We start from the raw sequence: 72,089 nt of genomic DNA on the forward strand, positions 1-72,089 counted from the left end.
GCTTCTGAATGTTGCCGTTGTGAAACTCTGTATTAGCGGCTGATGGGAGCAACGAGCAGCAATTCAATCCTGCCTCCATGACCCTTCTGACACTTGCCCACGGCCCACCCCCGGGGCGCAACCCCCACTTTGAAAACCCCTGCTCTAAATTTATTTTAAAGAAATAATGAGGGACTATTTTTAGGTTATTAAGAAAGAAAGAAAAGAAAATCGCTTATTGTCACGAGTCGGCTTCAATGAAGTTACTGTGTAAAGCCCCTAGTCGCCACATTCCGGCGCCTGTTCGGGGAGGCTGGTACGGGAATTGAACCGTGCTGCTGACCTGCCTTGGTCTGCTTTAAAAGCCAGCGATTTAGCACAGTGTGCTAAACCAGCCCCTAGACATTGACATATGTTGCACGGAGAAACTGACTTTGAAACAATCGGGACAGAATTAAAAACACTGGAATCTATCAGAGGGAGTGAAATTAAAGTGAAGGGGGATATAGAATCTGGATTTAGAAAATATCCACAAGGTGGATGCAGGTGAACAGGGAGCTGGAGAATCTTTATAGTCCGTGCATGAACCTTTGAACCAGATGTGTTTACGATGCCAATAATTTAGAATTGTGAGAGATGGAGTGCAGGTGGGGAGGATGAATCTGTCAATAATGATCACATTTTACTGGAAAAGATTTTACATTTATTCTCGGTGGCAGCACAAGGATTTGTGTTGCTGATTCTAATCATAATAGTAACTTTAGAATATTATCTATGGAATGTTACCAAGAAATTTGGAAAAGAAGCTTGTAGTTTAGAAATAGCTGGGTTAATCAGAAATTAGTTTGTGTGAAGTCAATAAGGACACTCCTTCTTCAAGGTGGGGAGATCTGTAATAAATCACTGTCTAATAACCTAATAAAATCTTCAGAAATGTATTGATTATAGGAATTGGTGTGTGTGTGTGTGTGTGTGTGTGTGTGTGTCTCTCTCTCTCTCTCTTGCTTTGAATTAAGGATTCCTGGCTTGACAAACACAGGGAAATGTATCCCAGTATCACCTCATAGGGATGGAGTTAGGGCAATGTTTTTCAAAATTTTTTTCCGGGGACCCATTTTTAGCAACACGGCCGACCTTCGCGACCCACGCCGGCCGACCTTCGCGACCCACGCCGGCCGACCTTCGCGACCCACGCCGGCCGACCTTCGCGACCCACGCCGGCCGACCTTCGCGACCCACGCCGGCCGACCTTCGCGACCCACGCCGGCCGACCTTCGCGACCCATGCCGGTCGACTTTCACGGCCGACCTTCACGACCCACCATTTTCCCTTACCTTGTTTGTTGCTGACAAAAGTGGAGGAGATGATTTTGGGTCCCTTTGGCTCCAATGGTCCCTTTGTCCCCGCGAACTTGTTAAAAAAAAAAGCTGCAACCGTATAAAAAAAATACGGCCACACTGCGCATACGTGCCTGATCATCGGTGCGCATAGTTTCGCACATGCGCACCGATGATCGAGCATGTGTGTGCAGTGCGGCTGGATTTTTAAAAATATGGTTGCGGCCATTTTGAAGGCCACTTGCAGCTGGCGTATTTAAAAGCCGGCTGTTGCGCACGGATTTGCGCGATCGGGAGCGCCGCGACCGACAGCTCTGCGACCCTCCCGACACCCGCCCCGCGACCCACCTGCGGGTCGCACCGAGTTTGACAATGCCTGAGTTAGGGAATGGAATTTGTAATGGTGACTGAAGACAATGGCTTTGGTCAAGTTTTAATTGGAGGAAATTTCTGCTCATCCAGATAAGCAGTTTGATAATTTAGTAACTGTGGAGGAATGGAGAGGGATGGGGGTGAGGTAGAGCTGGGTGTTGTCAGTGTACATGCGAAAACTAACACGGTGCTTTTGGATGATGTCACCCAGTGGCAGCGTGTAGATGGGAAATAGGAGGGGCCGAGGACAGATCCTTTATTAAGATGGGTGATGATGGTGGATTTAAAGGTGAGAGGGACAGTACCGGAAGAGAGAGAGACCTGTTGACATTATCAGTGAACACGGGGAAGCTGGGTGATCAGTAGTTCAGTGAGAATAGGGTCAAAGCAGCAGAATGTGGGTCTCATGGACAACAGGAGCACTGAGAGGGCACAAGAGAAGACGGCAGAGAAACTGGAGAAAGACGTGAGTTCAGGGCTCAGAAGCAAAGGTCTGGCCCCCGGTGGGTTAGTGGAGCGGAGTGAAGCAGCTGATCGGATTGGCTCAATCTCAGACAGCTCCTCACACTTGTTGGGGTTGAGGATGTAGGAGACGAGGACAGGGAGAGCATTTCAAAAGGAACTAATTCATGTTCGAGTTATGAAAAAGACACAACACACTGCTCAACACAAAGGTGATTTATTTGGCTTTATGCAAGATATAAACCCTGTAAGTGGACCCCAATGAACATGGTTCAGTCCTGGATGTAAATAACAGCAAAATCCCATCACTGTAGTTTCTTGTGGCCGCGCTGCTGTCTCAGCAGGTTGGATGACTGACTGAAACCCTACCCACACTCGAAGCAGGTGAACGGCCTCTCCCCGGTGTGAGTGCGCTGGGGCAGAACAAGCTCAAATAATCGCCTGAATCCCGTCCCGCAGTGAGACCATCTGAACGGTCTCTCGTCAGTGTGACCATGTTGATGGTGCATCAGTACCCCAGAACTTTTATAGCACTTCCCACAGTCTGGGCATTTAAAAGGTCTCTCCACAGTGTGAACTCGCTGGTGTGACACCAGACTGGGTGAATCTGTGAATCCCTTGCCACACTCAGAGCAGACAAATTGTCTTTCATTGGCGTGAAGCCGCTCGTATTCGCAGTGAAGAAGACTGATTAAACCCTTTCCCACACTCGGAGCAGGTGAACGGCCTCTCCCCAGTGTGAATGCGCTGGTGTATAGTGAGTGCAGCTGATCTCTTGAACCCAGTCCCGCAGTGAGAGCATCGGAATGGCCCCTCCTCAGTGTGAACTCACTGATGATGTATCAGCAGGTTGGATGATTGAGTGAATTCCTTCCCACACACAGAGCAGGTGAACGGCCTCTCCCCACTGTGAACTCGCTGGTGTCTCACCAGATCAGATGACTGAGTCAATCCTTTCCCACATGTGGAGCAGGTGAACGGCCTCTCCCCAGTATGAGTCCGTCGATGAGTTTCCAGTGTAGACGGGTAAATGAATCCCTTCTCACGGTCCCCACATCTCCATGATTTTCCAGTGCTGTGAACTGTGCTTTTTCCCTCCATCTTCAAAATATGATGATATTCAGGTTATGAAAAATTGGACAACTCTGTCAGATCCCGATGTGATATTTGGTTTCAATTTCCTGACTGCAAATCCTCCCCTTCTAATGCCCTGCGAAATTGATGTAAAACAGAAAAAAGGGAGTGAGAGAGAAGCCACAAAAAGGCAAGGCAGGTTGTGACACTGAGCTGAATAAATCTGGTCACTTGACACTAGGAAAAAGTGACCATGAAAACTGCTGGATTGTTGTAAAATACCAACTGGTTCACTGATGCTCTTCAGGGAAGGGATCCTGCCAACCGGTCTGGGCCGATACGAGGCATTAGCCTCTATCGGAGAAGAGAGAGAGAGATAGAGAGGTGAGAACAGAATGGGTGAGTGGATTGTACATATCTAAAACTCAGCCAGAACTTTGACAGAATCTCCCAAACCGTCAACCTCCACCACCTCGAAAGACCAGGGTGGCAGGCGTATGTGAACAGCGTCATATTCCAGATAAAATCCAAGTCACACCATCCTGACTTGTCTGACATCCAGTACCGGATTAACAGAAATTTCCACCATTTAAACATTGAAAGATCTCAGTCACTGTCTTCAATCCCCACGACAAACTCCACTCCCGACCCCACTGACTCCATCAACTCTCCATGACATCAGTCACTAAAACAAAAGCAAAATACTTCTTGAAATCTGAAATAAGAATAGAAAATGCAGAATAAAGCCAACAGGTCTGACAGCATCTATGGAGAAAGAAACAGAGTTAACGTTTCAGTCCATTTGACATCTTCAGAGCCGCGGGCTGAGTTTCAGACCACCTATCTTTGCCAGCTCCTCGAATGAGTTTCCATCTCATTCACATCACTGGACTTTGTCCTGTCTCAGATTTGTGAAACTCTCATCGATTCCTTTATTACCTCCAGACTTCACTATTCCTGCACACTCATGACCAGTCTCTTCAACCTGTGATAATCTTGAGTTTATCCCAATCTCTGCTGCCTCTGTCCTCTACACTAATTTCCATTCACTCACTGATCACCCTGTCCTCACTGACCAACACAGGCTCCTGGTTAAACAGCAACTCAATTTTAAATCCTCGCCTTTCTTTTCAAATCTCTCCATAACATTGCTCTTCCCACTGAGGTCCATCCCAACTAAAACTCAACAATAGATTTATGTTGTTGGAAACGCCTCAAAAGAGTAAATATGTAGTTGTTGCTTTGCTTGCTAAGGCTCAGAAGTTGGCTGAAGAGCACTCAACAACATTTGAATTATAACTTGTATGAAATATCTTCAGATGTATTGTCTTCGTGATGAGATCAAAATGCTATGTAATGTTTCTACGTCAGAAAGTGAAAAATAAAAATTCTGTCTGATTCTGGAATGCAAAACATGTTGTGGAGAAATTGTCAGTGACCAACGTAGCACATTTGTACAACTGCATCACATAACAATAAATTTGACAACCGGTGTTAAATTCAATAAACATGAATTTTATTGTTAAAATAAAACATTGCTCTTCCCCATTTCCAGTCACACAGATCTTTGAATATTTTTTCCGACAGACTTACATTTCGGTTCTGATGAATCGAGTGACTGTCAGATTTTGATCTGATGTTTGGTTTGTGTTTTCCATCTTCAAATTCTGCTCTTCCGACGTCCTGTAAACAGAAGTTATCGCTGTCAGTCCAAGATTAAACATTGAGAAGAGACAAACATTTATCTTGGTTTCAGTTTTCTCTGTGTAAATCCAGCCATTCCAACCCCCTGTAAAAGAAGTTTGCAGAATCCATCCCTGTCAGTCCAGAAGAGAAATTCACAACATTCTCTCCTCCCGCTGACAGGACAGGGAGCACCGCGCACAGTATGGAGGCACGGCAGCACAGTGGTTATCACTGTCACTTCACAGCGCAAGGGACCTGGGTTCGATTCCTGGCTTGGGTCACTGTCTGTGTGGAGTCTGCACGTTCTCCCCGTGTCTGCGTGGGTTTCCTCCGGGTGCTCCGGTTTCCTCCCACAGTCCAAAGTGTGGGCTTAAGTCTACTCTTTCCTTAGGGCCGGTGCAGACTCGATCGGCTGAATGGCCTCCTTCTGCACTGTAAATTCTACGATTATTAAAGTTGGTGGAAATGGTTTTGGGCTTTTCGGCAGCTGATGCCAGGGCCCCATTTGGGACGAATGGGGGACCGATCAGTCTTTATTTGGGTTTTTAGTTCTCCACTGGGTGTTTATGAAGCCCACACTGCGCATGCGGCTGTCGGAGTCCACACTGTGCATGTGACTCTGCGTATGCGGCTGTAGGAGTCCACACTGCGCATGTGACTCTGCGTATGCGACTGTCGGAGTCCACACTGTGCATGTGACTCTGCGTATGCGACTGTCGGAGTCCACACTGTGCATGTGACTCTGCGTATGCGGCTGTAGGAGTCCACACTGCGCATGCAACTGTCAGAGCCCACACTGCGCGTGTGACTGTCGGAGCCCACACTGCGCATGCGGCTGTCGGAGTCCACACTGTGCATTTGACTCTGCGTATGCGACTGTCGGAGTCCACACTGTGCATGTGACCCTGCGTATGCAACTGTCGGAGCCCACATTGCGCATGCGACTGTCGGAGTCCACAGTGTGCATGCGGCTGCCGGAGCACACACTGCGCATGCGGCTGGCAGAGCCCACACTGCGCATGCGGCTGGCAGAGCCCACACTGCGCATGCAGCGGCAGCACCCACACTGCGCATGCGACTGTTGGAGCCCACATTGACGTCAGTGGTAGGCAAACTGTTGGAGAAGATACTAAGGGATAGGATCTATTCACATTTGGAAGAAAATAGACTTATCAGTGATAGGCAGCATGGTTTTGTGCAGGGAAGGTCATGTCTTAAAAACCTAATACAATTCTTTGAGGAAGTGACAAAGTTAATTGATGAGGGAAGAGCTGTAGATGTCAAATACATGGACTTCAGTAAGGCGTTTGATAAAGTTTCCCATGGCAGGTTGATGGAAAAAGTGAAGTTGTATGGGGTTCAGGGTGTAGTAGCTAGATGGATAAAGAACTGGCTGGGCAACAGGAGACAGAGAGTAGTGGTGGAAGGGAGTGTCTCAAAATGGAGAAAGGTGACTGGTGGTGTTCCACAGGGATCCGTGCTCAGACCACTGTTGTTTGTGATATACATAAATGATCTGGACGAAGGTACAGGTGCGTGGTCTGATGAGCAAGTTTGCAGATGATACCAAGGTTGGTGGAGTTGCAGATAGCAAGGAGGACTGTCAGAGAATACAGCAAAATATAGATAGATTGGAGAGTTGGGCAGAGAAATGGCAGATGGAGTTCAATCCAGGCAAATGTGAGGTGATGCATTTTGGAAGATCTAATTCAAGAGCGGACTATATGGTCAATGGAAGAATCCTGGGGAAAATTGATGTACAGAGAGATCTGGGAGTTCAGGTCCATTGTACCCTGAAGGTGGCAACACAGGTCGATAGAGTGATCAAGAAGGCACATAGCATGCTTTTTATCATCGGACGGGGTATTGAGTACAAGAGTAGGCAGGTCATGTTACAGTTGTATAGAACTTTGGTTGGGCAACATTTGGAATACTGCGTGCAGTTCTGGTTGCCACATTACCAGAGAGATGTGGATGCTTTAGAGAGGGTGCTGAGGAGGTTCACCAGGATGTTGTGCCTGGTATGGTGGGTGCTAGCTGTGAAGAAAGGTTGAGATTAGGATTGTTTTCGTTGGAAAGACGGAGGTTGAGGTGGGACCTGATTGAGGTCTACAAAATTATGAGAGGTATGGACAGGGTGGTAACAACAAGCTTTTCCCAAGAATGGGGGTGTCAATTACAAGGGGTCACGATTTCAAGGTGAGAGGGGGAAAGTTTAAGGGAGATGTGCGTGGAAAGTTTTTTACGCAGAGGGTGGTGGGTGCCTGGAACGGTTTGCCAGCGGAGGTGGTAGAGGCGGGCACGATAGCATCATTTAAGAGGCATCTAGACAGATATGGGGCAGCAGGGTAGCATGGTGGTTAGCATAAATGCTTCACAGCTCCAGGGTCCCAGGTTCGATTCCCGGCTGGGTCACTGTCTGTGTGGAGTCTGCACGTCCTCCCCCTGTGTGCGTGGGTTTCCTCCGGGTGCTCCGGTTTCCTCCCACAGTCCAAAGATGTGTGGGTTAGGTGGATTGGCCATGCTAAATTGCCCGTAGTGTCCTAATAAAAAGTAAGGTTAAGGGGGGGTTGTTGGGTTACGGGTATAGGGTGGATACGTGGGTTTGAGTAGGGTGATCATTGCTCAGCACAACATTGAGGGCCGAAGGGCCTGTTCTGTGCTGTACTGTTCTATGTTCTATATATGAACGGGTGGGGAACAGAGAGAAGTAGACCTTGGTAAATAGGCAACAGGTTTAGATAAAGGATCTGGATCGGCGCAGGTTGGGAGGGCCGAAGGGCCTGTTCCTGTGCTGTAATTTCCTTTGTTCTTTGTTAGTAAAGTGAGTGAAAGATAATTTCTCCTGAACAAATCCATTGCTGCATTTCCTTCCTGAAGCCACATTTGTCCACTGGGGCCTGGCACCGGGAGAAAGCGGCAGCTGCCGTCGTGTTGAGGCGGTGCGGCTAGTTTGTTATTGGGGGTGTTGAGGCCCCCACTGGGTGTGTGAAGCCTCCCCTCCCACCCACTGCCCCTAACGCTGCCTCCGCTTATCCGCCTCCTTCCCGCCTGAAGATGAGACAAACAAGCGTCTGTCCCTGGACATGAGCCGCACTGCGCATGCCCCACATCACAATGCCCCGGGTGGTGATTGACAGCGGGGTTGGGCCAATCGGAAGAGGGGGCGGTACTGGAGGACCGAGCAGGAGCGGCTGGTCCTCCACGCAATCGGAGTCAATGAGGGGGCGGAGCCGATCTGTGACTCAAGCATGCGCTGAAACGGGTCATAGCGATGTAATGGCGACAGTTGTTTATTCGATTCCCCCATCGGTAAGCGAAAAATGTTGAAAGTAGGCACCGATCGATCTGCTGGATGGGTGGAGGGTTTTTTAAACATGTCGTGCAAGTACAAACCTCGGAAAAGGACTTCTCAATATGCTATTTGCATCGAGCTGGGCGTCACCTTCCCGTGTTATAGACCGCCATCTTTAATAGGGGCAATGTGCAGCAGGATGCTGTGTAGCCGCCATCTTTGTTTAGGGCAATATTTCCAATGACTGGGAGGAGCTTGATCATATAGAATCCTTACAGTGCAGAATAATAATAATTGCTTTCTGTCACAAGTAGACTTCAATGAAGTTACTGTGAAAGCCCCTAGTTGCCACATTCCGGCGCCTGTTTGGAGAGGCCGGTACGGGAATTGAACCTACGCTGCTGGCCCTGTTTTGCATTACAAGCCAGCTGTTTAGCCCACTGTGCTAAACCAGCCCTTAAATGGGGGCCATTTAGCTTCGCGCCTGCACCGACTTTCTCAAAGACCACTCTACCTAGGCCCACCTAACCTTCAGACAATTTAGCATGTCCAATTCACCTAACATCTTTGGACTGTGGCAGGAAACCGGAGCACCCGGAGGAAACCCACACAGAGGTGGAGAGAAAGTGCAAACTCCACACAGTCATCCAAGGCCAGAATTGAACCCGGGCCCTGGCTCTGTGATGCAGCAATGCTAACCACTGTGCCGCCCCAGGAACAAACACCAAACTAACAGCTTGTTACCCATTGTTCAGAACAGAGATAATCTGTCAATCAAGCCTTATTCTTTATTCTGGGTAATTTGATCCTCCATTACATTGGCTTGCAGAGACCAAAATATCTTATTGATGAGGCAGAACAGCAGCAGAGAAGGAAAGAAAATCCTCCTCTCTGGCTCCCATTCCCTCATGGGATGTCCTGCCCAATGTGTCCAAAAAACTGCAGGTCTATTCAGTCACATGAAGACCCATGGCTGAAACACATCCTCTACTCTGCTGATGACGACAAGGGGAAATATGCAGCAGGGAGCATGAGCGGTGATCCTGGACCAGGCAGCAGAAGGAGAGAAAATTCTGAATTTCTCTACTTGACTGACAGTGATAGCGGGAGGCCGGCCGTGAGTCGTTAGGAGAGTTAAGTCCAGAGGTATCAAAGGAATGGATGGCAGTCTCAGGAGCAGATGAGCTGAGACTCAGATAGAGTTGGGCGATGTTACTGAGATGAAAATGGTGATAACGTGGTTCATAGCTCAGTCTGGATTGTAATAGAACATAGAACAGTACAGCACAGAACAGGCCCTTCGGCCCTCGATGTTGCCCTACTCAAACCCACGTATCCACCCTATTACCAGGGTGAGGGATGGAGTCATTGGTTAGGGTGTGGAGTTTGTAGAGGGGACTGAAGACAATGGCTTTGGTTTTCCCAATATTTATTTGGAGGAAATGTCCGCTCATCCAGGACTGGATGTCAGACAAGTCAGGATGTTGCGTGAGTTGGAGAAAACTTGGAGGTGATGGTTTTAACATACACCTGGTACCCTGGTCCTTCTGGATGGTTAGGTCGAAGAGTTGCCAAAGTTCTCTCAACAGATATATAAAATCCTTCTCCTTCGCCCCTTGCTTCTCCCACACTGGCCCTTCTATCTTTTGTCCTCTTCTCCCACATATAGGCCAGAATCCTGTGTGGGCCCAGACTGGGTGGCAGGTCCCCCTCACTTAAGGTGAACCAGTTGTTTTTTTTGTGACAATCCAGCAGTTTTCATGGGCATTTTTTCCCCAGAGCCAGCCCCACAAATGACCAGATTCATTCAGCTCAATTTCAAAATCTGCCTTTTGTGTTTTTGTGGGTTCTCTCTCACTTCTTTTTTTCTGTTTTAAACAGTTTCACAGGGTATTAAGAGAGGAGATGTGCAGTTGAGATACTGAAACCAAACATCACAGCAGGATCAGAGAGTCGCCCAATTTATAGGGACCCGAATATTATCGGATTTTGAACATGGGAGGTAAAGGAACCATTCACAGTGGGGAGAAACCGCACACGTGTTCTGTGTGTGGACGTAGCTTCAGGCAGTCATCTGGCCTGTCAAGACACAAGCGCAGTCACACTGGAGAGAAACCGTGGAACTGTGAGGACTGTGGGAAGAGATTCAATTACCCATCTGAGCTGGAAACCCATCAACGCAGTCACACTGGGGAGAGGCCGTTCACCTGCCCTCAGTGTGGGAAAGGGTTCACTCAGTCATCCAGCTTGCTGAAACACCAGCGAGATCACAGTGGGGAGAGACCATTCACCTGCTCTGTCTGTGGGAAGGGATTCACTCAGTTATCCAACCTGTTGGAACACCAACGTGTTCACACTGGGGAGAGGCCGTTCACCTGCTCCGAATGTGGGAAAGGATTCACTCAGTCATCCAACTTGCTGACACACCAGAGAGTTCACAGCGAGGAGAGACCTTTTACTTGTTCAGACTGCAGGAAGTGCTATAAAAGTTCTGGGGAACTGATGTCCCATCAACGGGTCCACACTGATGAGAGACCGTTCAGGTGCTCTCACTGCGGGACTGGTTTCAGACGATCGGAGCAACTCACTGTACACCAACGAACTCATACTGGGGAAAGACCGTTTAGCTGCTCGGAATGCGGAAAGAGATTTACTCAGTTATCCAGCCTGCAGAATCATCAGCGAATTCACACTGGGGAGAGGCCATTCACCTGCTCCAAGTGTGAGAAGGGATTTACTACCTCATCCACTCTGCTGAACCACCAGCGTGTTCACAAGTAACTATAGTGATTCGAATTTTCTATTAATCACATCCAGGATGGATCCATCTTCTTTGAGTAATGTTTCTGCTAAATTAGTAAATTCCAGCCCAATTATGGGAACGAACATACAAAAATCAAATAAATAAGCTTTGTGTTAAAGAAACGTCTGTCGAATCTTTTTAATACCCAACACAAATTAGTTCCTATTGAAGGGCTCTCCCTCTCCCCGTCTCCTCCATCCTGACCTCCAACAGCAAGTGTGAGGAGCTCGTCCAGACTCATGCAGTCATCCTGAGCGGTGGGCGGCATGTTGGCGCAGTGGTTAGCACTGCTGCCTCACGGCACCGAGGACCTGGGTCCGATCCTGGCCCTGGGTCACAGTTGGTGTGGAGTTTGCACATTCTCCCTATGTCTGCGGGACTAAATTGGCCCTTAATGTTGGAAAAACGTCATCCTGAGCGGTTGGGGGGGGGGGGGGGGGGGGGGGGTTGGTGGGTGACCAAGGGAGAAATCAGGAAAAGATCAATGTGATCGAATATTTCAAAGCTGCCTGGTCCTAATGGACATCCCCAGAGTCAGACCTCACCGATCCCGTTCGTCATGACATTGAGGGCAGAGCGGGAGAGACCAGAGCAAGTTAGAGCCAAGCCCGGCCGTGATTGACAGGAGTTCCAGCCAATGGGAAATGGAGGTTGGAGCTGGGAGGACCTGGCTGGGAGCCGGTCCTCCAGCCATCGTGACGCAGCAAAGGAGTGGGTCCATCTGAACTGGGCTGGGGGTAGTTAGGGAATGGAATTTGTAGTGGTGGCTACAATTTGTAGTGCTTGTTCAGAGAGCTTGTCTGCGTGGGTTTCCTCCGAGTGCTCCAGTTTCGTCCCACAGTCCAAAGACGTGCAGGTTAGGTTGATTGGCCAGGATAAATTGCCCTCAGTGACCAAAAAGGTGAGATGGGGTTACAGGGATAGGGTGAAAGTGAGGGCTTAAGTGGGTCGGTGCAGACTCGATGGGCCAAATGGCCTCCTTCTGCACTGTATGTTTTATATTCTAGAACTGGTGTAGACATGATGGGCCAAATGGACTCCTGCAACAATGCCCTGATTCTGTGACTGAAAACAATGGCTTTCGATTTCACAGCTTTTAATTGGAGGAAATTACTGCCCAGTACCGGATGTGGGATAAGCAGTTTGATAATTTAGTGACAGTGGAGGAATGGAGAGGGATGGGGGTGAGGTAGAGCTGGGTGTTGTCAGTGTACATGCAAAAACTAACACGGTGCTTTTGGATGATGTCACCTAGTGGCAGCTTGGAGATGAGATGTAGGAGGGGCCGAGGATAGATCCTCGGGGGCTTTGGAGAGTAAAGGGAGGTTGGATATGGGGTGGCAGTTTGCAGGGAAGGTGGGATCTGGCATTTTTTTCAGCAAGGGTAAGGGTTGTGTATTTAAAGATGCAAAACCAGAAGAGAGAAAACCATTAACAATATCAGCGAACATAGGGACGTTAAATGGTCAGCGGTTTATTGGGAATAGGAGGTGGGCCTCATGGAGAAGACAAGCTCAGTGACCGACTGATGGGAGATAGGAGAGCGACTGGAGGACGATGTGAGTTCAGGGCGCAAACCAGGAGAAACAGAGGCAGTTAGCGGCAGTGAGGAAAGCAGCTGATTGAAATGGGGAACAAAAGGAAGGAGCTTGTTTGAGGGATATTAAAAACAAAATTCACTGTGTTTAACACAACACTTTTTTATTTGACTTCAGTGCAGAATATTAACACTTATAACTGGTCTGGGGTTTGTTAACAATGAATATACTTCAGTCCTGGATGTGATTAACAACAAAATCCAACTCCTGCAATCACTGATGAACTCACCGGTGTCTCAGAAGGATCGACAACTGAGAGAATCCTTTCCCACACTTGGAGCAGGTAAACAGCCTCTCCCCACTGTGAACTCTCAGGTGTGTCAGCAGGTTGGATGACTGAGTGAATCTCGTCCCACATTTAGTGCATCAGTTCTTTGGTAATTTTATAGCAGTTCGAGCAGTCTGGACATTTGTACGGTCTCTCATCAGAATGAACTTGCTGATGTGTCAGCAGGTTGGATGACCGAGTGAATCCCTTCCCACACTCGGTACAGGTGAATGGCCTCTCTCCAGTGTGAACTAGCCTGTGTGCCTTGAATTGGGAAGACTGAATGAATCTCTTCCAACACTCTAAGCAGCTGTACGGTCTCTCCCCCGTGTGAACTCTCTGGTGTACCAGGAGTTCACATGAACGTCTGAATCCCATATCACAGTGAGAGCACCTGAACGGTCTCTCCTCAGTGTGAACACTTTGATGGGACATCAATGCCTCGGAACATTTAAAGCATTTCCTGCAGTCTGGACATTTAAAAGGTCTGTTGTCAGTGTGAACTCGCTGGTGTTGCAGCAGGTTGAATGAGTGAGTGAATTCTTTCCCACACTCGGAGCAGATGAATGGTCTCTCCTCAGTCTGAACTCGCTGGTATTCCATGAGATGGGATGTCTGAGTTAGTCTCTCCCTAGACTCTGAACAACTTTCTCCTCAGTGTGAACTCGCTGTGGAGAACATTAAGATCAGATAATCGGCTGAACCCAGCCCCACAGTGAGCACGTGAACGGTCTTTCGTCAGTGTGAACACGTGGATGCATATCACTTCCCTGGAACCTTTATAGCTCTTCCTGTAGTCTGGACAAGTAAAAAAATAACTCCTGAGTGTGGATTCACTTGTATATCAGACGGTGGGATGAGCGGGTGAAACCCGTACCACTACGGAGCAATATTTCAACAATCTTCCCAGTACGGGCAGCACGGTGGCACAGTTGTTAGCATTGCTGTCTACGGTGCTGAGGACCCGGGTTTGAATCCCGGCCCTGGGTCATTGTCCGTGTGAAGTTTGCACATTCTCCCCGTGTCTGCGTGGGTTTCACCCCCACAACCCAAAAGATGTGCAGGATAGGTAGATTGGACACGCTAAATTGCCCCTTAATTGGAAAATATAATTGGGCACTCTAAATTTTTGAAAAAACAATCTTCCCAGTGTGAATTTTCCAGAACACACAGAGCAGGTGAACGGCCTCTCTCCGGTGCGACTGCATCGATGAGTTTCCAGCTCAGATGAATAATTGAATCGCTCCTCACAGTCTCCTGATTTCCACGGTTCCTCCTCAGTGTATCTACTTTGGTAGGTCGCGAAGCCAGATGATCAGCTGAAGTCTCGTCCACACAGAGAACAGTTTCATCCACTGTGAACAACCCTTTTTCCTTCAATGTTCAAAATCAAAATGATAATCAAGTTCGGCGCCGTGAGACTGCACCACCGTGCTGCGCTTTTAAACTTAAAAAAAAATAAATTTAGAGTATCCAATTATTTTTATTTGTTTTTCCAATTAAGGAGCAATTTAGTGTGGCCAATCCCCTAACCTGCAGATGTTTGGGTTGTAGGGGTGAAACCCACGCAGACACGGGGAGAATGTGCAAACTCCACACAGACAGTGACCCACGACCGGGATTCGAACCCGGGTCCTCAGCGGTGCAGTCCCAGTGCTAACCACTGCACCACATGCCGCCCTAAGAATTATGTGTTGCGTATATTTGACCCCTCTGTGTTTTGGTGTGAAACATTCTGTAGCCTGAATACCGTTCATGTATAAGAAAGGAGGGGTGACAACAAATCCGCACTGAGCCTGGATTTCCTCATCTCCCTGAGTGGCTTTTCCAGTTTCTCCATTATTAAGGCCGAATCTTTCAAAAAGGTGGTTCAGTTAAATCTCTGCCATTTCCTCTAATTCAGTTACTGTATCGTTTGTGTCTGTCTACATGAGCACACATTACCATTAGATATGTTTCAGATGATGATTAAAATGTTAATCTGCGTCTGTAAAGCCATTAAATTCTTTTGTGAACTGAATGAACTGCCGATATCTGCACCGGGTCAAAGTCGGAACATCTTTTGCTTCTCATTGCGACTTAAAAATTCAGTACTTTGCTGAATGAATATTTGAGGCCAAGGTGAAATCAAATGTAATATCTGTGTAATATATGAGATTCAGTTAATATTCAGTAAAGTCGTCATTGTCCCAGATGGTCATCTGCTGATCTCCCTTCTGAGAGGGCGAGCTGGCTGGTGAGGATCACCACACCTCAGACAAGGGGTTAGATTGAGAAGGCAGGGCCTCCCATCCATGGACTCCATCTACACCTCCCGCTGTCTGTGGAAAGCGGGCAGCATAATCAAGGATCCCTCCCACCCGGCTTACTCACTTTTCCAACTTCTTCCATCGGGCAGGAGATTCAGAAGTCTGAGAACACGCACGAACAGACTCAAAAACAGCTTCTTCCCCACTGTCACCAGACTCCTAAATGACCCTCTTATGGACTGACCTCATTAACACTACACCCTGTATGCTTCAACCGATGCCAATGCTTATGCAGTTACATTATACACCTTGTGTTGCCTTATTATGTATTTTCTTGAATTTTGTTTAATTCCCTTTTCTTCCCATGCACTGAATGATCTGCTGAGCTGCTAGCAGAAAAATACTTTTCACTGTACCTCGGTACATGTGACAATAAACAAATCCAACAACCACAGCCGATACGAGAATTGATGATGCCCTGTTGAACTTGCTCTGCATCAAGAACCAGCTGTCCAGCCCACTCAGCTGAATCGGATGCCAAAACATAGAATTCCGAGCCAGCCAGGAGTCGAACCTGGAATCTCCTGATTCGTCGTCAGACGCGTTATCCATTACGCCACTGGCCAGAGTGGTGCATGGCGTTTGCTATTTCTCTTTGATGAAGACCAGTTATGAGAGATTCAGGTACTATTCAGCAACAGACTAAACCTGAAACATGTGAGGTTTCTGCATGGTTTCAGCTGAGGAAGGAGCTGTGCTCCGAAAGCTAGTGATTCGAAACAAACCTGTTGGACTTTAACCTGGTGTTGTAAGACTTCTTACTGTAATCTACATTGGAGAGACTAAATGCCAACTGGGTGACCGCTTTGCAGAATATCGTCGGTCCATTCACAAGCTGAAGCCGGACCCTCCTGTCGCTTGCTATTTCAACTCACCGTCCTGCTCTCACGTCCAAATGTCCGACCTTGGCCTGCTGCAATGTTCCCCTGAATCCCAGCACAAAGCCAAGGAACAGCACCTCATCCTCCGATTAAGCATGATACAGCCTTTGGACTTAACTTTGAGTTGAACAACTTCAGATTGTGAACTCTCTCCTCCACCTTCACATGTTCATTTCTATCCATTCATTTTCATTTCTTCCATTAATCTGTTTTACCCTCATCACTGACACCCTCCCCCCAACCCACTTAGGCATTCTGCTCCGTTCCTAATTGTCCTCTGACACACTGCTTACTTTTGTTCAGCCATTAACACATTCTAATCTCTTAACGTGCCACTATCAGCACCTTTCATCGCCTTGATTATCTCCATTTACATTCACTTTTTCTTTCTGTTCAAGTATTTTTTGTCATTCTCCACCTATCGCTGGCCCCCGATCCAGCCCCAATGGTTCACGCCTCCAGCACACCCACAATATTATAAATCTGCCCCTTTCCCAGTTCTCCAGCTTTGACAAAGAGTAATCCTGACTCGAAACATCAGCTGCATCTCTCTCCACAGAGGCTGTCAGAGCTGCTGAGATTATTCAGTATTTTCTGTCTTTGTTTCAGATTGAAGCATCCACAGTTTGTTGTTTTTGTCTGAAATCATGATGTGTTTGAGCTGGTGATTAAGTATGTTCACTCCATTAGTAAACCCATTAAATTCTGTTATGGATGAACTAACTGCCAATATCGAAACCGTGTCAAAATAGGAAAATCTCTTTCTGCTCATTGCCACATGAAAATGTCACTTGTTACAATAAGACAGCTGTTTCTTTATCATAGAATTTACAGTGCAGAAGGAGGCCATTCAGCCCATCGAGTCTGCACCGGCTCTTGGAAAGAGCACCCTACCCAAGGTCAACAACTCCACCCTATCCCCAGAACCCAGTAACCCCACCCAACACTAAGGGCAATTTTGGACACTAAGGGCAATTTATCATGGCCAATCCACCTAACCTGCACATCTTTGGACTGTGGGAGGAAACCGGAGCACCCGGAGGAAACCCACGCACACACGGGGAGGATGTGCAGACTCCGCACAGACAGTGACCCAAGCCGGAATCGAACCTGGGACCCTGGAGCTGTGAAGCGATTGTGCTATCCACAATGCTACCGTGCTGCCAAAACAGATGTCTCAATTTATAAGGCAATAAGCTTATATTGAATTTAGCATTTGTTCAGGAAATATCTACTGAAACAATGCTTTCTGTTGAATCATTAATTTTTTTTAAAAATGTTAAAAATAAATTTAGAGTACCCAATTATTTTTTCCAGTTAAGGGGCAATTTAATGTGGCCAATCTACCTACCCTGCACATCTTTGGGTTGTGAGGGTGAAACTCACGCAGACACGGGGCGAATGTGCAAACTCCACACGGACAGTGACCCAGAGCCGGGATCGAACCCGGGTCCTCAGCGCCGTAGGCAGCAATGCTAACCACTGTGCCACCGTGCTGCCCTTGTTGAATCATTAATGCATCTTTCTTTTCTTCCTACAGAAAATTTCCACCAATTTTACACAATATTTGTTTCATTATTCAATGCTTATCAGTATATGTACTTATTATATATGACTTCATTTTGAATTGAATAACTCTCGAGTCTTCACTCTGAATAACTTTGAAATAGACACCATTAAATTGCAAACATGACTGACCACAAAAGAAAGTGTGTCACTGGGTGATACAAATCCCATGGTGAAGAAAATGTGAAAAAGGAGAATTAAAATATTTTTAAAAAAATACAAATCCCATGGTGCTTTGTTGAGATTGACCACAGACAGCTTTTGAATAAAGTCAAATATCCTTGGATGGAAGAGAATTCCAAATTATGCGTTGCTTATATTTGACTCGATATTTGACTTGAGCGATATAGGATCAGAAAGCATAGAATCTCTGTGGGTAGAGTTGAGGAATCGCAAAGGCAAAAAGACCCTGACGCAGTTATGTACAGGTCCCCTCGCAGTAGTCAGGATGTGGGGCAGAAAATAAATCAGGAGATAGAAAAGGCATGCAAAAAAGGCAATATTACAATAATCATGGGGGACATAAATATGCAGGTGGACTGGGAAAACCAGGTTGGTAGTGGATCCCAAGAAATGGAATTAGTGGAATGTCTAAAAGATGTTTTTTTGGAGCAACTTGTGACAGAGCCTACTAAGGAACAGGCAATCCTGGGTTTGGTAATGTGTAATGAGGCAGACTTGATTAGGGAACTTAAGGTGAAGGAACCCTTCGGGAGCAGTGACCACAATATGATAGAATTTACCCTGCGGTTTGAGAGGGAGAGGATGCAATCAGATGTAACGGTATTACAATTAAATAAGGGTAACTACAAAGATATGAGGGAGGAGCTGGCCAGAGTTGATTGGAGAAGGAGCCCAGCAGGGAAGACAGTGGAACAGCAATGGCAGGAGTTTTTGGGGTTTATTGGGGAGGCACAACAGAAATTCATCCCAAGGAGGAAGGATAATGCTAAGGGGAGAACATGGCTGACGAGGGATGTCAAGGACAGCATAAAGGCTAAGGAAAAAGCATACAAAGTGGCGAGGATTAGTGGGAAACCAGAGGATTGGGAAGCCTTTAAAAGTGAGCAGAGGATAACTAAAAAACCAATAAGGGGGGAGAAGATGGAAGTACAAGTGCAAGCAAGCTAGTAATATAAAGAAAGATAGGAAGAGATTATTTCAATATATTGTTATGGGCCAGGGTTTAGAGAACCCCAAAGTGTATCATGGAGTTCACCAGAACCACAACTTTTACTAGATTGTGGTATGGGGAGCACACGGCCCACTCTCCAGGTGTGGTACAGCAGAAATGGAAAAGTATTTTTTAAAGCAAAACTATGTTTATTCTATGAACTCAAGTTAACCTTTTTAAAACATACAGTGAACATCTCAGCAACCATTAATTCAAATACAACCGCCAAAGAATACAACACTAAGTAATCCTTTAAGCTTTCTTTTAACATCCATAAGACTTAAAACACCTTTTATCAGAAGCACATCAGGTTAAAGTCACTACTGTTATTAGTTTTAAATCACCAGGATCGATTTAGTCTTTAGATTAGAGAGAGACTCTAATACACCTTCTGGCTGTGACTGCAGCTATCCAGCTCTGAAAATGAAACTAAAACACACCCTGCAGCAAACAGTCTAAAATGAAAGTAAAAAGTTGACAGACAGCCCAGCTCGACCCCGTCTCTCACTGCAGTAATAAACACCCATTTCTTAAAGGTACTCTCACTACAGATATTTATATGCACACCAATTTATAAACACCCATTTCTTAAAGGTGACACATGACACATTCCCCCAAGAAAAAAAAATAAACCATCAACTTCAAGATGGTTTCATTTTTCACCTTTTCACTATCCCTTTACAAATGCACACAGTAAATATACTTTTTCATTTAAAAAAACAACACACGCAAACAGGTATAATAATATAGTCCATTTTTTTCCGTTCTTCTTCCTCCAACTGAAACTCCTCGATTGACAGTCTCTATGATCAAGAAGGTCTTTGCACGATTCGTCCATTTCCCTACGTCTCGGCATTTCTCTTTAAAGTCAGATACTTTAGTTCAATCTGATCACAAGAGTCCCTTGTAATTCTCCAACTCTGGAGCATTGGTTATCACAGCTTTCAGGCAGTCCGCTTGAAACTCCTGTTGAAAGTCCGCTGTCCATTGAAATTTTTGACGTTTCTTCAGCAAGTCCATCAGTGGAGCCATCACGCTACAAAACTTTTTGCACAACTGTTCGATCAAATCCACTCATGCAACGAAATCGTATTTCCCTTCGTCTTGAGGGTATCGGAAACTCCTCAATAACTGTTGGTGTCACAACCCGTGTGACCATTCGACCCTGTCCAATTGTATGGCCAAGGAAAGTGACTTAGACTTTTCCAAATTCACTTTTGGCTAGGTTTATCACCAAACCCGCCTCCTGAAGTCGATCAAATAACTCCATCAGTTGTTTTAAATGTTCTTTCAATGTCTGGCTGAAAATTACCAGATCGTCGATGTATACCGCACAATTGGGTAATCCTGAAACGACTTTGAAATGTGGCTGGGGCGTTTTTCATGCCAAATGGCATAACTTTGAATTAGTATATACCATCTGGAGTCACAAAAGCTGAAATTGCTTACGCCCTTTCGGATAAAGGTACCTGCCAGTAACCTTTAAGTAAATCCAGATTGGAAATAAAAGCTGATTGTCCCACTTTCTAAATGCAATCCTCCAAACTTGGGATAGGATAAGAGTCCGTTCTTGTAACTGCATTAATCTTTCTATAGACTACAGACAATCGTTGGGTACCGTCTGGTTTAGGTACCATCACTATGGGTGAGCTCCATTGGCTGCAACCCACTTCAATTATGCCATTTTTAAGCATACTCTCAATCTCTCTGTTAACCTGTGCCAATTTTAAAGGGTTAAGTCTATATGGATGTTGTTTGATTGGAACAGCATTTCCCACATCTACATAATGTATAGCCATTTTAGTACTTCCCAATTTATCTCCACAAACTTGCCCATGTGATGTCAATAACTCTTTCAGATCAGTTCGTTTTTCCTCTGGAAGGTAACTCAACAATTTATCCCAATTTTTAAGAACATTCTAATTTTCCAATTTAATTTGAGGTATGTCAAATTCACAGTCATCTGGATTTAGTTCGTCACTTTGAGTTAGAATCATTAAAACCTCCTCCTTTCTCTCTCCTTCCCTTTCAAAGTACCTTTTAAGCATATTTGCATGACACACTCGGTCAATCTTCCTTCTATCTGGTGTTTTTACCACATATTTCACCTCACTTAATTTCCTTTCAATCTGATTAGGTCCACAAAACCGAGCTTTTAAAGGTTCACCTACCACTGATAACAATACTCAAACATTATCTCCACTGGCAAAACTACGAACTTTGGATTTCTTGTCCGCTACAAGTTTCATCACATTTTGTGCAACTATTAAATGTTATCCAGCAAATTCACCTGCTCAATTTAATCGTTCCCTGAAATTTGACATGTAATCCAATAATATAAATTCCGATTTCTCACTCACCAATTTTTCCTTAATCAATTTAAGTGATCCTCTTACCTCATGACCAAACATTAGTTCAAAAGTACTGAATTTGGTTGACTCATTAGGTGCATCCCTAATTGCAAACAGTACGAATGGAATTCCTTTATCCCAATCCTCTGGATAATCTTGACAATAAGCCCTCAACATTGTCTTTCATGTCTGATGCCACCTTTCTAACGCTCCCTGCGATTCTGGATGGTACGTAGTTGATTTAAATTGTTTCATTCCTCAGCTATCCATAACTTCTTTGAATAAGCTTGAGGTAAAATTTGGTCCTTGATCCAATTGTATTTCTGTGGGTCGTCCATATCTAGTAAAGAATTTAAGTAACTCCTCCAAAATCTTTTTAGCTGTAATATTACATACTGGAATGGCCTGTGGAAACCTCGTAGACACATCCATTATAGTCAAAAGATATTGATCCCCACTTTTTGTTTTAGGAAGCGGTCCTACGCAATCAATTAGGACCCTTGTAAAAGGTTCCTCGCATGCTGGAATGGGTGTTAGGGCGCTGGTTTTATCACTGCTTGAGGTTTCCCTATCACTTGACATGATCGTCAAAATTTAACTACATCTTTATGTAGTGCAGGCCAATAAAAATGTTTCTGGATTTTAGCTTAAGTTTTCCTTATTCCCAAATGACCTCCCACTGGCACCTCATGTGCAACTCGCAACACCTGCTTTCTGTACCCTACCGGCAATACTACTTGACAAACTTCTGCCCACTTTTCATTCGCCTGCATATGTAAAGGTCTCCATTTTCTCATCAAGACATCACTTTTACGGTAATAATACTCTGGTATACACTCAGATTCCTCTTCCGTGTATGCTTTCTGATACATCCATTTTAATTCTATATCTTTTTGTTGTAACTACGCCAATTTTCCTGAACTAAAAATATCCGCCTCATCCTCCACCTGTTCTTGTTCTATTTCAACTATCTGATCAAAAAACGTTTCTGATAATTGCACTTCAACGTCATCTTCACTTTTTGATTTCTCCTCTTGTTTTAACCTGTGACTTTGCGACCGGGTTACTACACAATCCGGAAAATTCCCAGGATATTCGTCCTTCAACACTTCAGTTGTCTGATTTTCCACTGGCTTATCGACCACAGTAGCATTCACTCCCACTTGCGATCCAGCCATATCATTACCCAAGATAAACTGTATTCCTGGACAAGATAATTTCTCTATTACTCCTATGATCACTTCACCACTCTTCACTGGACTTTCCAACCTTACCTTATATAATTGAACACTACGCCTCTCACCCTGAATTCCACATATTGTAACCTTTTCTGGCAACATTCTTCCCAAACTACATAACTCCTCATCTCTTACGATTAAAGATTGACTAGCTCCTGTATCTCTAAAATTGTGACTTCCTTACCTGCTCTTCCTGATCCACATGAGTGAACTTTACCCACACAAGTAAATTCTTTAAAGAGATCTGGCATCATCTTATCAATCACCTCTTGATCAGGCTGTACAATCTTTTGCATCTCCTTTGCTTCCATTGGGCTTTCCTTTACCACTCCAACAAATCCCACTGTCTTGTCCTGTTTTACCAGTTCAGTCTTCCCAGTGCTGTTCTTCAACCACCAACACTGTGACTTTACATGGCCTAGTTTATTACAGTGAAAACATTTGAAACATTTCATTTCTTTCCCACCCTCCTGGATTAATTTTTTAATCCGAGGTACACGCTCCTTATTATCTTCCATCAGATCATCTTTACCTTTACCACCTGAGTATTTCTCATGTTCCCAGTTTCTATCCCTCACCGGCTGAAACTGATGTCGGAAACCAATCTTTGATTTTTGAACTAATTCGTAATCATCTGCCATTTCTGCTGCTAACCTCGCAGTTTTAACCCTCTGCTCTTCCACATTAGTTCTCACTACATCAGGAATTGAAGTTTTAAACTCTTCCAAAAGTATAATTTCTCTGAGAGCTTCATACGTTTGGTCTATTTTCAAAGCCCTTATCCACCTATCAAAATTACTCTGTTTGAGCCTTTCAAACTCCAGGTATGTTTGACCAAATTTTTTCCTTAAATTTCTAAACCTTTGTCTGTAGGCTTCAGGGACTAGCTCATATGCACCCAAGATGGATTTTTTCACCTCCTCATACGTCCCAGATACCTCCTCCGGTAGTGATGCAAACACTCCACTTGCTTTACCTACCAGCTTTGTTTGAATCAGTAATACTCACATGTCCTGTGGCCATTTAATTTGTTTAGCCACCTTCTCAAATGAAATGAAAAAGGCTTCTCCCTCCACAGTCCAAAGATGTGCGGGTTAGGTGGATTGGCCATGCTAAAATTGCCCGTAGTGTAAGGTTAATGGGGGGATTGTTGGGTTACGGGTATATGGGTTTAAGTAGGGTGATCATTGCTCGGCACAACATTGAGGGCCGAAGGGCCTGTTCTGTGCTGTACTGTTCTATCTATCTATCTATCCTTCTCGTCAAACCTTGGCAATGCTTGGATATTTAAATCTATTCCCACCAAGCCTTTGACTATGACGCTCTTTCTCACTATCATCATCACTATCCACCAACTGTACGTTTCCCTTTATGTCTGCCAATTTTAACTGACTGTCATGTTTCATGGCCATTTTCTGAAGTTCAAACTCTCTCCCTTTATCTTTTTCCCTGATCTGTATCTCCCTCTCTTTCTTCTGCTAGGGCTATTCTTTCCATTTTTATTTTTTCTCTCTCTCTTTCTTTTTCCTCTCTCTTTCGTATTCAAGCTGCTTTAATTCTTTCTCATGTTCCATTTGTTCAATTTGTAACTGAATTTTTGCCATTTCCAATGAGTCAAACTGTATCTTAGGCAACTTTAAATGCTTAGCCACCGCCATAATTACCTCACCTTTTCACATTTTGTCAAGTAATGTTAACTGCAATGTTTTTGCCAAAACAGTCTGCTTTTAGTCTCTGTCCATAAGGTACTGCGTGTGACCTTCTCCACCCCCAAAAACTTCTGAGACTCTGAAAGAGCCATTGTTCACAACACTCTCCCCACTTAAACTAAAATACCACACCTGAAAAGCAACCACAATATGCTCACCCCTCACTGTCTTTAAATTCACTAAGCCAATCCAATAGATTTTTATCCCCCTCGAGCCCCCAATTTGTTATGGGCCAGGGTTTAGAAAACCCCAAAGTATATCATGAAGTTCACCTGACCCACAACTTTTACTAGATTGTGGTATGGGGAGCACACGGCCCACTCTACAGGTGTGGTCGAGCAGAAATGGAAAAGTATTTTTTTAAAGCAAAACAATGTTTATTCTATGAATTCAAGTTCACCTTTTTAAAACATAGTTAACATCTTAGCAACCATTAATTCAAATACTATTCCCAAAGAATACAACACTAAGTAATCCTTTAGCTTTCCTTTTAACATCCATAAGACTTAAAACACCTTTTACCAGAAGCACATCAGGTTAAAGTCACTACTGTTATTAGTTTTAAATCACCAGGATCGATTTAATCTTCAGATTAGAGAGGGAAACTCTAATACACCTTCTGGCTGTGACTGCAGCTATCCAGCTCTGAAAACGAAACTAAAACACACCCTGCAGCAAACAGCCTAAAACAAAAGTAAAAAGCTGACAGACAGCCCAGATCCACCCCCTCTCTGACATCACTGCAGTAATAAACACCCATTTCTTAAAGGTACTCTCACTACAGATATTTATATACACACCCATTTATAAACACCCATTTCTTAAAGGTACTCTCACATGACAATATAAAAGGTAAGAGAGAGGCAGAAATAGACATTGGACCACTAGAAAATGTGGCTGGAGAAGTAATAATAGGAAGCAAAGAAATGGCAAACAAACTGAATAGTTACTTTGCATCAGTCTTCACGTTGGAAGACACCAGTGGGATGCCAGAGCTCCAGGAGAACCAGGGGGCAGAGGTGAGTGCAGTGACCATTACTAAGGAGAAGGTTCTGGGGAAACTGGAAGGTCTGAAGGTGGTAAGTCACCTGGACTGGATGGACTACAAGTGGGGTTCTAAAAGAGATAGCTGAGGAAATTATGGAGGCATTGGTGATGATCTTTAAGGAATCACTAGAGGCAGGAAGGGTCCCAGAGGACTAGAAAGTGGCTAATGTGACACCACTGTTTAAGAAGGGAGGGAGGCAGAAAACGGGCAATTCTAGGTCGGTTAGCCTGATTTCGGTCATTGGTATGCTTTCAGAGTCTGTTTTAAAGATGCGATCGCAAAGTACTTGGAAGTGCATGGTAAAATAGGACTGAGTCAGCACAGGTCAAAGGCAGGTCACTCTGACAAATCTGTTAAGAGTTCTTTGAGGAGGTAACAAGCAAGTTAAACAATGGAGAATCAGTGGACGTGATTTATTTAGATTTCCAGAAGGCCTTTGACAAGGTGCTGCATAGGAGACTGTTAAATAAGTTAAGAGCCCATGGTGTTAAGGGTAAGATCCTGGCATGGATAGAGAATTGACTGACGGGCAGAAGGCAAAGAGTGCGGATAAAGGGGTCTTTTTCAGGATGGCAGCCGGTGACGAGTGGTGTGCCTCAGGGGTCTGTGCTGGGACCACAATTTTTTACAATATACATTAATGATCTGGAAGAAGGAACTGAAGGCACTGTTGCTAAGTTTCCAGATGATACAAAGATCTGTAAAGAGACAGGTAGTATTGAGGAAGCAAGGGGGTTGCAGAAGGACTTGGACAAGCTTGGAGAGTGGGCAATGAAGTGGCAAATGAAATACAATGTGGAAAAGTGTGAGGTTATGCACCTTGGAAGGAGGAATCTAGGCATAGACTATTTTCTAAATGAGGAAATGCTTCGGAAAGCACAAGCACAAAGGGACTTGGGAGTCCTTATTCACGATTCTCTTAAGGTGAATATGCAGGTTCAGTCGGCAGTTAAGAAGGCAAATGCAATATTAGCATTCATGTCAAGAGGGCTAGAATACAAGACCAGGGATGAACTTCTGAGGCTGTATAAGGCTCTGGTCAGACCCCATTTGGAGTATTGTGAGCAGATTTGGGCCCCGTATCTGAGGAAGGATGTGCTGACCTTGGAAAGGGTCCAGAGGAAGTTCACAAGAATGATCCCTGGAATGAAGAACTTGTCGCATGAGGAACGTTTGAGGACTCTGAGTCTGTACTCGTTGGAGTTTAGAAGGGTGAGAGGGGATCTTATTGAAACATGCAAGATACTGCGAGGCCTGGGTAGAGTGGACGTGGAGAGGATGTTTCCACTTGTAGGAAAAACTAGAAGCAGAGGACACCATCTCAGACTAAAGGGACGATCTTTTAAAACAGAGAGGAGGAATTTTTTCAGCCAGAGTGTGGTGAATCTGTGGAACTCTTTGCCGCAGAAGGCTGTGGAGGCCAATTCACAGAGTGTCTTTCAGACAGAGCTAGATAGGTTGTTGATTAATAAGGGGATCAGGGGTTATGGGGAGAAGGGAGAATGGAGATGAGAAAATATCAGCCATGATTGAATGGCGGAGTGGCCTAATTCTGCTCCGGTCTTATGGTCTATGGACTCCTCTGTGTTTTGGTGTGAAACATTCTGCAGCCTAAATACTCGTTCACGTATAAGAATGGAGAACTGACAGCAAATCAGTACTGGACCTGGATTTCCTCATCTCGGAGTGGCTTTTCCTGTTTCTCCATCATTACGGTCGAATTTTTCAAAAAGGTGGTTCAGTTAAATCTCTGCTATTCCTCTAATTCAGTTACAGTATCGTTTGTGTCTGTCTATATGAGCGCACATTGACATTAGATATGTTTCGGATGGTGAATAAAATGTTAATCTGCGTCTGTAAAGCCATTCAATTCTTTTGTGAACTGAGCAAACTGCCAAGATCCGCACTTTGTTTTTTCATGTGTGGAACGATCTGTCTGGACTGTACGCAGAACAATACTTTTCACTGTACCTCGGTACACGTGACAATAAATCAAATCCAATCAGAGACAATTTCTTACTCGTCTTCAGATTGAACAATGAGCCGCCTTAAAAATTATTCATTCATGGGAGGTGGGTGTCACTGGCTGTACCAGCAATTACTGCTCATTCCAATTGCCCTTGAACTGCGTGTCTGGTGAGGTTATTTCAGGGGGCACGTTCACGTGAACCACAACATTGCTGTGGATCAGCAGCATGGTGGCGCAGATAGAACTTAGAAAAATACACAGAAAAGGCCCACGATGTTATGCCGAACCTTTGTCCTAGATTAATCATAGACTATCATAGAATTTACAGTGCAGAAGGCCATTCGGCCCATCGAGTGTGCAACGGCTCTTGGAAAGAGCCCCCTACCCAAGGTCAACACCGCCACCCTATCCCCATAACCCAGTAACCCCACCCAACACTAAAGGCAATTTTGGACACTAAGGGCAATTTAGCATGGCCAATCCACCTAACCTGCACATTATTGGACTGTGGGAAGTATTGCTGCCTCACAGCGCTGAGGTCCCAGGTTCAATCCTGGCTCTGGGTCACGTGTGGAGTTTGCACATTCTCCCTGTGTTTGCTTGGGTTTCGCCCCCATAACCCAAAGATATGCAGGGTAGGTGGACTGGCCACGCTAAATTACCCCTTGATTGGACAAAATGAATTGGGTACTCTAAATTTATAAAAAATAAAAATAAAAATTGCTGTGGATCTAGAGTCATCTGCAGGCCATGTAAGGAGAGCATATTTCCAAAAGGACATTAGTGAACCAGATGGGTTTTTACAACAATCAACATGTTATCATTAGACTTTTAATTCGAGACTTTTATTCAATTTTGCCATCTGTCACAGGCAGATTCGATCCCAGATCCCTGGAGCATTAACCTGGGTCTCTGGATTACTAGTCCAGTAACTCTCCCATTACTCGAATGCCTAGCCCACATATTCTTGGCAGAATATGATGTACAGTGTTGTGTTCTGTAATCTTGTCTTGCAATGATTCTACAGAACTACTGGTGACTTAGCCAGAACAATGATTTATTAATGTACACGCGGTAACGCTATACAGATCAAGTTATCACAGAGTTACAATTGGACTCTCTTGGAACTACTCTTATGTGCGACTGGCCTCGTGTATGCCTCACAACCTTCTGCTGGTAGCCGGATGTCACCTGACTGATGCCTGTCGCCACCTACTGGTGGGAAGTCACACTGCTGAGTACATGTAATATTATCTACAGGCTTATCACCACATCTCGTAACTTCTCAAAATTATAGTCATTTATTTTTCAAACAAATTCTGATAGCTCTGCAGTTTCTGAAAAAATTTTGGTTGATCGTGTTATTTTTTTAAAAAAAGATTGAGTGTTATTTTTTAAAATAAAGATTTAGTCTTCACACGATAATTACCTAATAAACCAATTCACTAATGATAATCAATGTTCACTACTGAATAATCAGGAATTTAATTATTATTTTTTGCTATGAAATCAATACATTATTAATATAGAAAAGGTATAGAAGGTTAAATGACTGCAGGAAGCTACATGTTAGAGGTATAAAAGGGCTTCCTTGACCTTGTTACTATTGACATTGAATACACTATGAAAATAACAATTTTAAAACTAAATGCGATTACACATGCATACTTACAGCTTCCTAAATTACAACAGTGAATATGTTTCAAAAGTACTCCATTGGCTTTAAAACACTTTAGGAGGTTCAGTGGTCTTGAAAGGTTTTATAGAAATGTACATTTGTTCAAATTGTTCGCAAAATAGTATATATTACACTGGGTGTCCTCACCAGAATCATTAATAAATATTGTGTCTTAATTTTGTGTAATAACCACGGCGTTGACACCATTTTGAATACTCTGTGAAACTCCAGACACACCATATGCACAATTATTTGTTCTGAAACACAGCGAGATATTGTGATTTGGAATGCACTGTCAATAAATGGTGCTGGAATCCCACTGGACTGTAACGTCCAAACGGAATTTGATGCATTCTAAAAAATAAAAGAAAATAGTCGAACATTTCCTCCGTGCCGGCACGGGGAAAATGGGCCAAATAGACTCCTCTGTGCTCTAGGAGCCTTGTGTACATGTGAAGTGAGTGCTAACGGCCTGGAGCCTACTGCCTATGAGGGTCGGAGATGCCGAGATGACCGAAGGATTTCAATAGGAAATTGGATGGGCACTGAGAGAAATAAATCCACAGGGATTCTGGGATAGAACGGGGCAATGGGCAGACTGGCTTGCTCCACAGAGAGCCGACATGGTCTCAAAGGGCTGAATGGCCCCATTCTCCACCCTCCACATGCTGTGATCTCAGGAGAGAAATCCAGCTGCTCCAGTCACTCCAACTAACTGGAGTCCCTTATCTCCGGTGTCATTCTCGTAAATGTTGACACCGTCTCTAAGAACTTCACATATTTCCTAAAGTGTGGGGCCCATATAGGGTTCCATTTCAGAGGGATAGAATTAAAATACACGGAGGAAATGTTCAACTTGTTTAGAACCAGGGTTGGACTACACTGGGAGCACTGTCAACATTGATGATCTCGATTTAGAAAAAGGAAATAGAGGCACCGGATATGGTGCAACAAAGATTCATAATATACAGAACTGAGAGCATTTAACACTCAGGAAAGGCTGGGGCTGCTTTTCTCTGGAAAAGAGAAGACTGATGGGTGACCTGATAATCAATAATCCAACAGGAATTTCAATAGAAACCTCTTTACCCAGCGAGTGGTGAGAATGTGGAACTCATTACCACAGTGAGTGGCTGAAATGAACAGCATGAATACATTGAACGTAAAGCTAGATACATACATGAGGGAGAAAGGAATAGAAGGAAATGCTGATGTGGGGGAGATGTAGACGGGTGGGTAGAGGATGTGGAGCATAAATACTGACACAGACCATGGCTAACCTCAGCCGGTATGGGAATTTAACCTGTAATGATGGTGTCACTCAGCACGAACCAGCCATCCAGCCAACTGAGCTGACCGATCCCAGTGTAAATCTGCAATAATTCCTTAAATATTAGTGATTGCCTGTCTCCCGCCATATTATTTAATGTAATTTCCCAGTGCACCTCACACAACTTGCCCCTCATACCCTGATAGTTTTCTTTGTGAGAAGCACCAAGATTAAGTAAACAAAAGAACCATGTAAACCACCATCGCCCATCTTCATGGCAATGTGACATTATTTTTGGGGGTTCCAAACAGAAATGGTAATGAAAAATCTTCTAACCTCCAAACACTTTTTCACTCTTTGATCCTTGTGAAATGTGAAACCAGATATTCGCAAGAAAGCTCAGAGAGAATCAGCCCACTGGAGACGAAGCCGTGAGACCGGCCAGTCGAGCAGAAAGAAACCCTCTGACCATGCCCATTGACCAACAGAATGAACATCATGGAGTCCTGGATGTAATTGAGAACAGAAACAATAACAGCAGAATCCAATCCCTGTAATCAGTTTTGAACTTGTTGCTGTCTTAGAAAGTGCGATGAATTACAAAATCCCTTCGCACATTTAGAGCAGGTGAACGGCCTCTCCCCAGTATGAACTCCATGGTGTGACTGCAGACGTCATAACCGAGTGAATCGCGCAATTAGACGTAAACGGGAGATAATTGGGATTATGGAGACATGGCTGCACGATGACCAGGGATGGGAACTGAACCTTTCAGTATTTAGGAAGGACAGACAAAAAGGAAAAGGCAGTGGAGTGGCCGTGCTGGTTAATAATAATCTTTGTTCTCGTCACAAGTGGGCTTACATTAACATTACAATTAAGTTACTGCGAAAATCCCCTAGTCGCCAGAATCCGGCGCCTGTTCAGGTACACTGAGGGAGAATTCAGAATGTCCAATTCACCCAACAGCACGTCTTTCCAGACTTGCGGGAGGAAACCGGAGCACCCGGAGGAAACCCACGCAGACACGGGGTGAACGTGCAGACTCCGCACATGCAGTGTCCCAAGCCGGGAATCGAACCTGGGACCCTGGTGCTGTGAAGCAATTGTGCTAACCACCGTGCTGCCCATGGTTAAAGAGAAAATTAATACAATAGTGAAGAAGGATGTGAGCTCCGACAATGTGGAACTCGTATGGGTAGAGCTAAGAAACATCAAGGGGCGATATAATTAGTGGGCACCTTATATAGACCCTCAAAGTGCAGTGATGTTGGGAATGGCATGAAACAGGAAATTAGGCTGATTGTAAAAGTTTCTATAGGTATGTGAAGAGAAAAAGATTGAAGCCAAATGTAGGTTCCTTACAGTCAGAAACAGGGGAATGTATAAGAGGGACAAATAAATGGCTCAGCAAATAAATACATACTTTCGTTCTATCTTCACAAATGAGGGCACAAATCAGATACCAGAAATGTTGGGGAATGTAGGATTTAGTGAGAGGGAGGAACTGAAGGAGATCAATAATTGTAGAGGAATGATGTTGGGAAAATTGATGGGATTGAAGGCTGATAAATCCCCAGGGCCTGATAATCTGCATCCCAAAGGACAAGTGGCTCTAGAAATAGTGGATGCATTGGTGGTCACCTTCCAGGATTCTATAGACTCTGGAACAGTTCCTGCAGATTGGAAGGTGGCTTATGCAACTCCACTATTTAAAAAGAGATACTGAGACAAAACAGGGAATTATAGACCAGTAAACCGGACATCAGAAGTGGGCAAAATTCTAGAATCCATCTTCAAAGATTTTTTAGCAAAGCACTTAGAAAACAGTGGCAGGGTCGGACAGAGTCAGCATGGATTGATGAAGGGGAAATCATGCTGTACAAATCTACTGGAATTCTTCGAGGGTATAACTGGTAGAGTTGATGAGGGGGAGCCAGTGGATGTGGTATATTTGCACTTTCAGATGGCTTTTGACGAAGTCCCGCATAAGAGATTAGTGTGTAAAATTAAAGCACACATAGTGTATTGAGATGGTTGGTTAGAAAACAAAGAGTAGGAATTAATGGGTCTTTTTCAAATTGGCAGGCAATGGCTAGTATACAGGCAGATGCAGCATAATTTGGAGAGATGCAAGGTTACTTTGGGAGCAAAAATGAAAAGGCAGACGATTAGCTGAATGGCCATAAATTCAGAGAGGGGGATGTGCAACAAGACCTGGGTATCCTCGTACACCAGTCACATGCAGCTACAGCAGGCGGTAAAGAAGACAAACAATATGCTAGCCTTCATTGCGAGCGGATTCAAGTACAGGAGCAGGAATATCTTGCTGCAATTATACAGGGCCTTGGCAAGGCCTTATCTGGTATTGAGTGCAGCTTTGGTCTCCTTATCTGAGGAAGGATGTTCTTGCTCTAGAGGGAGTGCAGCGAAGGTTTACCAGACTGATTCCTGGGATGGAGAGATTAAATCAGTTAGGATTGTATTCGCTGGAATTCAGAAGAATGAGTGGGGGGGGGGGGGGGGGGGATCTCATAGAGACCTATAATATTCCAACAGGACTTGGCAGGGGGCTCATTTAGCACAGGGCTAAATCGCTGGCTTTGAAAGCAGACCAAGGCAGGCCAGCAGCACGGTTCAATTCCCATACCAGCCTCCCCGAACAGGCGCCGGAATGTGGCGACTAGGGGCTTTTCACAGTAACTTCATTTGAAGCCCACTTGTGACAATAAGCGATTATCATTATCATTGATGTGGAGGTGCCGGCGTTGGACTGGGGTGAGCACAGTAAGAAGTCTTACAACACCAGGTTAAATTCCAACATGTTTGTTTCAAACACTAGCTTTCGGAGCACAGCTCCTTCCTCAGGTGGATGCATTGGTGGTCATTATCATCACAGGGTAGATGCAGGAAAGATTTTCCCGATGGTGGGATTGTACAGAACCAGGGGTCGCAGTCTGAGGATACGAGGTAGACCATTTAGACAGAGATGAGGAGAAATTTCTTCAACCAGAGTGGTGAGTCTGTGGAATTTGTTACCACAGGAAATAGTTGAGGCCAATACATTGTATGTTTTCAAGAAGCAGTTAGAAATTGCACTTAGGGCGAAGGAGATCAAAGGATATGGACTGGAAAGCGGGATTAAGCTACTGAGTTGGATGATAAGCCTTGATCATGATGAATGGCAGAGAAGGCGTGAAGGGCCTCTTCCTGCTCCTATTTTATATCAAATCCCTTCCCACAGTGAGAGCAGATGAATGGTCTCTCCCCAGTGTGAATTTGCTGCTGTGTCTCCAGACTGGATAACTGTGTGGATCCATTCCCACAGAAGGGACAGGTGAATGACTTCTCCCGAGTGTGAATTCGTTGATGTTTCTGGAAGGTGGATGAATCAATAAATCCCTTCCCACACTGAGAGCAGATGAATGGCTTCTGCTCAGTGTGAACTCGCTGGTGTCTCTCCAGAATGGAAAAATCACTGAATCCCTTCCCACACTGAGAGCAGATGAATGATCTCTCCCCAGTGTGAACTCGTTGATGTCTCTGCACGGCGGATGAATTACTGAATCTCTTCCCACACTGAGAGCAGGAAAATGGCCTCTCCCCAGTGTGAACTCGCTGATGTTTCCGCAGGGTGGATGAATTACTGAAACCCTTCTCACACTGAGAGCAGGTGAATGGCTTCTCCCCAGTGTGAATTCGCTGGTGTGTCTGCAGGGTGGATAACTGAGCGAATCCCTTCCCACACTGAGAGCAGGAAAATGGCCTCTCCCCAGTGTGAACTCGCTGATGTCTCCGCAGGGTGAATAAAGCACGGAACCTCTGCCCACACTGAGAGCAGGTGAACGGCTTCTCCCCAGTGTGAACTCGCTGGTGTGACTGCAGGCTGGACAACTGTGTGAATCCCTTACCACAGAGGGGGCAGGTGAATGGCTTCTCCCCAGTGTGAACTCGCTGATGTCTCTGCAGGGTGGATGAATCAATGAATCCCTTCTCACACTGAGAGCAGATGAACGGCCTCTCCCCAGTGTGAACTCGCTGGTGTGTCAGCAAAGTGGTTGAATGATTGAATCCCTTCCCACACTGAGTGCAGGTGAATGGCCTTTCCCCGGTGTGAACTCGTTGATGTCTCCGCATGGTGAATAAAGCACGGAATCTCTGCCCACACTGAGAGCAGGTGAATGGCTTCTCCCCAGTGTGGACTCGCTGGTGTGACTGCAGGCTGGACAACTGTGTGAATCCCTTCTCACATAGAGAGCAGGTGAATGGCCTCTCCCCAGTGTGAACTCGCTGGTGTGCCTGCAGGTAAGGCAACTGTGTGAATCCCTTCCCACACTGAGAGCAGGTGAATGGTCTCTCCCCAGTGTGACTGCGTCGATGAACCTCCAGCTCAGATGGGACTCTGTATGTCTTCTCACATTCTCCACATTTCCATGGTTTCTCCATGTTTTGGGTCTCCGCGTGTTTCTCCAGATTGGACAATCAGTGGAAGCCTTGTTGACACACAGAACACGTGCAATGTCTCTCCTCGCTGTGAATGGTGTGCTGTTTTTTCAGTCTGTGTATCTGGTTAAAGCTCTTTCCACCGTCAGTTCACTGGAACTCTCTCACTCGGGTGTGTGTTGTCTGTTTCCAGTCACACTCACGGTTAAAATCTTTTGAAGCCGACAGATTGGACAAACATTTCTCCTTCTCGCTGATTATATTCAGAGCCCGATGATATTCAGATCAGAAGGAATCGAGTGAGTTTGTCACATCGAGACGTGATTTCTGTCTATAATTCCTCCTCTTCCAATATCCTTTAAAAACAATTTACAAAAGGCATCATTGTTGGTACGGGATAGTAATTCAGAACAGACAATTCTAGTTTCTATGGAACATTATTTCCTCTCTTATTCCCCAAATGTTGTAAATCTCCATCCCACACACTCTCCCTCCATTCTCACTCTGCTGTATCTAATATTCACCCTCCCAATTCTCCTGACGGTGCCGATTCAAGCTCAACCATTCAATGAGATCTCCCGATCTACCTCAGCACATTTTCCCACATGATCCCCATATCCCTCGATATCTTCAATATCTAGAAACCTGTCAATATTTGTCTTGAACATACCTGACGGCTGAGGCTCCACATTCCTCTGGAGTAGAGAATTCCAAAGCTTCACCACATCCTCAAGTGAAGGAATCCCTCCTCATCTCAGCTTTCTCTCCCTTTTCCTGCCAGTTCCCCATAACCCTCGACACCCTCAGGAGGTCTCTCGACCCCCCGCTCTCTGGGGCTCTGGGAGGCGGCGAAAATGATGACAGCCGACATTATCGGTGTTATCGACCAGAGGCTGAGTGAGCTGACTCAATATCTGTGAGCTCATGAGGACCAGCTGCAAAACGCCATGAAGAGGCTCGATGATCCGGAGGAGAGAATCCTGAACATTCAGCAAGATGCTGATGCTCTATCAATGACTCCAGAAGCGAGATTGGACGACAATTGAAGGCTTTATTGGACTAGATGTTTCCCCCAGCAGCGCAGGTACAGAATGCAGCTGCTAGGGAGACACAGGCTCTTATACTCTGCCTTACTGGGCGGAACCAGCAGGCAGGCTTCACCAATGATATTGCTGTCTCAGGTACCTCTCACACCAATGGTCTTACAACATTGTCCAGGGTACCATAATACCCCTAATACCGACTACCACATTCACCCCGTTAAAAGAACCCCCCGTCGGGGGTGGTGGTCTCGCGTTATGCAGTGGCAGAGGTTGAGGTTATGGTGGTACCCGGTATACATTAGTACAGTGTTTTGCCTTGTTACATGTTGCAACTATTTACATTATGTATTTACCTTCAAAATGAAGCATTTAGTCGATCGGGGGCTCTGATTGTCCTCTGCCATCGTCGCAGTTTCGGCGGTGATGCAGGCGCTGGCTCGGGCATCCGTGGCTCCAGGAGCGTGACCCCGGCTTCTTTGGCAGCTTCATCACCCCTTGATGGGACCGGTGGGGGGACCGATCCACCTGGGAAGGGGGCGGCTGTGGGGTGCGCCGGTGGGAGGGAGGGTGGTGGTGGTGGGGATCCAGCAGGCGCCAGGTCCCGTAGGGAGACCGCATCCTGTCGGCCGTAGGGGTACGCCACGTAAGCGTATTGAGGGTTAGCGTGAAGGAGGTGGACCCTCTCGACCAATGGGTCTGACTTGTGCGCCCGCACGTGTTTGCAGAGCAGGATGGGTCCAGGAGCTGCCAGCCAGGTTGGGAGTGAGGTCCCGGAGGAGGACTTCCTAGGGAAGACAAGGAGACGTTCGTGAGGTGTTTGGTTGGTCGTGGTGCACAGCAGTGATCGGATGGAGTGGAGAGCATCAGGAAGGACCTCCTGCCAGCGGGAGACTGGGAGGTTCCTGGACCGTAGGGCCAGTAGGACGGTCTTCCAGACCGTTCCGTTCTCCCTCTCTACCTATCCGTTTCCCCAGGGGTTGTAACTGGTCGTCCTGCTCGAGGCAATGCCCTTGCTGAGCAGGAATTGATGCAGTTCGTCGCTCATAAAGGAGGACCTCCTATCGCTGTGTATGTAGGCAGGGAAACCGAACTGTGTAAAGATACTGTGGAGAGCTTTTATGACGGTGGCTGCGGTCATGTCGGGGCAGGGGATGGCGAATGGGAACCGGGAGTACTCGTCAATCACGTTCAGGAAGTACGTGTTGCAGTCAGTGCAGGGGAGACACCCTTTGAGGTCCATACTGAGGCGTTCAAAGGGACGGGAAGCCTTTATCAGGTGTGCTTTCTCTGGCCCGTAGAAGTGTGGCTTGCACTCCGCGCAGATTTGGCAGTTCCTGGTGGCGGTCCTGACCTCCTCGATGGAGTAGAGGAGGTTGCGGGTCTTGATAAAATGGAAGAATCGAGTGACTGCTGGGTGGCAGAGGTCCCAGAGTCGGTCCACTTGTACGTTGGCACATGTGCCGCGGGATAGGGCATCAGGAGGCTCGTTTAGCTTCCCGGGACGATTCAAGATCTCATAGTTGTAGGTGGAGAGCTCGATCCTCCACCGTAAGATCTTATCGTTCTTTATCTTGCCCCGCTGCGCATTATCGAACATGAAAGCAACCGACCGTTGGTCAGTGAGGAGAGCGAATCTCCTGCCAGCCAGGTAATGCCTCCAATGCCGCACAGCTTCTACTATGGCCTGGGTCTCCTTTTCAACTGAGGAATGAAGAATTTCTGAAGCGTGGCGGGTGCGTAAGAAGGCCACAGGTCTGCCCGCCTGGTTGAGGGTGGCTGCCAGAACTACGTCGGACGCGTCGCTCTCGACTTGGAAGGGAAGGGATTCATCGACTGCGTGCATCGTGGCCTTTGCAATGTCCGCTTTGATGCGGCTGAAGGCCGGCGGGCCTCTGCCGACAGGGGTTAAACCGTGGACTGAATTAGTGGGCGGGCCTTGTCCGCATAGTTGGGGACCCACTGGGCATAATATGAAAAAAATCCAGGGCAGCGTTTCAGGGCCTTGGAGCAGTGTGGGAGGGGAAACTCCATGATGGGGCGCATGCGCTTGGGATCTGGGCCTATAACTCCATCATGCACTACATAGCCGAGGATGGCTAGACGGTCGGTGCTGAACACGCATTTATCCTTGTTGTAAGTTAGGTTAAGGATTTTTGCGGTATGGAGGAATTTACGGAGGTTGGTGTCGTGGTCCTGCTGGTCGTGGCCACAGATGGTGACGTTATCGAGGTACGGAAACGCGGGCCGCAAACCGTACCGGTCAACCATTCGGTCCATCTCCCGTTGGAAGTCCGGGACTCCATTTGTGACAAGGAAGGGAACCCTTAAGAAGTGGTAGAACCGCCCATCTGCTTCGAATGCAGTGTATTTGGGGTCGTTAGGGCGGATGGGGAGCTGATGGTAGGCGGATTTTAGATCCACCGTGGAAAAGATCTTGTATTGTGCAATCTGATTGACCAGATCAGATATGCGGGGGAGAGGGTACGCGTCGAGCTGCATATACCTGTTGATGGTCTGACTATAAATGATGATCATCCTGTGCTTCTCCCCGTTCTTTACAACCACTACTTGAGCTCTCCAGGGACTGTTGCTAGCTTTGATAATACCTTCCTTCAGTAACCGCTGGACTTCCGACCTAATGAAGGTCCAGTCCTGGGCACTGTACCGTCTGCTCCTGGTGGCGACGGGTTTGCAATCAGGGGTGAGGTTTGCAAAAAGGGAAGGCGGGTCGACCTTGAGGGTCGCAAGGCTGCAGACACTTGGGGGGGGGGGGGGGGGGGGGGTATAGGGCCGCCGAATTTAAAAGTTAAACTCTGGAGGTTACATTGAAAATCTAACCCTAGGAGCGTGGCAGCGCAGAGGTGAGGAAGGACGTAGAGGCGGAATTTTTTTAATTCCCTTCCCTAGACCGTGAGGTTCACTACGCAGAACCCTTTGATCTCTACAGAGTGAGACCTGGAGGCCAGGGACATTTTTTGATTAACTGGGTGGATGCTAAGAGAACAGCGCCTTACCGTGTTGGGGTGTAGGAAGCTCTCTGTGCTCCCAGAGTCGATCAAGCAGGATGATTTGTGTCCATTGATGATGTCGTCGTCGTCGCGATCAAGAGCGTTCGGGGCCAAGACTGGTCCAGGGTCACCAAGGCAAGTCGTGGTAAAAGCTGGAGGTTTTCTTCGGGCGATGTGTGGTCATCCGAATCGGGGTCCTGAGACTCCAGCCAAGATGGCGGTGCCCACTGGTCGCACATCGCTGGGGGAGTGCAAGATGGCAGCGCCCGGGGCCCGCACGTAGCTCTGGAAAACGAACATGGTGGAGAGGGTTGGGGTGGCGGTCCCAGTTCGCCCCCGGAGACAGCGGCGACCGCCCGGGCCTGGCATACCGCCACGAAATGGCCCCTTTTGCTGCATCCTTTGCACGTGGGGGAGCGGGCCGGGCAGCGCTGCCGGGGGTGCTTGGCTTGCCCGCAAAAATAGCAGCGGGGCCCCCGGGGTTGCCTGGTAGTCGCGCAGTGCAAGCTTGTGGGGGGATGGGGGATGCATTGGAGTCGGCCGCGGGGGGGTTCCACACTGCCCATGGGCTGCCGCGCAGTCGGGGACATACGCGCGGGCGTTTCGGGAGACCACATCCAGGGAGCTAGCAAGGGCCCTTGCCTCTTTGAGGCCTAGTGTCTAATTTTCTAGCAGCCGCTGGCGTATTTGAGAGGACAGCAAACCTGCAACGAATGCGTCCTGGATCAAAGGTTCTGTGTGGTCGCTGGCTGAAACTTGCGGGAAGTCACAGTTCCTACCTAATACCAGGACCGCACGGTAGAATTCCTCCAGCGATTCCCCGGGGATTTGTCACCTCGTCGCTAGCAGATGTCAGGTGTAGGCCTGGTTTACTGGGCAAATATCTTATCCTTTCAACAGGACCATCGCAGCCTCAAAATTGTCCGCATCCTCGATGAGGGTGTAGATCTCTGTGCTCAACCTCGAGTGGAGAACTTGCATCTTCTGGTTCTCCGTGGGTGTAGTTGTGGCCGTCCTGAGGTACCCATTGAAGCAAGCCAGCCAGTGTTTGAAGATCGCCGCTGCGTTTGCCGCGTGGGGGCTGAGCTGCAGACACTCGGGCTTGATTCGGAGCTCCATTCTTTAAAAAACGAGTCCAATAAATTGATGCTCGATCAATGACTCCAGAAGCGAGATTGGATGACAATTGAAGGCTTTATTGGACTAGATGTTTTCCCCAGCAGCGCAGGTACAGAATGCAGCTGCTAGGGAGACACAGGCTCTTATACTCTGCCTTACTGGGCGGAACCAGCAGGCAGGCTTTACCAATGATATTGCTGTCTCAGGTACCTCCCACACCAGTGGTCTTACAGCATCAACCTGTATTAGGGGTACCGTAATACCCCTAATACAGACTACCACAGATGCCTCTTCGACGGAGGCAAGAATTCAATCCTTTGAAAACCAGCCGCATGGCGGAGGTCCTGGAGGAGTCTGAGAACCGAGGGTCGGAGAAAGAACATCCAAGTTGTCGGTCTGTCAGAAGGTGTGGAGGGTAAGGCACCCGTTAGGTTTTTCAAGGACCGGCTGCTTTTTCTCAAGCTGGATGTGAAGCCTGGGAGTTTCAAATTAGAAAGGGCTCATCGTATCCTGTCTTAGAGGCTCAGGGAAAGTTTTCATCCCAGGCCTGTAATCATTCACTTCCACAACTTGAAAGATGGCCAGAAAGTCCTGGAGACGGGCAGGGTGAGGTGGCGTCTGGCTCCAGGAGGGAGTGAGGACTTTCCGGCAGCAACACAAATGAAGATTCGAGGCTTTGATGAAGTTCAAAGGCAGCTCAAGGCTGTGGGGAGTGAATTACGTCAGGCTTTATCCTGCGACCCAAAAAATGGTATCCAACAACTCCGTCAAGTATTTCAATAATTCAACTATCGCCTTGGCCTTCATTAAATCCTTCATTAAATCCATGAAGGGCAAGGATCTGGAGGGATGGTTTGCAGCTCGGACTAACTCTGGTTCTAATCTGGACTCTTTACCTGTCATAGCGTTGTTGTTTGAATTTCACAGAATCCAAAACAAAGAGAAACATAAGAACTTGAGTAGGCCATTCAGCCCCTTGAGCCTTTCCCACCATTTAATGAGATCACGGCTCATCTGTGGCCTAACTCCATATGCCTTAATACCTTGGCTGAACAAAATCTATCTCTCTCAGATTTAACTGCTGCTTGTGGGAGAGAGTTCCAAACCTCTACCACCCCGTGTGTGAAGAAGTTCTTCCTAACATCTCTCCTGAACGGTCGAGCCCAGATTTTTAGACAAAACCCCTAATTTTAGAATCTCCAACCAGTGGAAATAGTTTATCTTTATCTATCCTGTATTTCCCTGTTAATATCTTAAATACTTCAAACAGATCACATCTTAAACATCTAAATTCTCATGTAAACAGGCATAATTTGTGTAATCTCTCCTCATAACTTAAGCCTCATAATCCAGGTATTCTTTTAGTAAACCTATGTTGCACTCCCTCCAAGGCCAAAATCTCCTTCTTAAGGTGTGGTGCCCAGAACTGCTGAACAGTTCTCTAAGTGGGGTCTTACCAGGGTTTTGTATAGCTGCTGCATAACGTTTGTCACCATCACTGAAACTAACGTTAAATTCCGGATGTTATTCATTTAATGGATTTGAGCCCATGCCCCCAGAACATTCTCCTGTCTCTCTGGGTGACTAACTCAGTGACATTGTCACTGGATCAGTGTCTCCCCCCTGGTCTCCATGAGCTTGTTTGTGGAGAGAAGCCGGAAGTGACGGATACTGAGAGTGGAGAGTGTTCACTGTTTCACGGATACAGAACTGGCTAGGTCATAGAAGGCAGAGAGTAGCAATGGAAGGGTGCTTTTCTGATTGGAGGGCTGTGACTAGTGGTGTTCCGCAGGGATCAGTGCTGGGACCTTTGCTGTTCGTAGTATATATAAATGATTTGGAGAAAAATGTAACTGGTCTGATTAGTAAGTTTACGGACGACACAAAGGTTGGTGGAATTGCAGATAGCGATGAGGACTGTCAAGAGGATACAGCAGGATTTAGATCGTTTGGAGACTTGGGCGGCAAGATGGGAGATAGAGTTTAATCCGGACAAATGTGAGTAATACATTTTGGAAGGTCGAATACAGGTAGGGAATATACAGTGAATGGTAGAACCCTCAAGTAAATTGACAGTCAGAGAGATCTTGATGTACAGGTCCACAGGTGACTGAAAGGGCCAACACAGGTGGAGAAGGTAGTCAAGAAGGCATACCTTCATTGGCCAGGGCATTGAGTATAAGAATTGGCAAGTCATGTTGCAGCTGGATAGAACCTTAGTTAGGCCACACTTGGAGTCTAGTGTTCAATTCTGGTCGCCACGCTACCAGAAGGATATGGAGGCTTTAGAGAGGGTGCAGAAGAGATTTACCAGGATGTTGCCTGGTGTGGAGGGCATTAGTTATGAGGAGAGGTTGAATAAACTTGGTTTGTTCTCACTGGAACGAAGGAGGTTGAAGGGCGACCTGATAGAGGTCTACAAAATTATGAGGGGCGTAGACAGAGTGGATAGTCAGAGGCTTTTTCCCAGGGTAGAGGGGTCAATTACTAGGGGCAAGGAGATGTACGAGGGAAGTTTTTTTTTTACACAGAGGGTGGTGGGTGCCTGGAACTCACTGCCGGAGGAGGTAGTGGTGGAAGCAGGGACAATAGTGACAAAAGGGGCATCCTGACAAATACATGAATAGAATGGGAATAGAGGGATACAGACCCCAAAAGTGCAGAAGATTTAAGTTTAGACGGGCAGCATGGTCGGCACGGGCTGAAGGGCCTGTTCCTGGGCTGTACTTTCCTTTGTTCTTTCACATTCAGCTCTGGAGCCCCGCCTCCAGATTTCGCAACCCCGCCCCCAGATTCTTTCTTGTCACCTGACACCTCACAATGCCTGGGGAATGATTGACGGCAGTACTGGACCAATAGCATTGGGGGGCTGAGTCGGAGAACCGGACGCGACCGGCAGCCCTCCAGCCAATCGGAGTGAATGAGGGGGCGGGACAGGGCTGGTGAAGCATGCGCAGTGTGACTAATGGCGACGCAGAGAAGATTCTTTATTGGATCCACAATCCGTAAAGGAAATGGCGATGCGGAAGGAGAGATGGATCAGGAGGATCGTTAGACGTACTTCGTTAACATGTTACATAAACCGAAAACCCGGAAAATTAGCCTACCGATACCCGGGGTCCTGAGCGGGGCCTGGAGCTTTGTCACAGATGAAACGAAGCAGCCGCCATCTTAATTGGGTGTTAGGAGCCGTGCGCATGCGCATTCCTCGTCTTTGTTCGGGTAGTACGCATGCGCACCCACCATCTTGATTGGGGCAGTTGCAGCAGAGCGCAGGCTCAGTCGCCATTATTGTTGGGGGCAAAAGTTTTGAAGTATTGCTTCATGACAGGACGTGTATCAGACTGTTTAACTCGGTTACAAATTCTTATTTCTGAGGCAGAACAATTAAATATGTCCAGGGCAGTGACAAGAATTCGTATTTATATTGTGCTTTGAACAGAATAAAACATTTCAGAGAAACGTTGCAAAATAACAATTGACACTGAGCCACATGAGGAAATAGAACATATGGTGCAGAAGGAGGCCTTTGGGCCCATCGAATCTGCACCAACCCACTTAAGCCCTCATTTTCACCGTATTCCCGTAACCCAATAACTCCTAACCTTTTTTGGATACTAAGGGCAATTTAGCATGGCCAATCCACCTAACCTGCACATCTTTGGACTGTGGGAGGAAACCGGAGCACCCTGAGGAAACCCACACAGACACAGGGGAGAACGTGCAGACTCCGCACAGACAGTGACCCAGCAGGGAATCAAACCTGGGACCCTGGCGCTGTGAAGCCACAGTGCAAGGCACTTGCGCTACCGTGCTGAAATATTAGATTTTCAGGAGAATCTTAATGACGGAAAGTGAGTCAAAGAGGTTTTCTGAGATTCCAGAGATTGAGGCCTTGGCTACATGATGGGGAAATTAAAATCAGGAATGCTCAAGTGTCCAGGATTAAATGAGTGCAGAGATTTCAAAGGGGTGTGTGGCTGGGAGAGATTACAGATATCTTTGGGAATAATGGACCAGGTCCTGGGTCAGATGGATGTTGTCGTGGATTGTGTGGCCCGGGACTGTGTAGAAATGGTCAGGTGGATCATGTGGTCCAGCACGATGCCAAGACACAAACACATCACCTCGGCGAAAATTTTGTAATCTGTACTGAGGAGGGAGACCGGTCGCCAGTTTTTAGGGTGGTGGAGATCCCCCCTTCTTTGTGGCGACCAGGGGCTTTTCACAGTAACTGCATTTGAAGCCTACTTGTGACAATAAGCATTTTTCATTTTATTTCCCCGGTCACGATACTTTCACCTAGGACCCCCGCGTAGTCGCTCCCCAGGAAGTTCTGAAGAACTCCACGGTCAGCCCATCCAGCCCTGAGGTTTTGACCCTGGACAGGCTGTCGAGGGCGCCGGTCAGCTCCCCCAGGGATATCAAGCCTCCCGGTGCTCTCTGGGCCGACCTGTGGCAGGTTCTCCCACAAAACTCTGCAAGAACCCTCACTGGACAGATCTGGGGAGAAAAAGGCACTGTAGAAGTTTCAAATTTGGGTCCTGACGTCCTCCGGATCAGAGTTGAGGGACCAGCAGCGTAAGGAGCTGCTGACGAAACCCACGTATTTTTGCCGGAAATAGAAGGGGGAGCTGCAGACCATGTCCGTGAAGATCCTTGGATCCGTGACCTCACGTACGCGCCATGGACCTGACAGATTGCAGGACCCGCAGCGCACCCTTCTTCTCTCTGGCCATGAAGTATCCTGCTCGGGGGCTGCAATAGCTCAGGAGTCGAAATACCCCCACTCCCAAGGAGTGGCGCCACTTACAGGGGGGGGGGGTGGCCTGCGCCGGGGAAACCTGCAACCTCACATCACTTCTCTCTCTCTCTCTCTCTCCCCCCCCCCCCCCCCCCCCCCCACCCTCGGCATCTGCCCACCGGGACGCGACTTCGCTGACCTACACGCCGGCTCAGCTCGCAAGTATCACTGCCGACCCCTTGTTGACCTGCACAGTAGCGACTCAAGGCCCACTACCTGACGCTGAGGCTCAATGGGCTCCAGATGAGATGGGGCAAGATTTTTCATAGCCCCCCCAGCTGGATTTGCAGGGCGCGGAGTTCACTTGGCCACTGGGGTCTGGGGCCGATCCCCGCCTCGCCTTCCTACGGGACTTGCAGCCATCCTCCCTCCACACTGGCTGCCGATTGGTTGATAGGCACCAGTGTGGTGTCCCCTCGTGGTGGGATTTGATTTGTTTATTGTACAGTTAAAAGTATTTTTCTGCGAGCAGCTCAACAGATCGTTAAGTACATGGGAAGAAAAGAAAATACATAACAGGACAACACAAGGTACACAATGTAACTACATAAGCACCGGCATCGGGTGAAGCATACAGGGTGTAGTGTTAATCAGGTCAGTCCATAAGAGGGTCATTTAGGAGTCTGGTAACAGCGGAGAAGAAGCTGTTTTTGAGTTTGTTCGTGCGTGTTCTCAGACTTCTGTATCTCCTGCCCGATGGAAGAAGTTGGAAGAGTGAGTAAGCCAGGTGGGAGGGATCTTTGATTATGCTGCCCGCTTTCCCCAGGCAGCGGGAGGTGTAAATGGAGTCAATGGATGGGAGGCAGGTTCGTGTGATGGACTGGGCGGTGTTCACAACTCAAGTTTCTTGCAGTCCTGGGCCGAGCAGTTGCCATACCAGGCTGTGATGCAGCCAGATAGGATGCTTTCTATGGTGCATCTGTAAAAGCTGATACGGGTTAATATGGATATGCCGAATTTCCTTAGTTTCCTGAGGAAGTATAGGCGCTGTTGTGCTTTCTTGGTGGTAGCATCGACGTGGGTGGACCACATATTTTTAGAGATGTGCACCCCGAGGAATTTGAAACTGCTAACCATCTCCACCTCAGCCCTGTTGATGCTGACAGGGGTGTGTACAGTTCTTTGCTTCCTGAAGTCAAATGTGATGTTTGGTTTGAGTTTCCCATCTGCAAATTTTCCTCTTTAATACCTTCTACCAAATTGAGAACAGATAATTCTATTTTCAATGTTTTCTTCTAATTACCCAAAGCTGTAAATTCTCATCTCACAAACTCTCCCTCCTCTCTGTGGTAAGAGCCAAACCAAACAGTGGGGAGCAAGGTAGCAGTGGACGACGCGGTAGCACAGTGGTTAGCACTGTTGCATCACAGCGCCAGGGTCCCAAGTTCGATTCCCGGCTTGGGTCACCGTCTGTGCGGAGTCTGCACGTGCTCCCTGTGTCTGCATGGGTTTCCTCAGGGCGCTCCATTTTCCTGCCACAAGTCCCAAAAGACGTGCTTGTTAGGTGAAATGAGCATTCTGAATTCTCCCTCGGTGTACCCCGACAGGCGCGGAGTGTGGCGATTAGGGACTTTTCACAGTAACTTCATTGCAGTGTTCATGAAAGCCTACTTGTGACACTAATAAAGATTATTATTAACTCTTTGCACCATCTCCACCATTTCTTTCCTCCTTTCCCAGTTTTCCCCCACCCTCTACTCTGACTCGGTTCAGTTCTAACCAGTGTGCCGACTGAGAGTGAAGTTAACAACTCAATAATTTTCTCTCCTAGTCACTGAGACCCTGAAACCCCACCCACTCCCTGTTCATAATAATAATAATAATAATAATCGCTTATTGTCACAAGTAGGCTTCAATGAGGTTACTGTGAAAAGCCCCTTGGTGCCACATTCCGGCGCCTGTCCGGGGAGGCCGGTACAGGAATTGAACCTCGCTGCTGGCCTTGTTCTGCATTACAAGCCAGCTGTTTAGCCCACTGTGCTAAACCAGTCCCAGGTGTTCTCTCACCAGGATGGCCATGCATGAACTCTGCTGCTCCCTGAATCATGATGGCAGCCATTAGCCTGTGACTGTTCCCAGGAAAAAGCCCCTGACCAGCAAATTTGGGAGCAGCAGCTTTTTATTCTCAGCTTGTGGCCATCAGCAGATTTTATCTGGAGACTCGATTCTCTGCGTGCCACAACTCTCACCAGCTGGAAAAGCACATCCAGCACTCTCATGCTTCAGAATAAACCAGCAGTGCTCGTGCTGCTGACACTGTGCAGCATCTCTCCTCCACACTGAGCTCCTGTAGAGTAAACAGGGCACATTTACTTTTTTCAGGGAATGTTGGGGAAAAGCCCCAGCTTTGAAAATTATGAATCGTAAACACCATTGAGATGATTTTTTTTTAAATCACACAGAAACTCAATTCATTGACACTCTGACAAGGCCCAGGCCTGAACGTGATGAATAACAGCAGAATCCACGTGAATTGCGGTCACAACCAGTGTCTCTGCAGCTGGTGTTCATTCATTCCACATACAGGATATTTAAACAGCCTGTCTCCATTCAAAATTTATTGTCAATTAATTAATTTAATCTGACAAAGGAGCTTTCCAGGTCAGAGAGTTTAATGGGCAGCACGGTAGCATTGTGGATAGCACAATGGCTTCACAGCTCCAGGGTCCCAGGTTCGATTCCAGCTTGGGTCACTGTCTGTGTGGAGTCTGCACATCCTCCCCGTGTGTGCGTGGGTTTCCTCCGGCTGCTTCGGTTTCCTCCCACAGTCCAAAGATGTGCAGGTTAGGTGGATTGGCCATGATAAATTGCACTTAGTGTTGGGTGGGGTTACTGGGTTATGGGGATAGGGTGTTGATCTTGGGATGGGTGCTCTTTCCAAGAGCCGGTGCAGACTCGATGGGCCGAATGGCCTCCTTCTGCACTGTAAATTCTACGATGATGATGTACCTGATCCATTGTGGAAAGCACTCGGGCAGGTACAATGAATGTTAGAAACAGAATACCTCTACACTTTCCAATCAAACATTCCAACCTAAGTACAGTGCATCTTAGAACAAAGCTCCCTCTAAATGGATCTCTCAAAAAAATCCCAGGGCAAATGTAGCGCAGGCTAAATGCACAGGAAAACTCCTAATACATATGCCAACAAACCGCACCATCGAGCAAGTACAGCACAGTTTTGATAGAGTAAAACTCCCTCTACACTGCCCCACCAAACACTGCCAGCCCATAATGAGCTATGCTCAGGGAGGTTGGATACCAGGAACTGCAGTGATGTCATTCAATACATTTGGTCCTCTCCTTGTCCCTTTAAAGGTGGCGAACTGGGACATCCTGTCTCCAAACACATCCCACCCTGTTCACACTGAGAATCCCAGGGTGGAGAACTGTGACATCCTGAGATCTCAGGGTGGATAATTCTCACATACATTAACGCCTGTGGAGAAATTGATCTACCTGTGTGCAAAAAGATATTCGGAGTTTACTGTTTCGTTAAACACAGAGTAGAATTTAATCCAATAATTTTGCACATTTCATATACCCCAGTGACATTATTAATAAAGATCAAGTTAAGAGAGTGTCCCCAGTGTGATAGAGCAGATGGATTATGGAATTACAAAGTAAAGTCATAATTATCCTGCAACCTCACAACTACCAATTGGCTGGGATTTTTCAGTATGAAGAAGTCCCACATATTTGTGAGGTGGAGAGGCCCGTGTGCAGCAGATCCCTTCCTACTGCACGCCAGCGCATCAATGACCCTCTATTTGAGGTAGGGCACCTCACCTGCATGGAGCATTTTGGGTAGAATGTTATGAATATGTTTCAATGCATCGTGATAGAAAATAAGAATAATATAAAATAATGAGCATTATCCATTCCCATTCCGCACGCACTGGTGTCAGGCAAAATGATATATTAATGGCAAACAATGATTTTTATTTGAATTTCAATACCTTACTTTATAAACTGAATCTTATTTCTTCAACTGTAATATGGCCTTAAATTATATTTGTCTCTCAGCCCCTGAACTCTGACGGTGTAATAATGTTGATGAGTGGCACTTGGTTGGCAAGTGGTCTTTAAAGGTCATTCATATTTTTCTTTCCATGTCGATGTTTGTTAAAGAAATAGAGCTTGATATATCCTAATTTTGAATCTATTTTCGATTTTTATTTGGACAATGTTTCACTTTTCTGCCCTGACAGTAAAAATCTTCAGCTTTAGTGAGGAGCCAGATTCTGATGCTTTCAGCCTTTAAAATTCAGTGTCTTGTTTAAATCTCTCCAAAGCTCAGGACCGATTCAATCGCCTTGTGCGGCACAGTAGCACAGTGATTAGCACTGTTGTATCACAGCGCTGGGACCCGGGTTTGATTCCCAGCTTGGGTCACTGTCTATGCGGGGTCTGCATGTTCTCCGTGTGCCTGCGTGGGTTTCATCCGGGGTGCTCCGGTTTCCTCCCACAAGTCCCGAAAGACGTGCTGTCAGGTGAATTCTCTCTCAATGCACCTGAACAGGTGCTGTAGTGTGGCGACTAGGGGATTTTCAAACTAACTTCATTGCAGCGTTAATGTAAGCCTACTTGTGACAATAATAAAGATTACTTTTATTATAATATAATCGAGTTCAGGCTAGGTTCCTGACTCAGGAGCATTAAAATACCCCGGATAGAAAGAATAATAATAATCTTTATTGTCACAAGTCGGCTTACATTAACGCTGCAATGAAGTTACTGTGAGAATCCCCCAGTCGCCACATTCCGGAGCCTGTCCGGGTCATAAGAACATAAGAACTAGGAGCAGGAGTAGGCCATCTGGCCCCTCGAGCCTGCTCCGCCATTCAATTAGATCATGGCTGATCTTTTGTGGACTCAGCTCCACTTTCCGGCCCGAACACCATAACCCTTAATCCCTTTATTCTTCAAAAAACTATCTATCTTTACCTTAAAAACATGTAATGAAGGAGCCTCAACTGCTTCACTGGGCAAGGAATTCCATAGATTCACAACCCTTTGGGTGAAGAAGTTCCTCCTAAACTCAGTTCTAAATCTACTTCCCCTTATTTTGAGGCTATGCCCCCTAGTTCTGCTGTCACCCGCCAGTGGAAACAACCTGCCCGCATCTATCCTATCTATTCCCTTCATAATTTTAAATGTTTCTGTAAGATCCCCCCTCATCCTTCTAAATTCCAACGAGTACAGTCCCAGTCTACTCAACCTCTCCTCATAATCCAACCCCTTCAGCTCTGGGATTAACCTAGTGAATCTCCTCTGCACACCCTCCAGTGCCAGTACGTCCTTTCTCAAGTAAGGAGACCAAAACTGAACACAATACTCCAGGTGTGGCCGCACTAACACCTTATACAATTGCAACATAACCTCCCTAGTCTTAAACTCCATCCCTCTAGCAATGAAGGACAAAATTCCATTTGCCTTCTTAATCACCTGTTGCACTTGTAAACCAACCTTCTGTGACTCATGCACTAGCACACCCAAGTCTCTCTGAACAGCGGCATGCTTTAATATTTTATCGTTTAAATAATAATCCCGTTTGCTGTTATTCCTACCAAAATGGATAACCTCACATTTGTCAACATTGTATTCCATCTGCCAGACCCAAGCCCATTCACTTAACCTATCCAAATCCCTCTGCAGAATTCCAGTATCCTCTGCACTTTTCGCTTTACCACTCATCTTAGTGTCATCTGCAAACTTGGACACATTGCCCTTGGTCCCCAACTCCAAATCATCAATGTAAATTGTGAACAATTGTGGGCCCAACACGGATCCCTGAGGGACACCACTAGCTACTAATTGCCAACCAGAGAAACACCCATTTATCCCAACTCTTTGCTTTCTATTAATTAACCAATCCTCTATCCATGCTACTACTTTACCCTTAATGCCATGCATCTTATAGATAAAAGGTGAAAGATGGGAAAGTTTTACCTGGGTATTTGTAGCATTTTGTTCTGAATTTTATGATTCCCGCCCCACCGCACTCATTCGTCACATGTGGTCACAGAGGGAGAATTCAGAATGTCCAATTCACCTCACGGCACGTCTTTCGGGACTTGTGGGAGGAAACCGGAGCACCCGGAGGAAACCCACGCAGGAGAATGTGCAGACTCCGTACAGACAGAGACCCAAGCCGGGAATCAAACCTGGAACCCTGGTGCTGTGAAGCGACAGTGCTAACCACTGTGCTACCATGCCACCACTGGCTTATAGATAAAAGGTGAAAGATGGGAAAGTTTTACCTGGGTATTTGTAGCATTTCGTTCTGAATTTTATGATTCCCGCCCCACCGCACTCATTCGTCACATGTGGTCAAACAAATTGACTGTTCGTTGGTTCCAACTCCCTGTGATGGGGATTGTCCTCGGTTCACACCACAGGAGGGCAGTACGCATGCGCGGGGGGGGGGATCTGGAGCACGCGCAGTACCGCCCGGGGGGGGGTCTGGAGCACGCGCAATACCGCCCGGGGGTCTGGAGCACGCGCATTGATGGCGATGCGGAGTCTCTTCTCTGTCGTGTCTCCAAACTGGTGAAGATGCGGAAAGGCGGAGGGAGCGGTGGAGCCGGTGGGTGGACGGGCAGGGTTCCTAAACACCCGGAGACGGCCTCAAGCCCCGAATCTGAACCTGCGGCTCCCTCTTTCGCAGCTCCGGGTTTTATCCCGAAAAAGGCCCAAGGTTAACGGACGCCATGTTGATGCAACGGGGAGAGAGCGCATGCGCAAACTTTTGGAGACGTAATTTATGGTGGGCGGGGCATCAGCGTCTGTTCCCACCCGGGTCCTAGTGCCTGAAGCTACGTCAATCCAATTATCTTCCCACTCGTAAGAAGCCTTACAACACCAGGTTAAAGTCCAACAGGTTTGTTTCAAACACGAGCTTTCGGAGCATAGTGATTCACCTGAGGAAGGAGCAGAGCTCCGAAAGCTAGTGTTTGAAACAAACCTGTTGGACTTTAACCTGGTGTTGCAAGACTTCTTACTGTGCTCACCCCAGTCCAACGCCGGCATCTCCACATCATGGCTTCCCACTCGTGGTTAACTCAGGCAGACTTTCATCTGTTTCCATAGCGAGTCATTCTTCGAACTGGTCGCTAGTCTGTTACCAGGGGTTTATAGGTTGAGAGGCGCACATGTAACACGTGGCAGACCAGGACTCTGCCGTCAGATGTGTTTGGAAGGATTTGCAGGTTGTCACACTCAACCTGTTTGACATGTTATGAGCACACCTTCCTTGGACATGAAGTCATGGGGTAGGACTCGAATCTGGAGCTACTGGCTCAGAGGCAGGGACAATGCTCCACAAACTCCCCCCCCCCCCCTCAGTCTAGGTGATGTTTGTAGCCTCAACGAGTCCATGGGTCAAGTATATATTCAGTGTGAAAGGTTGTAGCTCCTTATGGTTACCTGAAGGAACCGCTCCTGAATGTTTGGTTACACTTCAGCCGCACACTCCTAATCTTTGGCTGCCCAGTGTGAAAGGGACTGGGTAAGACAGAAGATCTTCTCTTGGTCCTGGTTCGAACAGCAATTTGTTGGACTTGGATGAGTCAATCCCATGGTGTTGAGGGTTACACTGGCTGAATATAAGAAGTAGGAGCAAAGTAGGCCAATCAGCTCATTGAACCTTCTCCACCATTGAATAAGATCATGGCTGAACTGATTGGGGAATTAATGCCACTTCCTTGTCTCCCCCCCCCCCCCCCCCCAAGGAGCTGGCCGCCTCTTGTCCATGGTCTTGTTTGTGTCTGGATGGCTCTGGGGAGGGAGCATGCAGTGTCCACAACATCGGTGTGTACCTCAGAGTACAGAGTGTTTCATAGACGCTGGTAAAAACATTCTGGTTTCACAAGGAAGATTTGCTTTGCTCTTGTTAGAGCTGTGTCCCCAATTTTGGGCTTTTAGTTTGATTAGGCAACATGCTTGGGAGATCAAGTGAAGAATATTCCATAGAAACTAGAATTGTCTGTTCAGAATTTCTATCCGTACTGACAGTGATGAGTTTTGTAAACTTTATTTACAGGATATTAGGAGATGATTTGCAAGTGGAAACACCAACCAAACATCATATCAAGAACCCAAAGAGAAAATGCTGGAAAATCTCAGCAGATCTGGCAGCATCTGTAGGGAGAGAAAAAAGCTGGTGTTTCAAGTCCAGATGACCCTTTGTCAAAGCTAAAAAAACAGAGAAAGTGGGTAATATTTATACTGTATTAATCACATATTTAAACATAATATCAAAGATCTGTCAGAGTCAGTCGATTTTTCAGAACCTCAATATCATTACCCTTTGAATGTGGAAGGAGAAATGTATGAGTTCTATCTGTGGGAAAAGATTTCAAACATCAGTGTGATTGGAAAAGCACCGAGGCACACACAGACCTGAGTGAGTGTTCCAGAGAATTGACTGTGGAAAGAGCTTGAACCCGTTGCACAGCCTGAAAAATATCACATCATTCAGTAGAAACCGTACACGTGTTCTGTGTGTGGACGAGGCTTCAACTGTATGTCCAACCTGGAGAGACACAAGGACGTCCGCACGACGAAGAAACCGTGGAAATGTGGGGACTGTGGGAAGGGATTCCTTTGCCCATCTCAGCTGGAAGCTCATCGACGCAGTCACACCGGGGAGAGACCGTTCACCTGCTCTGTGTGTGGGAATGGATTCACTCTGATGTCCAGCCTTCAGTTACACCTACGAGTTCACACTGATGAGAGACCTTTTAAATGCTCTGACTGTGGGAAATGCTTTAAAATCTCACAGGATCTAATTAAACACCAGTTTGTTCACACGGACGAGAGACCGTTCGGGTGTTCTCAGTGTGAGAAGAGATTCAGACAGTCGTCTCACCTTATTCAACACCAGCGAGTTCACAGCGGGGAGAGGCCGTACACCTGCTCTGTGTGTGGGAAGGGATTCATTTCATCATCCAACCTGGTGAGACACCAACGGATTCACACAAGAGAGAAGATATTCACCTGCTCTGTGTGTGGGAAAGGATTCATCTCCTCATTCAACCTGCTGAGACACCAACGGATTCACACAGGGGAGGCGATATTCACCTGCACTGTGTGTGGAAATGGCTTTTCTCAGTCTTCCAACCTGCTGAGACACCAGCAACTTCACACTGGGGAGAGGCCGTTCACCTGCTCTGTGTGTGGGAAGGGCTTTTCTCAGTCTTCCAACCTGTTAACACACCAGAACGTTCACACTGGGGAGAGGTCGTCCACCTGCTCTGTGTGTGGAAAGAGATTTGATCGATCATCTCAGTTGCTGACACACCAACGAGTTCACAAGTGACTGTGGAGGTTAGATTCTGCTGTTAATCACGTGCGTTGCTTGTTTCTGTTGCTGTTAGTAACCCCTATAACTGGGCTGGGTTATTCTGGATATCTGTTGAATAAATCAGTGTTGATGGAAGCTGGTCAGACGGGCAGAACTGTGGCAAATGGAATTTAACCCTGAAAGTGTGAGGTGATGCTTTTTGGAAGGACTAACAATGTGAGGATATACACACTGAATGGTAGGGTGCTAGGAAGTACAGTGGACCAGAGGGACCTTGGGGCGTTTGTCCAAAGATCCCTGAAGGCAGCAGGACAGGTAGATAAGGTGGTTAAGAGGCATATGGGCAGCACGGTAGCATTGTGGATAGCACAATTGCTTCACAGCTCCAGGGCCCCAGGTTCGATTCCTGGCTTGGGTCACTGTCTGTGCGGAGTCTGCACATCCTCCCTGTGTGTGCATGGGTTTCCTCCGGGTGCTCCGGTTTCCTCCCACAGTCCAAAGATGTGCAGGTTAGGTGGATTGGCCATGATAAATTGCCCTTAGTGTCCAAAATTGCCCTTAGTGTTGGGTGGGGTTACTGGGTTATGGGGAGAGGGTGGAGGTGTTGACCTTGGGTAGGGTGCTCTTTCCAAGAGCCGGTGCAGACTCGATGGGCCGAGTGGCCTCCTTCTGCACTGTAAATTCTATGATATGGGATACTTGCCTTTATTAGCTGAGGCATAGAATACATAGCAGGAAGATTATGCTGGAGCTGTGGAAAACATTTGTTCGGCCGCAGCGAGATTACTGTGTGCAGTTCTGGTCGGCACATAATAGGAAGGATGTGATTGCACGAGGATGTTGCCTGGGCTGGAGTGTTTCAGCTCTGAAGACAGACTGGTTAGGCTGGGTTTGTTTTCTTTCAAGCAGAGAAGGCTGAGGGGGGGGGACCTGATTGAGGTGTACAAAATTATGAGGGACATAGATAGAACAGAACTTTTCCCCTTCGTCGCGGGGTCAGTAACCAGGAACAATCGTTTTAAGTAAGAAGTCTCACAACACCAGGTTAAAGTCCAACAGGTTTGTTTGGATTCACTCGTTTTCGGTGACTCACCTGAGGAAGGAGCAGAGCTCCGAAAGCTAGTGATTCCAAACAAACCTGTTGGACTTTAACCTGGTGTTGTGAGACTTCTTACTGAGCCCAGCCCAGTCCAACACTGGCATCTTCACATCATGGCATAGATTTAAGGTCAGGGGCAGGAGATTTAGAGGGGTTTTGAGAAAAATCTTTTTCACCCAGAGGATGGTGGGAATCTGGAACTCACTGTCTGAAAGGGTGTCGAGACGGGAACCCTCACAACATTTAAGAAGCATGTAAACTAGCACGTACAAATGCCAGACCATGCAAGGCTATGGACCAAGTTCTAGAAAATGGGATTAGAATAGATAAGTGTTTGATGGCCAGCAGAGACACGATGGGCCGAAGGGCCTCTTTCTGTGCTGTGAAACTCTGACTCTCGGAGCTGATTGGACTGCCTCATTGTCTGTTTGTTCTGCATCTTTTTGGTGGAATCGTATCTTTTCTCCTAAATTCCATTGCACATTTATTATTTTTGTTGTGACAAGAGATCGAGGAAATGGGAATTGAGATTCAAGAGTTTTCTTTTTAAAAATAAATTTTAGAGTACCCAATTCATTTTTCCCTAATTAAGGGGCAATTTAGCGTGGCCAATCCACCTACCCTGCACATTTTTTGGGTCGTGGGGGCAAAACCCACGCAAACACGGGGAGAATGTGCAAACTCTCCACGGCCAGTGACCCAGAGCCGGGATCGAACCTGGGACCTCGGTGCTGTGAAGCAGCTGTGCTAACCACTGTGCTGCCGAGAAATTGAAGAATTTTCTAACAAAGTCCAGACAGTTTTTTCACATATTTCAGCGGGAAACACATATTCAAATGATTGATTGCGTAATGTTTTATCAGGAGTCATGAATAAAGTGAGTTTTCAATAGTTGTTATGTTTACTTGTACAAATTTGTTAAAAGGGTACAAACAAAATATTCAACACTTTATTTGGACTTCAGCCCAGTGTGGAGGGAGAGTGTGTGGGACGGGGATCTGCAGCTGTAGTAGAGGAAAAAAATGTTCCATAGTAACTAGAATTATCTGTTCTGAATGTCACCCTGTACCAACAGTGATGACTTTGATCATTTCCTTTTACAGAAAGGAAGGATTTACAGATGAGGAACTCAAAGTAAACATCACATCAAGACCTGACAGAGAGTCCCTCGATTCATCAGGAGCTGAATATCATCGGTCTTTGAATGTAGAAGGAGAAATATTTGCTCTGTCTGTGGCAAAAGATTTCAAATATTAGTGTGAAAGGAAAAGCACCGAGACACAGACACACCGAGTGAGTGTAATCCAGTGAACTGGCTATGGAAACAGCTTTAACCAGTTACACAGCCAGAAAAAAAACCACTCACGGCAGAGAGAATCCATACGTGCGTTCAGTTTGTGGATGAAGCTTCAACTGATCATCCAAACTGGAGAGACACACGGACACCGGCACCATGGAGAAACCGTGGAAATGTGGGGACTGTGGAAAGGGATTCAGTTACCCATCCCAGTTGGAGATACATCGACGCAGTCACACTGGGGAGAGGCCATTCCCCTGCTCAGTGTGTGGGAAGGGATTCACATTGACATCCAGCTTACACGTACACCAGAGGACTCACACTGGAGAGGAGCCATTAAACTGCTTGGTGTGTGGGAAGGGATTCAGTTTTGTGTCACAGCTGCTGAGACACCAGCGAGTTCACATCGATGAGTGGCTGTTTAACTGCTCTGAGTGTGAGAAGAGCTTTAAAAGACGAGAGGACCTGGTCAAACACCAGTTCATTCACACTGAGAGACGGTTCAGCTGCTCACACTGCGGGAAAGTGTTTCGGCAATCACCCAACCTCATAAAACACCAACAAGTTCACACTGGGGAGAGGCCGCTCACCTGCTCCGTGTGTGGGAAGGGATTCACTCGACTGTCTCAGCTCAGTTCACACCAACTTGTTCACACTGAGAACAGACCTTTCAAATGTTCTGAATGTGGGAAGAGCTTTAAAACCGCAGGTGATCTGCTGAGACACCAGCGAATTCACACTGAGGAGAGGCCGTTCACCTGCTCCATGTGTGGGAAGGGATTTATTTGTTTGACTAACCTCAAGTTGCACCAGCGAGTTCACTCAGATAAGAGACCTTTCAAATGTTCTGACTGTGAGAAGAGCTTTAAAACTGCAAGGGACCTGTTGATGCACCAGCGCATTCACACAGGGGAGAGGCCGTTCACCTGCTCAGTGTGTGGGAAGGGATTCACCCGCTCATCCCACCTACTGACACACCAGCAGGTTCACACTGGCGAGAGACCATTCACCTGCTCCCTGTGTGGGAAAGGATTTACTCGGCGAGCTCACCTCAATTCACATCAACTTGTTCACACTGATAACAGACCTTTCAAATGTCCTGATTGTGAGAAGAGCTTTAAAACCGCAGATGTTCTGCTGAGACACCAGCGAGTTCACACTGGGGAGAGGCCGTTCACCTGCTGTGGGTGTGGGAAGGGATTCACTCGCTCATCCCACCTACTGACTCACCAGCGGGTTCACAAGTGTCTGCAGGAGTCGGATTCTGCTGTTATTGCTGCTGTTAATCACATCCAGGACTGAACCATGTTCATTCTGACAGTTGGGGTTTGTTTCTGCTGATGTTAATAATCCCATGACAGATCTCAAAATATTAATGTTGTTTGAAGTGTGTTACATCCTTAATTTCTCTGAGATAAGAGGAGACTACTTGATGTCTTGTTACTGTTGTATTTTTGGCTCTTTTTTCCATTTTAACTTTAGATTATTTCAATTCCCGTCCTTGCGTGGTAAGTCCCAGCTCGCCATTCCTTCCAGAGTGTCTCTCCCAGCCTTGGGATCCAGGGAAAAGGTATCGGTAACATTCCCGAGATCAATAAACATAAAACTCAGTCTGTTAGTTACTTTCAGCTCCTGGTCTTAGTGTGTGACCCACAGCAACATTCAAATAAATCCGTTTGGTGTAAAACACAGTGTGTTGAGTATTTTTAATGTTTCCAACATCATTTAGTTCTTCTTGAAATGCTCTCGCTTTCCCGTCTCCTCCAGCCTCAGCTCGCTAAGTTCAGGAATCATAGATTATCAAAAAAAAGGGTCGGGTTCATCAGCAATTTTAAAGTCATGTGTTAATTATTAAATAATTCATTAATATGACAGTTTAAATATGATGCACAGACTAAATGGACAGAAAATAACATTGTTAAGAATGTTCAAGGCCAGTCCAATTATAGTAGCTTCATTGAAAATCTGGAGGCAGTTTCGCCAACACTTCGGGTTGGGGGCAGGGTCAAGGGAAATGCCGATTCAGGAGAACCACAGATTTGAGCCAGGGAAGTGGGATGGAAGTTTTCGGAAATGGGAAGAGAAGAGGATTAAGACGCTAAAAGATTTGTTTCTGAGGGGTCATTTTGCTGGATTGAGGGAGCTGGAAGCAAAGTATGGGCTGGAGCAGGGAGAAATGTTTAGATACAGGCAGGTTTGAGATTTTGCCAGGAAGGAGATACAGAGCTTCCAGAGGAACCGGCCTCCACATTGCTGGAGGAGATGCTGACGACAAGGGGACTGGAGAAGGGGGTAGTGTCAACGGTGTACGGAGCTATTTTGGAAGAGGATAAGGCACCACTGGAAGGAATCAAAGCAAAGTGGGAGGAAAGGTTGGGAGAGGTTATAGAGGAGGGGGTCTAGTGTGAGGTGCTCTGGAGAGTGAACGCCTCCAACTCGTGCGCGAGGTTGGAGCTGATACAGCTGAAGGTGGTATACAGAGCGCACCTCACGAGGGCGAGGATGAGCTGATTCTTTGAAGGAGTAGAAGATGTGTGTGAGCGTTGTGGGGGGGGGGGGCACTAATCACGTTCATATGTTTTGGTCCTGTCCAAAGCTAGAGGATTACTGGAAGGTGGTTTTTAGGGTAATTTCTGAAGTGGTGCATGTGAAGCTGGACCCGGGTCCCCGGGAGGCCATATTCGGGGTGTCGGACCAGCCAGGATTGGAAACTGGTGCTGAGGCAGATATCGTAGCCTTTGCCTCGTTGATCGCCCGAAGGCGGATCCTGTTGGGATGGAGAGGAGCCTCACCACCCTGTGCCCTGACGTGGCGGGGGGACCTGTTGGAATACTTGACCATTGAGACGGTTAAGTTTGAACTGAGGGGAAGGATGGAGGGGTTCTACAAGTCATGGGCACTATTTATTATGCACTTTCAAGAACTGGATAACATCGAACATTAGTTGGGGGGGTGGGTGGGAGGGTTGTGGGGAGGGGGGCTGTGTATATTAAGGATGACTATGGGTAATCCCTGATTCCTTTTTGTCATTTGTTTATGTAAACATGTGGGCTGATGTTTGGGGGTTGGTGGGAGGATGGGATCGTTATTATGGGGATTGACATATCTGTTGCTGTTTATTGTTGGGTGTAAATTCGGGAGAAAATGTGAAAAAGGAGGAGAATAAAAATATTTTTTAAAAAAAAGAATGTTCAAGGCCGGATGGACAGATTTAATCTGTGTTTCAAGTGTTTTGGGGCTAAGGCGGGAAAGTGGAGTTGAGGATTATCATGATCTCATTGAATGGCGGAGCAGACGCGATGGGCTGAATAAATTAATAAGATATAAGAGCAGAATTAAGCCATTTGGCACATCGAGTCTGTTCCGCCGTTCGATCATGGCTGATCTCATTAACCCCACCGTTCTGCCCGTTCTCCATAACCCTTCAACTCATTAACAATTCAAAATCTGTCTAACTCCACCTCAAATTTATTCACTGTCCGAACGTCCACAGATTCACAACCCTCTGGAGAAGTAGTTTCTCCTCAAATCTGTTTTAAATTTGCTACTTCTTATCCTAAGGCTATGCCTTCTCGTTTTAGAATGCCCCACAAGAGGAAGCATCCACTCCACGTCTACTTAATCACACCTTTTATCATATATACCTCAATTAGATTCTTCTAAACTCCAGAGTTTCGGCCTAAACTGTTTAATCTCTCTTCATCAAACAAACCTCTCATCTTTGGAGTCAACTTACTGAACCTCCTCTGAATGGCCTCCTTCTGCTCCTATGTCTTATGGTCTTACCATTGGAGCCATGACAGGTGCGAGCAGTTTTGACGAGTCTCTTGTCCGATGTTTGCAGCCGCCTTCTCTTTTGTTCGGTCTTCTCGAGCTGACCGAGGAGTTAGGAAAGTGTCTGCCAATGAGGATTGACCCCCTTCCTCTCCAGGCTCCTGTTAATATACTTTATTTCTAGGAGCTGATAATTTGCCCTGTGTCACTAATTCAGTTTCCATCTGGCAAGTGACCAGAGGGCAGATACCCAGAGTATCGCTTCCCATCCTCAAGGTCATCTTGCAGCTTATCTCGTGCTTGGTGCCGTCTGTTAAACTCTGCCAGATACTTGTCCAGGAAGATAGGAGCAGGAGTAGGCCATTCAGCCCTTCAAGCCTGCTACATTAGTCAACTTGCCATATCCATTGATGTTGTTCTGGAATGGGTTAAATAACATTCTAATTAGATATCTCATTGATCCAATAATTGTCCCTGATATGTAAAGAGGCTACAGCTGGCCTTGGGAGCATGTGATGTGATGATAGAGTTTGGTGTTGAGTGTGTTCAAGGAAAATAAAGGTGTTTGTGAAAAGGAGCAGAACTCTTGACTACTCAACAGGGGCTGGTTTAGCACAGGGCTAAATCGCTGGCTTTGAAAGCAGGCCAGCAGCACGGTTCGATTCCCGTATCAGCCTCCCTGAACAGGCGCCGGAATGTGGTGACTAGGGGCTTTTCACAGTAACTTCATTTGAAGCCTACTTGTGACAATAAGCGATTTTCAACAGTAGCCTGAGGCTGGTATTGAGAGCAGAGTATGGTTGCTGCATAAATGCAAAGGGTTGAAAGATACTTTTCCAGGAGAAAAAAATTTTTTTTTTTTAGCAAGGAGTGAGTGAGAAGGAAAAAGAAAATATGGCTGAACCTAGGATAAAGATGGCTGGATATGACTATCCACCATTATTTTCTGAAAGGGGATCGTACGACCAATGGAGAAGTGCAATTGTTATGTGGACTAAGATAACTGCTTTGGGAAAGAGGAAACAAGCTATGGCATTGGCTCTTTTTCTACTTTATGAGAGTAAAATCCGAAGCAAAGTATTTTCTGAACTGGAATTGGAAGAGATAGTCTCAGAAGAAGGTCTGGAGAATCTATTACGTTATATGGATAAGATTTATAAAAAGGATGACTTGTTAAGTGCATAGGAAGCATGGTCAGAATTTGATAGATTCCGGAAAACAGAGGATATCCCTATTGAGGACTATATAATGGAATTCAGCAGACTATACAAAAGGCTGCACAAACACCGCCTGGAATTTCTACAATCTGTGTTGGCATTTAAGTTACTAGACTGTGCTAGAGTGACCAATGTGGGTATGCTCCTGGTTTTGACAGGAGTTAAGTTTGCGGATAATTATACCTTATTCATTCAGATGATAGAGGCCTTAAAGAAGTTCCTGGGGAAACATTCAATTCCTATAGCTCTCATGTCACAAATGGGTCAGTCAACGATAAAGTAGACTATGGAAGATACACTACTGACAGGATGGCGAGATCGTACGGCTACAAACAGGTTACGAGAATATAGAAGGCGACTGGCACCCGGAAATTATGAGGACAAACACTCATTTAAAACTTATAATAGAAGGAGGGGCATGGAGAATGGAAATAGGAAAACAAACCCCAGAAATGCCCGGGGTATGATAAATAGATGTTTTTGGTGTGACTCTCAATACCATTATGCTTTCAACTGTCCAACACGTTATAATAATGTTTGAAGCTACACAGGACATGGAAGAATCGGAAGAGGAAAACAATAGTGACCAGAAAGAAGGCATTGTCCTCTTAACAAACAGTTTTACTCTGGTAATGAGAGCGTGGGTTGCAGAATCCTTCAATTGTGCTGTATTAGACAGTGGCTGCACATCTGTGTGTGGAATTTAAAAATAAATAAATTTGGAGTACCCAATTTTTTCCAGTTAAGGGGCAATTTAGCGTGGCCAATCCACCTACCCTGCACATTTTTGTGTTGTGGGGGCGAAACCCACGCAAACACAGAGAGAATGTGCAAACTCCACATGGCACTGTGTGTGGAATTGACTGGTTAAAATGTTACCTGGACTCTTTGAATGCTGAAAATCGTAACAAGGTTAAGGAATTTGAATGTTCCACAAGTTTCAGGTTAGGAGATGATAATACTCTGAAGTCACTGAAAAGGGTGGTGATCCCTTGCAATATTGCTGGAGTGAATCATTTCATTAGCACGGATGTTTTATCAAATGAGATACCTTTGCTTCTGAGCAGACCGTCAATAAAGAAAGCACACATGAAACTGGATATGGAACAGGATACGGCAACAGTTTTTGGAAAGACGGTGGACTTGCAATTTACACAGTCGGGACACTATTGTATTTCATTATTGACAAACAACATTTCAGGTGCAGTTGTTGAGGATGTGTTATTGGCAGCTGGAAATGGGGCTTTAGCTGATAAAAAGCGTGTTGTATTAAAACTGCATAGGCAATTTGCACATCCATCGCCTCAGAGGCTGAAAAAGTTATTAAAGGATACAGGGGTAAGGGGTGAAGACTATACAAAGCTGATAGAACAGGTTAGTGATTGCTGTGAGGTTTGCGGGAAGTACAGAAGGACACCATCATTAATGAATGGAAAGGCCCAGGGAAGATCATAGGCATAGATGGCAAAACTATTATTTTGCAACATGGCAATCAGACTGTTAGGGTACATTTATCAAGGATAATGGGTACAGATTACAAATTTTCAAGTTTAGACAGAGCAGACCGACATGATGAGGAACCAGGGTCATCTGGTACGCACGTGTTACAGAACTATGAGGACCAGTTAACTGCTATAGACAGGGTTTCTGTAGAGGATCACAGGCCATTTTTCCGAAAGGACAGCTACCAAAAGTTGGTACAAAAGTGACATACTTGCCTGAAGGGTCTAGTCAATGGAAGGATGCAACTGTTGTTAGTAGAGCAGGGAAGGCCACTGGAAAGTAAAAACACTGGTTGAATGGTTAAGCGTTGGTCAAACTAAAAATGCAGGAGTATGTTTTGAGGTTCCCGATTTTAGGTGATCTTAGACACTTGGAACTTGAAACTCCTAGTTTATAGTGATGCGTCCTAGGCAGATTTGTGATGGGATTTCAAGCGCAGGTTTTATAATTTTCCTTATAGGGAACAATGGTAAATGTTGCCTTCTTGTGTGGGAAACAAATAAAATAAGGAGAGTGGTCAAAAGCACTTTGGCTGCTGAGACTTTAAGCCTTGTAGAGGTGGTGGATATGGCCTTTTATATATTTCAGATATTGACAGACATTTTGGGATTTGGGTAACATACCCATTGAGTGTCACATTGACAATAAATCCCTTTGGGAAAATGTGCACTCTACAAAAAGTGTCAATGAGAGAAGGCGAAGGATAGACATCGCAAGTTTGAAGCAGATGTTGGACAGAGGAGAGATAGCTACTGTTGACCCAGTAAATTTTTGCTATCAATTATCTGACTGTTTAACAAAAAGAGTCGCTAGTTCACAGAAACGTTTGGATATTGTTAATGAAGGGCGCCTGTTTCTGTGACTCTTTGTTTTGGGGTTTTCTCCTTCCAAAAATGAAATAAAAAGAGAGGGGAAATTGCATGTGTTTTTGAGTTTCTTGCAATTTTGTTTTCACCAAATTATTTTTTTTCTCCAAGGAAGGAGAGACTATTAAGGAATGGGTTAAGAAACATTCCAATTAGATATCTCATTGATCCAGTAATTGGCACTGATCTGTAAAGAGGCTACAGGTGGCCTTGGGAGCATGTGATGTGATGATAGAGTTTGGTGCTGAGTGTGTTCAAGGAAAAATAAAGGTGTTTGTGAAAAGGAGCAGAACTCTTGACTCTTTACTCAACAGCAACCTGAAGCTTACAGACGTCTCTAATATCCCGAAATCAATCGATCCCTCCATTGAATATACTCAATGACTGAGCCTCCACACCCCTCTGGGGTAGAGATTGCAAAGAATGAGTGATCAGATTCCTCACCTTAGTCCTAAATGGACGAAGCTGTATTCTGAGAGTGTGCCCCCCCCCCCCAGTTTCAGAGCCCCCCACCCAGTCAGGAGAAACATCCTTCCTGCAACCCCCCTGTCGAGCCCTAGATTCCCCATGGCTGTGAACTCTATTTGTCCCTGGCACTGTTCTAAATTCTCCTTGGCTATGACCTATGTTTGTCCCTGGCATTGCTGTAGATTCTCCTTGGCGATGACCTGTTTGTCCCTGGCATTGCTGTAGATTCTCCTTGGCTATGACCTATGTTTGTCCCTGGCATTGCTGTAGATTCTCCTTGGCTATCACCTCTGTTTGTCCCTGGCATTGCTCTAGATTCTCCTTGGCTATGACCTGTTTGTCCCTGGCATTGTTCTGTTTTTACAAAGTGAGTGAGACAGAAAAGTAACAACCTTCTCTCAGATAGTCTCAAACCATACCTGCTAATTCTATAACGATGCCATAGTTTTCTTAAAGATACCATTTCTTACAGCTCCCTCTTTTAAGAAGGAAATATTCTTATTGACCTCTCACAACTCATTTCAACACTGGAGCTGGTTTGCCTAATTTCTTGATGACACACCATAGTAAGATACGAAAGCCACTAGAATGGTCAGAATCAACAACACAAACCCTTGAGCCGTCAGCTGTCCTGTAAAATGTGATCACTATTGATGTGGATTGGTGCTCCCCACCTACAGATCACATTGTTCAATGTTATTCACTATCCTTATGCCGTGAGCGTTCACTAAATAGTTACAAACAATTAAAGCAACAAATTGTGCATGGACTTAAAAATATTCTCTAGCTCTCCTTTCACCTGTATCCAACTTGTGGATAATTCTGGGAAAGAATTTCTTCAATTGCCCAAATCCAAACCCCTTTTCCTTTAATTTCATTCCGTCTGACCACTTTATCGATATTTTCAAATTTAGTTTCTCCATGGAGCATATATTAGTGTCTTAATGATTTTTCAAAAGTGTTAAACTCTTCTCGCCACCTTTACCCACTGCCTGACCTGTTGTCCAGTTGCTGAGCAAGTCTGGGACCAGTTCTTCAATATAGTTTCACCGTGCACATCCACATGTTAGTTACTCCGCTCAGAACAAATCATTTCTGCACATTTAAAAATTTTATTTTATTTTAGAGTATCCAATTCATTTTTTCCAATTAAGGGGTAATTTAGCGTGGCCAATCCACCTACCCTGCACATCTTTGGGTTGTGAGGGCGAAACCCACACAAACACGGGGAGAATGTGTAAACTCCACACGGACCGTGACCCAGAGCCAGGATCGAACCTGGGACCTCGGCGCCGTGAGGCCTGTTGAAATCTACCATGCAGTTTAAGTGTAGTATGGGCATGGTGGGGCATAACGGTAGCATGGTGGTTAGCATCAATGCTTCACAGCTCCAGGGTCCCATGTTCGATTCCCGGCTGGGTCACTGTCTGTGTGGAGTCTGCACGTCCTCCCCGTGTGTGCGTGGGTTTCCTCCGGGTGCTCCGGTTTCCTCCCACAGTCCAAAGATGTGCGGGTTAGGTGGATTGGCCATGCTAAATTGCCCGTAGTGTCCTAATAAAAAGTAAGGTTAAGGGGGGGGGTTGTTGGGTTACGGGTATACGGGTTACGTGGGTTTAAGTAGGGTGATCATTGCTCGGCACAACATCGAGGGCCGAAGGGCCTGTTCTGTGCTGTACTGTTCTATGTTCTATGTTCTAGTCTAGTTTACACTTCAACTCAGTAAAAATTTAAGCTACACGTCTCAGGTGCGAAATGAAATCTTTTATTGTATCTATTGATTATAATTGAGAGTTTGAAATCTTCTTGTGGTTACAAACCAAATGTTCTCAGAAAGCCCCTGCAAGGGCACAGTGGTTAGCACTGCCGTTTTGCGGCGCGGAGGTCCTAGGTTCGATCCCGGCTCTGGGTCACTGTTCATGTGAAGTTTGCACATTCGCCCCATGTTTGCGTGGGTTTCGCCCCCACAACCCACAGATGTGCAGGGTAGGTGGATTGGCCACGTTAAATTGCCCCTTAATGGGAAAAAATGAATTGGGTACTCTAAATTTTAAAAAAAATTTAGAAACTCAAATTGAATAATGCCAAGTTAATAAATGATTGTGATAAATTAAATAAACAGCTGTCATCAGAACATGCAGACATACTACTGTCTGTGCGGAGTCTGCACGTCCTCCCCGTGTGTGCGTGGGTTTCCTCCGGGTGCTCCGGTTTCCTCCCACAGTCCAAAGATGTGCGGGTTAGGTGGATTGGCCATGCTAAATTGCCCGTAGTGTCCTAAAAAGTAAGGTTAAGGGGGAGTTGTTGGGTTACGGGTATAGGGTGGATACGTGAGTTTGAGTAGGGTGATCATTGCTCGGCACAAAACTCGAGGACCGAAGGGCCTGTTCTGTGCTGTACTGTTCTAAATTCTAAATACTAAATAGGAGAAGTAGCCATTCGGTCCCTCGAGCCTGCTCAGCCATTCAATAAGATAATGGGTTTTGTAAATGTTTCATATCCCTACTTTCATTATTGCAAGCTGTATGCTTTATAATCTGAAATTGTGTTTGTAGTCTTATGATGGAATTCAGTTTTAAAAGTGAATTTTGACATGGGCTTTTTGTATTTACATTAAAATGGCTAAATCAATGACCCTTTCTCCTATCAGAAATAGCTGGTTCCCTTCAGGCCGCAGTGCTGACCCACTGCGCCACCGTGCTGCCCTATATCTGCACACTGCCTTCCCAATATCATGCCACACACTCCATCCGATAGCAACCATTCCAAGACTTTCAGGTACCTATGAAAGGATCAAATGGTGTCTGTCTCTACATCTTTGCTGACCTGCGTTGTCCCGATGACTTGGTTTGTGGCCAGACTAACAAATGCAGTTTTCTTCAAAACAAATATCCAAAAGCAATGATACAAACATGTCCTAGAGAAGCTGTTAATTTATTTGCCTAATTTACACTTTCCCTTCATTAGAATGTACATCAATACCAGACTGAGCTGTGACATTGAATTACACCCAGGGCGAGTTATTCCAGCTCCCATTTGCTGCTGTGATTTTCTTGTTTCTTCTCCAATCCTCAGTCCCTTTTCTCATTCAATCAGACTCATCTCATTAATGACTATCCTACCTCACTGATCAGCTCTGGAGGAACTGTACTGTCCAATACAATATTCTCATAATATCTGTCAAACAGATTTAAACATTCCCATCTGATTCCAGGCATGAATATATTTTACGTTTGTTCTTCACTTTAACTTATTATAGTGTCCAACATTTCAAATCGATCCCAAATTTAAGTAACAGTGTTTTTGTTCCTGTTCAATTTATTTCTCTCCAAAAAAAACTTTTTGATACCCAGGAACCTTTTCTCCCATTAAGTTTTGTTGGTGCTCGAGTGCTTTGAAATAACAACTCAATCAATTTATTTGATCAATTCTAATTTCAGAAACAATACTACCCAAGCTTGCACTCACTTTAGAGGGCACTTCCATATCTCCCATGTTCAAGGACCTTGTCTCAGAAGCTAACAATGGCCCGAATGGTTAAGGCCAAGTCTTTGATAACCAAAGTCTTTAGTTCAATCTGTCGCTGTGTTGTGATGTTTGACGTCCATAGAAAAGTTTTGCATTGTACAAACTTCTCGATCACTTGCTGCAATACCGGTAGCCCTGGAAACATCATCAGCTGTTTAAAAAAGACACACAGAGAATCTATTTGACTCTGTCCAAGAGCCCATAAATTGACTTGTCCGAATCTGTCAATTTAGAAACTCAAAGGGCGGCACGGTGGCGCAGTAGTACCACTACTGCCTCACGGCGCTGAGGTCCCAGGTTCTATCCCGGTTCTGGGTCACTGTACATGTGGAGTTTTCACATTCTCCCCGTGTTTGCGTGGGTTTCGCCCCCACAACCCAAAGATGTGCAGGGTAGGTGGATTGGCCATGTTAAATTGCCCCTTAATGGGAAAAAATGAATTGGGTACTCTAAATTTAAAAAAAAACATTTAGAAACTCAAATTGAATAATGCCAAGTTAATAAATGATTGTGATAAATTAAATAAACAGCTGTCATCAGAACATGCAGACATACTAAATAGGAGAAGTAGCTATTCGGTCCCTCGAGCCTGCTCAGCCATTCAATAAGATAATGGCTGATCTGTTTGTGTTGAGTTCCACATGCCCCATATAGCCCTGATAATCTTTGATTCCCTTGCCGAACAAGAATCTACGTATCTCCGTCTTTAAAATATTTAGTGATCCTGTTTCCACCGCCTTCTGAGACAGTGAGTTCCAATGTCATTTGTGCACTCGCTCATGTGTCAGCAGGTTGGCTAACTGAGTGAATCCCTTCCCGCACAGGGAGCAGGTGAATGGCCTCTCCCCAGTGTGAATTCGCTGGTGTGTCAGCAGTTGGGATGACTGAATGAATCCCTTCCCACACGTGGAGCAGGTGAAAGGTCTCTCCCCAGTGTGAATTCGCTGGTGTTTCAGTAGTACAGATGAATGAGTGAACCCTTTCCCACACAGGGAGCAGATGAATGGTCTCTCCCCAGTGTGACCTCGCTGGTGCACAGTGAGGGCCGATGACTGCCTGAAATTCTTTCCACAGAATGTGCAGCTGAATGGCTTCTCCTCAGTGTGTATTCGTTGGTGTGACTGAAGGATGAATAATGCAGTGAATCCCCTCCCGCACACTGAGCAGGTGAATGGCCTCTCTCCAGTGTGACTGCGGCGATGGGTTTCCAGCTCCGATGGGTAATTGAATTCCTTCTCACAGTGCCCACATTTCCACGGTTTCCCCATGGTGTGGCTGCGCTTGTGTCTCGACAGGCCGGATGAATGGCTGAAGCCTCGTCCACACACTAAACATATGTAGGGTTTCTCACTCTTGTGAATGGTGCTTTCTGGCTCCATGTTCAAATTCCGATGACAATCAGCTTACAATAAATTGAGCAGCCCTGTCACATCTAGAAATGATGCTCGATTTCTGTGAGACGTCTGACTGCAAATCCTCTCTTAATACCCTGTAGAATTGGTTTAAAACAGAATAAAGTGTGAGAGCTGCAAGGAAATCTGTAAATCCCCGTCCCACACACTCTCCCTCCTCCCTGGGCTGAAATCCAAACCCATCTCACCATCTCTTTCCTCCACTCCCAGTTTTCTCCCTCCCCTTCCTCTGCCTGGGTTCAGTTCTCCAGCTCCTGCCTGCAGACTGACAATAAAACCAATGGGTCTTAGTGGGGCCTCCAAGGGGTGTTTGTGAATCCTCCCCGCCCACCTCTTACCTCACAATGCCCGGGTGATTGACGGTAGCTCCGGGCCAATAGGAAGAGGGATTTAGACTGGCGGACCCAACCGCAGCGCCAAATCCTCCAACCAATGAACGTGAATAAGGGGCGGGGCTTATGCCGGATCAGCCTGAACGCCTTGCACATGCGTTGTTAACACGGGCCTAACACCTGACGAAGCCCGAGCAGCTGCTGCCGGTTCAAACTCTGAACGTGGAATACTTTATTGGGATAATAAGGGCCCACAGCGGGCATTTCTGGAGCCTTCCAACCCACCACCAGCTCCATTCCCTCCTCCAGCTTACCCACTTGTTTCTGACCAGCCGTGAGTTTGCACACGGAGACAGCATCGTACTACGCATGCTCATGTTTCCGTTGCCCGAATGATGGACGGGACCCCTGGACTAATAGGACGAGGGGGCGGGGCTGGAGGACCGCGCGAGAGCGGCAGGTCCTCCAACCAATCGGAGTGAATGAGGGGCGGGGCCGGCCTGCAGCGGACACATGCGCAGTGCGGCCGCTGGAGCCGGAAGAAGGCGGGCGGATTGATTCCCACTGGAAGAACTCAGCAGGGTCCGGCAGCGGCTGTGCAGAGAAACCGAGGAAATGATTCCGGTCAATGTGTTTTCATCAGAAACCCGCTGCAGATGGGAAAGGACCGAGTGCAGGAGAGGAATGGAGCCGGCGGGTGGACTGGGAGGTTTCACAAACACCTGGTGTAGGGACTGCTGCAAAATCTCAGCAGGTCTGACAGCCTCTGTGGAGAGAGGAGGGACGAGTCTGAGTGACTCTCAGGGCAGAGAACTGGAGATAGGATCAGATTGATACTGTTGTGGCGGGTGGAGCAGAGAGGCTGCATAGAGGGTCAGCGATGGGTGAAAGCTCGGGAGAGATTGACCAGAATGTCGTGGACAAAGACAGAGGGCAGCACAGTGGTTAGCACTGCTGCCTCACAGCACCAGGGACACGGGTTCAATTCTGGCCTTGGGTGACTGTGTGGTGTTTACACGTTCCCCCGTGTCTGTGTGGGTTCCCTCTGGGTGCTCTACTTTCTTCCCACAGCCCAAAGATATGCAGATTATGTGGATTTGCCATGATAAATTTCCCCTTTGTGTGCACATAGGGGAAGTGGGTCTGTGTAGGGCTGCGCCAAGGTCCCAGGTTCAATTCCTGGCTTGGGTCACAGTATAACATAAAACAGCACAGAACAGGCCCTTCAGCCCTCGATGTTGTGCCGAGCATTGTCCGAAACCACGATCAAGCTATCCCACTCCCTGTCATTCTGGTGTGCTCCATGTGCCTATCCAATAACCGCTTGAAAGTGTCCCACTCCACTACAGTAGTCCCCCTTTATAACGCGGGTGTTGGGGTCCAAGACAGCCACCCGCGTTGTATCCGAGCCGCGGATATCCATGATGGGGGTTTTAAATTTATTTAAAAATCTATGCTAACGCTTCCCATTGTGAGTCTACGGGGGGCGGGGGGAGAGGTCAGACCCCCGTAGACTCACAATGGGAAGCGCTAGCATAGATTTTTAAATAAATTTCAAACCCCCATCGTGGATCCAATTAAAACAGTGTCAATTTCAGCGGCCGGCTCACTTTGATCCGGAGAGGGAAGCTGCTCTCTCACTGAAACAATCAGCCGGCCGCTGAAATTGACACTGCCCGCTGCTCTCTCCCTCCAATCCAACTTTTAAGTTTTAATGTTTCTGATTGGAGGGAGAGAGCAGCCGGCAGTGTCAATTTCAGCGGACGGCTCACTTTGATCCAGAGAGGGAAGCTGCTCTCTCACTGAAGCAATCAGCCGGCCGCTGAAATTGACACTGCCCTCTGCTCTCTCCCTCCAATCAGAAACATTAAAACTTAAAAGTTGGCTTGGAGGGAGAGAGCAGTGGGCAGTGTCAATTTCAGCGGCAGGCTGATTGCTTCAGTGAGAGCAGCTTCCCTCTCCGGATCAAAGTGAACCGGCCGCTGAAATTGACACAACTGACAGTTGGGGTCCATAAGTCCCCCCGCGGTATATCGCGAACTGCGGTATTGCGGAGCACGGTATAACGGGGGACTACTGTATCACAGCAGGCAGTCCATTCCACACCCTAACCACTCTCTGAGTAAAGAACCTACCTCGGATATCCCTTCTACATCGCCCACCCTGAATCTTAGAGTTGTACCCCCTTGTAACAGCTACATCCACAAGGGGAAATAGTCTCTGAACGTCCACTCTATCTATCCCCCTCACCATCTTATAAACTTCTATTAAGTCGCCCCTCATCCTCCTCCGCTCCAAAGAGAAAAGCCCCAGCTCCCTCAACCTTTCCTCATAAGACCTATCCTGCAAACCAGGCAGCATCCTGGTAAATCTCCTTTGCACCCTTTCCAATGCTTCCACATCCTTCCTATAATGAGGTGACCAGAACTGCACACAATACTCCAAATGTGGTCTCACCAGGGTCATGTATAGTTGCAGCATAACCCCATAGCTCTTAAACTCAAGCACCTTGTTAATAAACGCTAACACACTATAAGCCTTCTTCACGGCTCTATCCACTTGAGTGGCAACCTTCAGAGATATGTGGACATGAACCCCAAGATCTCTCTGTTCCTCCACATTCTTCAGAACCCTGCTGTTGAGCCTGTAATCCGCCTTCAAATTTTTTCTACCAAAATGAATCACCTCGCACTTAAAGGTTAAACTCCATCTGCCATTTATCGGCCCAGCTCTACATCCTATCAATGTCTCTTTGCAGCCTACAAAAGCCCTCCACCTCATCCACTACTCCACCAATCTTGGTGT

At 46.3% G+C, this 72,089-nt stretch overlaps 2 protein-coding genes and 1 long non-coding RNA gene across 5 annotated transcripts; 1 reads left to right on the top strand and 2 right to left on the bottom strand.

Annotated features, from left to right (window-relative positions):
- Positions 1-3,308: 3,308 nt before the first annotated feature.
- On the bottom strand, positions 3,309-30,909 carry LOC119951940. Its single transcript, XR_005457720.1, has 3 exons — positions 30,404-30,909; positions 4,818-4,907; positions 3,309-3,360 (listed from the first exon to the last, which is right to left on the bottom strand). It is a non-coding gene; the product is annotated as an uncharacterized LOC119951940 (long non-coding RNA).
- Positions 30,910-33,254: 2,345 nt separating this feature from the next.
- On the bottom strand, positions 33,255-34,024 carry LOC119951936 (gastrula zinc finger protein XlCGF49.1-like; the record flags this gene model as incomplete). The annotated part of the gene is made up of 1 exon (XM_038775332.1): positions 33,255-34,024. A coding segment is annotated over one exon (741 nt), but the record flags the coding sequence as incomplete, so codon positions are not given.
- A 16,926-nt stretch (positions 34,025-50,950) lies between these two features.
- On the top strand, positions 50,951-57,874 carry LOC119951930 (zinc finger protein 229-like). Of its 3 annotated transcripts, none has more exons than XM_038775322.1 (3): positions 50,951-51,073; positions 52,529-53,836; positions 55,994-57,874. In XM_038775322.1, exon 3 carries the CDS (start codon positions 56,344-56,346, stop codon positions 57,487-57,489), a length of 1,146 nt encoding a protein of 381 aa, XP_038631250.1. In that variant the 5' UTR covers positions 50,951-51,073; positions 52,529-53,836; positions 55,994-56,343; the 3' UTR covers positions 57,490-57,874. The 3 variants fall into 3 exon arrangements, with proteins under 3 accessions (XP_038631250.1, XP_038631249.1, XP_038631251.1); XM_038775321.1 differs by having other exon boundaries at positions 52,529-53,814; XM_038775323.1 differs by having other exon boundaries at positions 51,070-51,184; positions 52,529-53,814.
- The last annotated feature ends 14,215 nt before the right edge of the window (positions 57,875-72,089 follow it).

This window comes from Scyliorhinus canicula, chromosome 17 (assembly GCF_902713615.1).
Source record: "Scyliorhinus canicula chromosome 17, sScyCan1.1, whole genome shotgun sequence".
NCBI classification, from domain to species: Eukaryota; Metazoa; Chordata; class Chondrichthyes; order Carcharhiniformes; family Scyliorhinidae; genus Scyliorhinus; species Scyliorhinus canicula.

What these genes read in the sequence shown, in the direction of transcription:
- LOC119951930 (XM_038775322.1), top strand. Translation starts at nt 56,344, where the DNA reads ATGGAGAAACCGTGGAAATGTGGGGACTGTGGAAAGGGATTCAGTTAC.